Source organism: Giraffa tippelskirchi, chromosome 2 (assembly GCF_054371585.1).
Source record: "Giraffa tippelskirchi isolate mGirTip1 chromosome 2, T2T-mGirTip1v1.2.pri, whole genome shotgun sequence".
Taxonomy (NCBI): domain Eukaryota; kingdom Metazoa; phylum Chordata; class Mammalia; order Artiodactyla; family Giraffidae; genus Giraffa; species Giraffa tippelskirchi.
In genome coordinates, this window is record NC_137276.1 from 177,148,527 (window position 1) to 177,220,615 (window position 72,089).

At 38.6% G+C, this 72,089-nt stretch overlaps 1 protein-coding gene across 2 annotated transcripts; it reads left to right on the forward strand.

Moving 5' to 3' along the window:
* The first annotated feature begins 903 nt into the window (after positions 1-903).
* Positions 904-38,702, forward strand: BTLA (B and T lymphocyte associated). 2 transcript variants are annotated; one of them, XM_081542238.1, is made up of 7 exons: positions 904-1,059; positions 4,471-4,650; positions 24,700-25,023; positions 29,022-29,057; positions 30,342-30,482; positions 31,970-32,016; positions 36,561-38,702. In XM_081542238.1, the coding sequence occupies exons 2-7, from the start codon at positions 4,563-4,565 to the stop codon at positions 36,834-36,836; spliced, it is 912 nt and encodes a 303-aa protein (XP_081398364.1). In that variant the 5' UTR covers positions 904-1,059; positions 4,471-4,562; the 3' UTR covers positions 36,837-38,702. The 2 variants fall into 2 exon arrangements, with proteins under 2 accessions (XP_081398364.1, XP_081398370.1); XM_081542244.1 differs by lacking the exon at positions 29,022-29,057.
* The last annotated feature ends 33,387 nt before the right edge of the window (positions 38,703-72,089 follow it).

A 72,089-nucleotide genomic window follows, 5' to 3' on the forward strand; every position in this document is an offset into this window, starting at 1 on the left:
AGGATGAGATGATTGGATGGCACCACTGACTCAATGGACATGAATGAGTTTGAGCAAGCTCTGGGAGATGGTCAAGGACAGGGAAGCCTGGTGCGCTGCAATCCATGGGATTGCAAAGAGATGGACATGACTGAGTGACTGAACAGCAAAATAGTACAGATGAACCTAGTTCCAGAGCAGGAAGAGAGACACAATGTAGAGAATGGACATGTGGAAACAGGTGGAAGGGGAGTGCTGGATGAATTGGGAGATTCGATTTGACATAAATATAATACCATGTGTAAAATAGATAGCTAGTGGGAACCTGCTATATAGCATAGGGAACTCAACTCAGTGCTTTGTGATGACCTAGAGGGGTAGGATGGAGGCAAGGTAGGAGGGAGGTCCAAGAAGGAGTGGCTATATGTATACATATAGCTGATTGACTTTATTGTACAGCAGAATCTAATACAACATTGTGAAGCAATAATACTCCAATAATAATAATAATAAAGAACAGTCCCATGTCTTTCAGAAATGGACCTGCCTTGGTGTTTCTGCTGTGCTCAGTCACTGGCTAGGAAGCAGAACCTCATGGCACAAATAGGGTGATCAATCTCAGTGTGCAGAAGCTGGGGCTTTTGGTCAATTACAACCCTTATATTTGTAAATCTACAAGGTATGCCACCTGTCTTTTCCATGTAAACCCCCTAGTCCCTCCTGGAAGAACAAGTTCATGGCTTCAGACCCTAACATTTTGCTGAGATCTGAAGCTGCAGGCACATCAAAGCATGTGTACACCCACAAAAGCAGAAGATGAAACAATTTGCAGAGCAATGATGCATGTATAAACTGGTTTCATGACAAAAACAATGAGATAAACATACAAAATGGCATAAAAATAGAAGCATATACAAATACAGTACACACAGGTGCCTAAGGAGAAGTCTTCTCTCTCCCTGCCCATGCTTCAAGGATAAAAGTGAACAAGACAGAGGCAATCTGTACATTCATCTGAGTGGGAGGAAAGAAAGGAAAACACAATTACCGGGATCCTAGTTTTGTGCTCCTGTGGCTATGGTAAGTGGTTTCACATTTGTTAAACTTAAAATAGATGTTACTATTTTTGTCTCTTATTGAATACTTCATGACAAGGTTCCAGGTAAGTCTAATGATTCCTGCTTTACAGAGGAAATAATGGGACTCAAAGAGATAATAGATTCAGAATTAAGTAACTTGTCAAAGGACACACATCTAGTAAATAACAGAACCAGAATACATTTTCAGTCTACCAATACAGAAGTAAGGGGAGCAGGATGTTTGGGGGTATTGCATGTATATACATTTTTTGATTGCAAGGAATTTTTTTTTTCCTCAAAGCATCTTCAAACTTTTGCAGCCAAGGGTATTTTATACTGAGTTGTTTTTTTTTTTTTTTCATTAACCCTATCCACCTCACAGTATGATACTGATTCTCTCACCAAATGGACACTTTAAAGAGCCAAAGGGCGGAGCTTGATATCAAGTCAGCATCCTTGCCCATCTCAGGAGTGGTGGCAATAACTGTGATCCTTTTCTGTATTCCACTGTCAGTAAGTGACCCCTGCCTTGTTTACCCATCCAGCCCTCCAGTCGTGCTGTGAATACACAACTACTATACTTAGACCTCTTCCAGGCTTTTGGAAGATTACAGCTCTTTTCCCTGAGGGATAGGCCCAATGGCTAGACCCTTTTTACATCTCCTGTTCTCAAGCCTCTATTTCTTTTTGCCCTTCATTTCTATGGCCTCTTTATGAAGCTGATCCATCCTTGTAAATCTTCTGGAATTCAGACCTTCTTTAAGCTGTTACATTTCTTCTGCTCTAATCAAAGCTTTGATATGAGTTTTCAGTCCCATTCTCTGTGCAACGATGACTGCTATTAGCAAATAAGCATTTTCAACTTGTTCTACCATTTTATTAATACAGGGCTTCCTGGTATTCATCTTGTCCAAATGAAAACCCATCTTTGTTCAGAAATAATTATTGATACAAGTTACTGATCACTTTGCATACATTACCTCAGTTAGCCAACATAACCGATATTACCAGCTGTGTTCTAAGAACAGAAAATGGAGATGTAGAACAGATTTAGTTCTCTGGAAGCAGACATCAAAATAGACTACAGATCAACATCTGTGAAAGAAAGGTGGTGGAAGGGAGATCGGGCAGAGAAAGACATCAAACTGTAAGCCTGACATAATCTTAGCTGTGTCAGCTGGGAGCTCTGAGTCAAGTATTGGCCATCAGCATTCCATGTGGAGTCAATATGGCTGGCCATTTATACACTTTCCTTGTTCCATCACTGGATGCAGGCTGTTATGGGAAAGCATGAGCTTGGACAAGGGGAATCTCAGCTGAGTAGATTCTGGAGGAGTATACACCTGGATGCTCTCTATTGACTGCATTCCCCACAGCTAAGAGCAAATCTGTCCTTGAAAAGAAATCTGAGTGGTGTGTCTGTGTCTACCACAGGCTCTAAGAATCTGGGAAATGTATTAGAGAGTCTGCAGCTAGTAAGTGGAAAAAACTTAACAGCAAGTCTTTCGTGACTCAAAAGTCCATGCTCCCTGATAACTTATAATTGGTTTACAAATATTTATCCAAACTGATTATATCAGAATCACCTTTAAAATAGGGATTTCTTTAAAACATGAATATTTGGCTCTAAGGATTCTAGCTCTGGAGGTACAAAGGGCCAGTCATTCTGATAAAAGTCACAAATAGATATCTTTTTAAAAATACATTAGGTGTTACATAATTTTTTTTTTTCCAAATTTTATCTAATTAGCATAGACATTTTTATATGAAAAAATCTTTAGAATATGGAATCATGAAGGTTTTAGCTGAGATGAATAACATTTTTAGGACTTCTTTCTGATTTGGGATAATATCCTGAGATCCTTGGCCTTGTGGCTTACGTCTTTTGACTTCTGGGACAATTTTAAAGGCACAGTGAGCTTACCTCAGCTGCTATAGGTCGTTTGTATTCCATCTTGAGCATGGGAAAGAAAGCTGTGTAAATATTACATAAATAGTTTGCAGGATGTTTACTCCAGTAATGAAAGTACTAAGAAGATACATGTAGTTGCTCTGGGTTACAGTATGGTGGTTGACATACCTGAATATTTAAGTCTCAACAGTAAAGGCTGATATGAGGAAAGTACAGTGCTGGTTGACTGAGCTCTTTAAAATCAGGAAAAGTGACTTTTCATCTTTGTGCCTCCAACCATTCACAGGGTCTATTTGAATCAGTGAATACATGATAACTGTCTTTTAACCTCAGTGGTGGTGGTTTAGCCACTAAGTCATGTCAGACTCTTTGCAACCCCTGTTGTCCACCAGGCTCCTCTATCCATGGGATCTCCCAGGAGACAATTCTGGAATGGGTTGCCATTTCCTTCTCCAGGGTATGTTCCCAACCCAGGGACTGAACCTGCGTCTCTTGCATGGCAGATTCTTTACTGTCTGAACCACCAGGGAAGCTCTTAAGTTAACCTTTAACCTTAAGTACTTAAAGTCATGAAATTTGGCCTTGGAAGAAAATCACCAGCCTCTCAGGCAAAGACTTACAAAATCAACTTTTGTCAATGACCACATATGTCACAAATCTAGATTTTTCACTTGGAATCTCAAATGAGTGAATTTAACTATCTTCTATTATTAGAAGTGGAGTTGACAAAAGTGGTTCCACATTGATCCTGAGCTACCTGATCTTGAGCTTTTCTATTTCTTCCTTTTATTGTTTCTATTCTATTTAGTTCAGATGGTAACCATATGAAGAATGTTGAAATTGGAAGTTTCCTTTAATTGATATTCAAAATGTTACTTAGCTCAAAGCTTGAATATTTAGAGAAAACATGTAGCCAGTACTAATGATGATCTCATTCCATTGATATTTATCTACAGACTGAAGACAGTTGCCTTTCCTTCCTTTGTTGAAGCAGGGTTTCTTATCACTCATTTTCTCCATAACCTCAGATGAATCTCCACTGGCCTAACGACAGGAAGCATTCTCATCTTTTTTATGACATGATGTTTGGGAAGATAAATCTAACATCTCTAACATAAAAGAAGTTTCATAATCACAAACTGTGTAAAGGGGGGAAATGTATACTTACCATAGGTAGTTTTTACCATGAATTTTCTGACCTTGATTTGATTAAAATCCCAACCTAAATATTTCATGAATATAAATTTCTTTAGAATTTAATTGTTCATTTCACTGAACTTTGAATGAGAAAAATCCCAACGTGGGGCAAAAAGGCTGACACAAAAGGAGTATTTAAGGACTGAGCTGCTTTACGGATCAAAGCATTTGAAACTGAACAGCCAATTTGACAAGAAGCAAAAACCACAGAACAGAGTACCACCTAGTCTTGTTTTGTTTCACAAAATATTTGGGCTCTTCTTATTGTCTCTCCCACCTCCTCTCCCTTTATTTATTTTATAGATGTCATTGAAGTAGATAACCTGATCCAACTCTGAAAGATTCAGGGGAGGAAGGGAAGCTTTCTACCTGAACATCCCTGATATAAACAGGAAATGAAGACATCACTCACCGTGCTTGGAACTGGGAAATTGTTCTGGGGCTTCTTCCTAATTCCTCATGTAGGCATTTGGAGTATCAATGGTAAGACACCGACTTCTTATATATTTCTCAGGGGATGTTGGAAGCAATGTTCTCCCCTGCTGATCTTAGTAGGATGTAGTGCTTATGCCCAGTGGATAATGGTCGATGAAACCAAGTAGTTGGATTTGCTCACTAAAGACAAGGTAGAAAGAACATAGACCAAATTAGAAAACAGTATTTAAGTCACAGTTTGGCTGATTTTCTTAAAAACATATTCTGATGGTAAGAACAGAGAATTGGGCAGATGCTATAAATAGTTTAGTACAAATTTATCACTATACTAGCAAAAGTGTTCTGGATGCCATGCTGATGGTGAATAAATAGTTTCTTCTTTTCAAACTGAGACAGAGGAGTGTTGGTTAGGTTAGGTGTTGGATAACTGGGATTATACATGACTCCATGGTTACTCTAGAATGGTGGTTTAGTCGCTAAGTCATGTCTGACTCTTGCAACATCATGTACAGTAGCTTGCCAGGCTCCTCTGTCCATGCGGTTCTCCAGGCAAGCATACTGGAGTGGGTTGCCATTTCCTTTTCCAGAGGATCTTCCAGACCCAGGAATCGAACCTGGGTCTCCTGTGTTGCAGGCATGTGGCTAAATAAAATCTCCTTAATTGCTTCATGGGACATGTGCCTTGAGAATACTGAATGAGACAATGCTGAGAAATATGGGATCAGTGCATTCTGTCGCTGCTTTTATTATATTGAAGGTGAATGGTGTCATGTGATATAGAAAACAGCTTGAATTCTGCATTGATGTTTGGCCACTTCTGCAAAACTTTTATACAAGTGAAAAAGTGATGAGTTCACTTGCTCCTTTACTTTGTCAGAGATGCCCGCATATTGTAAAGAGTGAGGGGCCATGAAAGACAACAGAAGTTTCTAATTTCCTGGTTTCAAATAGTCTGCCTTATCCCCACAAGCACATACTCTTATTAGTTTCAAATCAGAAAATATGGTCACTGAAATCCTTTAGCATGTCATATTCAGTTCAGAAATTGTGTTTTGAAATTTGTCTTCATGGTACCAGGATGGCACTCAAACAGCTGCAAAATTAAAAAATCCCCTTCTCTTGAGTGTTTTTATGTTTGTAAGTATTTGGTATTATGGGGCTTCCCAGGTGTGCAGTGGTAAAGAATCCACCTGCAATGCGGGAGACTCAGGTTCAATCCCTGGGTCAAGAAGATTCCCTGGAGGAAGAAATGGCAACCCACTCCAGTATTCTTGCCTGGAGAATCCCATGGACAGAGGAGCCTGGTGGGCTACAGTCCATGTGGTCGCAAAAGAGTCGAACACAACTAAGCACAACAACAAATCTGGTATTGTGCTGATGAAATGTTTAGATGGCCGGCTGTATTTTTCACTTTAATTACAACTGAAGTTAAATATTGTTAAACAGAAATCATACCAGTGTGAAGAATGTGCAGTGCTGTATCACACAGGGAGTACAGTTCAACTCTGCTCCTCCTTTCAATGTGTGTCAGAACTGGGTTCATTGACTGGCTCTGCCACTTTCTGCATGACCTTGGTTTAGTTTCTTATCCTCTCTTATCCTTAGTTTCCTCACTTGTAAAATAGAGATAATAATAATTTACCTAAATTATGGGGCTATTGTGAAGACTACAGATACAATAGGTAAAGTGCATAGCATAGTAAACTCACATAATAAAAGCTTGATAAGAGTTGGACACAACTTGGCGACTAAACCACAAACATTAATGTTATTTTTGCTAATATTCTTTACAGTAAACAACCCACACAATATTCAAGTAAATGGGAAACAAGTTTTAACATTATCATTTAAAATAGTTGAGGTTTTGAAGCTAAAAATAGAATGAATAAATGAAGTATATTGTACAATATATTTAGCCCAAAGTATAGTGACTAGAATTATTTGAACAGTAAAACAGAAAGCCTTGGACAAAGGATTAGCCAGATACCTTATATATATTTTTGGATTGCAGCATTACTTGAATTAAATTAGGGGTATATGTTGTTGAGGGGTTTCCCAGGTGGCGCTAGACTCAATGGACATGAGTTTGAGCAAACTCAGGGAGATAGTGAAGGATAGGGAAGCCTGGCATACTGCAGTCCATGGGGTCACAAAGAGTAGGACATTACTCAGTGACTGAACAGCAACTATATAGGTTGGTGAGATTTGTACTCCTGACAGCTGATGATTCTATTCCTTTAAACCTCATTTATTTTAACCTTTATATCTTAGGGATTTCCTGTGATTTAGTTACTGAATTCTTTACACAGGCACAAAGTTTCATAGTCTTTAAGAATAGTTTTAAAATAATGTTTCCCTTCCATTTCAAAGCAACGTGAGGTATGTGTATATCTTCCTAGGAATGTGGCTGCATCAATAATAAGGTTGTAAAAAAGGTAATGTTCTCTACAAACTTCCTGTTGAAGGTCCTCCTTTCTAATGAAATAATTCTTGCTTGCATTTTGTGTTTCTCAAAAAAAGTTAGGGGGAACTTTGTCCCTTTGTATCTGGCATATGATTTCTGTCTGGATGAAAGTAATAGAAGTGTTAGCACATATACATGGACAGATAAGCTGATTATGCTGGCAAGAACAAGGCTCCAAGTGGAGATGCTCTTGTCAGTCGCCTGCCCCATCCTCAGTGAGTGACTCCAGCTGAGAGGCCCTGGACCACTTGATGCTCAACTTGTTCAATTTGAGCATCAACCAAGGATTCCAGCATCAAGCAGCCAGGAGCACTGCAGTTAATGTCTGGCTACTACGTAGACTAGACACGTTCTGAATAAAGGCAGGAGGAAATCTTGAATCCGTACTCCATCGTCCTCCCAGATTGTGTTTCTCCAGTATGAGCAGGCCATTCCCTTGAGTCAGAGCAGAAACGCTGGGGCAAAAAGTGCTCGGAATCTCTCATTCCTTCATATTCTGGTTTTGTAACACAGTGTCTTTATCAGGCTTATTTATCTGGATATGCTTATTTGTTCCTCTTGAAATACACACGTTTTATGTCAGAAATAGAGCTCAGCCTTCTGCCAAATGCCTGCATATTGTTATCACAAAAGTGCCTGCTATAAGATATGATTAACTTATATGTAAATGTCTAGGAATATATTCTGCAGCTACAGGATTTCCTGGATTAAGGTTTGAAAAGACTAATTCCTGTGTTGATCACAGCCTTGAATAGACTTTTCTAACCCTGAACTCTTTAATTAATTATTACTTCCTCTCTCCCACTATCAAAATTTCCTCTATTGTAATATTGAAGTCAGTTTATCTTGCTTCTCTGGGACTTTCCGACTTAATTTGTATCATTTGTGATTTCACCTTTACTTACATTTTAGAGTTGTTGAAAGAAAAATATTCACAGGCATTTGTAACCAGGTTCAACAATGAAACCAATCTTTTGCTTTTTTTCTTAGAAAGGCAACGGTGGAGCAGGTAAGATCATTCTAGATTACTAGATTACTCTCCCATCTCTGCCATTTACTGCTTCTGTGATTATAACCTCTCCGGTTCTCTTTTCTCACCTAAGCAATGGGGACAACAATGATATTGAACTTATAGGGGTGTTGTAAGTAGTAAGTGAATTAATTCTGTAAAACTCTTAAAATAGTGCCTAAAGTTTATTAGCTAAAATTACACAGTAAGTGCTGTGTAAGTTTAAGGATAATGGTTTAGTTTTCTTTTTTTCCCCATTTAGTACAAAACTTTTTTAGCTTGATAGTCTCCTTGAAGCAGTATTGGGAGATCATCTTTCATTTGAGGTTTACAAAAAGTTGTCTATAAACAACTCTTTTTACCAAAAAATATTATTTATTTATTTGGCTGAGCTAGCTCTTAGTTGCAGCTTGTGGGATCTTTTTCTTTTTAGTTGTGGCTTGTGTGATCTGGAGCTTCCCAGCTGATACAGTGGTAAATAATCTGCCTGCCAATACAGGAGATGCAGGTTTGATCCCTGGGTCAGGAAGATCCCTCGGAGAAGGAAATGGCAACCTACTCTAGTATTCTTACCTGGGAAATCCCATGGACAGGAGAGAGGTGCCGGTGGGCTCCATGGGGGAGCCTATGGGGGTCTCAAAGAGTCAGATACCACTGAGCAACTGAGCACACACATGTAGGATCTAGTTCCCTGACTAGGGATTGAACTTGGGCCCCCTGCTTTGGGAGGATGGAGTCTTAGCTTCTGGACCATCAGAGAAGTTGCTATAAACAACTCTTGATATCATTATCTCCTTGGTTATGGACTCTGATTTCCATGCTTCTCTATGGAACAAATTACTTGTTTGCCTGTATACACATGCAGGGGAATCGTGTTAGTATGCTCAGAATCTAAACATGTACAATATGAGGTTCACATTGAACACAGACAAGGAGCGTGATAGAGGGGCCATCTAGACAGTCACGGGGAACCATTAGGTTTGTCTGGTAGAGCTCTCTAGCTTCTTTTCTCACTCTTGATAACCACATTTATCTTATAAGCATAACATGGAACTTGAATATATCACAAACAACCCATTGTCCAGAAGTGGCTATGAGGAGGGCTGTGACATTTAGATTCTAGCTGGGTGGTGATTATCCCATTTATTTTTCCTCTGTGATATTAGGAGAATTAATATTGGAGGACAATTGGCAGTTTCTGCCCACATTGATAATGCTAAGTATCTTCTAGGGCTTTGAAGATGCCAATGAATCTCAGTATAATCTCTGTAGTAGAATATCTTAGGAAGGTGAGGAAATATCTAGAAAAGAAGTAGAGATAGACTTTCCTTGTGTCCTTCCAACAGCACAAAATGGAAGGATGGTTACTCTGAACATCATACATAGCCACTCAAACACTGAAGGCAATATTTAGAAATACTCATGTTGGTTTCTTATGAAAGGTTCTCTTGAATGCTACTGTTCACAGCTTCTAAGGTATGTTCTAGGCTTTTCCTGTCCTGCTTTTTTTCCTAAGGTCACTGTGAGCAAGATGGAAGGCCTAGCATCTCTGAAGGACTGGCCCAGCTATGCCAGAGTCTTCCCTGCCCAGAACTATCCTCTAAATTGTCAACAAGAATCATTTTTCTGTAGGGCCTATTGAACTGGCTAGACAGTTTTGCTATTCCAGAGAGGTGATTACACACTGGCTAACACTCTCCACCAGATACTCTTCCTCATCATATAGGACAGACAGAACTCTATAGGACTGGAGTGAATCCTCTGGCCTGGGGAGACAAAGACATGACCAGTAGGGCAGAGTCACAGGGGGGTCATTTGTCACTTGGTGGAAAAGTAATGAAGAAGTACTCAGAGAAAGAAGTACTCAGAGAAGTACTCAGAGAAAGTACTCAAAGAAAGCACCCAGAACAAAGATTTTTTTACTTCCTAGGTTTGACCAAGACTGGCCTTCTTCCTTAGTATAATTCTGAAGAATTTCATGTCTCATATAGACGGTAAAGAATCTGCCTGCAATACAGGAGACCTGAGTTTGATCCCTAGGTTGGGAAGATCCCTTGAAGGAGGAAATGGCTACCCACTCCAGTATTCTTGCCTGGAGAATTCCATGGACAGGGGTAGCCTGGGAAGCTACAGTCTGTGGGGCCACAAAGAGTTGGACACGACTGAGTGACTAACATACACATAAAAGGACATTTTTCTATGGAATAGAACACTTTTTCTATCTCTATAATATTTATTTGGCTGAATATACAGATCACTGCTGATCCCCAAAAGCAGTTGGAAGTGAATGTTCAGAGCAGAGGCACTTGGGGCAGGCATTGTGGGTTTCCACCTTGACTCTGCTTCCCACAGGCCTTGTGCCCTTGGACAATTACTCAACTGCTGTGTCACTTCCCTAAATTCATCCTATCCAAAAAATAGTAATGCCTGGCATTTGTTATGTATTGTGAACCAGCCACAGCACCAACAACCTTCCTGTGTGTTCCCAAGAGCTTGTGCCTTGGAGTTAGCCAGGCCTGGGTTCAAGCCCCAGTCCTGGCTCTGACTCCCACCCGCTGGAGATCTTAAGTAAGTGGCTTAACTTCTCTATACTTGGATTCTCCCACTTAAGATAAAGATAATAATAATAGCTACCTTATAAAATTGCTTTGAGGATCAAAAGAAATTATGTATGGTACGTAATAAGAACTCAAAATATTAGTCATATTCCTGTTTTCCTTCTGTTGGGAGCACCTAGAATGGGTTTATAGTAATTTGATAATGTGAAATATGATGCAGTTGTGGGCAAGTGGCAATGAAGATGAAGCAGTGATTCTGAAGGTTGATTTTCCAAATGTGACAAACTATCTGACCTGATGATTACTGAAGTTCTCTGCTTGTCCTGTTCTTTAATATCTCAGGGAAAGGAAATGGCACAGGTACTTTTTATACTTTGCTGTTTGACAAAGCTGTGGCAAATACTAGAATGACTGTATCAAGTCAAAAAAATTTCAGAATTATGGCAAACTAGATACAACCAAGAGCTATATGGCTTAAAATCTTAGATTTCTCAATACTACTGAATTAAAGGGATAGTCTTCAAACTATTCTCCAAAGTAATCACATCACATTATGAGAAATTCTAGCCCTAGAAGAAATTGCTTCAAAATGTGCTCCATAAATACCACATGAAAGCAAACTTAAAGTTTTCACATACCATTTTAAGAAGATTTTAAGAAGAATATAGTAATGGAAAATGAATGTGAAAATTCTCTCTATTCATTTCATGGTCTTTGTTTTTTAAGTAAAGGGAAAAAATATGAATTCATACTGTATGTATTCTTGGTGTGAAGTTCATTCTTTCCAGTTCCATTTTTGCTAAAGGAATTTTACATCTTATAAGTCTGTGTGTGACTATGTGTGGTGTATTTGTGTTTAGACAAGGATGGGTTGCCTATCCCTAAGGCAACCAGTATCAGACAATATGCACAGAAAAGGGAAAAAATCTTGAACTATTTCTTCATACTACTTCTATGTCTGTGACCTCTATTATATTACATCTTGTTTGTCAGGTAAAAATGTGTGAATCTTTCATCTCACCATAGGGACTGAGATCAGCAAATATTCATTGTGTCCATGAAATCAAGCCGCAGGGTTTTCCTTTAACAAAGATCATCCTTTAAAATAGAGTTTCTGATTTTAACAATGGATGTGTGCATCACCCTTATTCAAATTTCCCCAGATATTCCCAGCACTTCTGGAAATATCTGACTTGTGGCATGGGTTTGTATGACACAGAGTTAAAATAATAAGTTTAATCAACACTACATAATACAACATTAAATTAGTGGTTTCTGCATGCAATGGAATTCCCCTACCCTCATCTCAAGTCACCACATTTCTGATTTTGTGAGCCAGCTTGCGATGGGAAGTAGGTTGTGTGGGCTTCCTGATGCTGTGCATGAGATTCCTTAAGACTGTCTGGGTGGATGTCCTTCCAGGATCTTTGATGTGTGATTACATGGCAGCTGTTGCTATGTGTGGATTGGCCTTGCCTATGCCCTAAGTCCTGGAGGAGGAAATGGCAACCCACTCCAGTATTCTTGCCTGGGAAATCTCATGGACAGAGGAGCCTGGTGGGCTGCAGTCCATGGGGTGGCAAAAGAGTTGGACTTAACCACTAAACAACAACAACATGCTCAAGTCACTGTGTCATGGGACCCCCTAAACCACACCAGTTTGCAAAGGAGAGGCACCTGTTTTCCTTCCTTGTTAGTACCCATCTCTCCGCTCCACCCCTCTGCATTCTAAAGCAAGGAAGACCATATTACCAGCATCCTCTGAAGGCCTGTTTCTTCCTGAGTCTGAAGACTAATCTTCTGAGGTCTCCCCATCACATATCTGAAGTTTTTGTTAGTTGTTTGTCTACCATAGTACTTTCTGATAGAAGCTAAAATCCTGGTTCATGTAAGAGAAAATTATTGGCATGTTATGCTTGTCATGGGCTTCCTAGGTGATGCTAGTAGTAAAGAACCTGCTTGCCAGTGCAGGAGACATAAGAGACTTGAGTTTGATCCCTGGGTTGAGAAGATTCCCTGGAGAAGGGCATGGCAACCCACTTCAGTATTCTTGGCTGGAGAATCCCATGGACAGAGGAGCCTGGCCAGCTACAGTCCATAGAGTCGCAAAGAGTCGGAAACGACTAAAGTGACTTAGCACGCACACATACTTGTCACAGTCATTTTAGCTTTTAAAAAATTATTTATGTACATATTTATGGTCAACTCTAACACAATCTTAGGTCAAATCAAGGCACTCAGGCTTCATTACTGTCATTCATTTATTTCAGTGAATGTAACTATTTTGAACTTTCCATAGATGTAAGAATTTTCCAATAGAGAGGTTAAAATCTGTTGGGGTTTTCCTCATGGCAATAGTTATAATCAAGGTATATCATCTTTAAAAATAAGAAATAACTGTATTTCATTTAAGATTCATAACCATAAACCTCTTTTTTTCTTAGTAGTTATTGAGTTTTACAAATTACTCACTCTCTTCAGCTCCTTATGGTATTTATACCTGTGGCTAGGTTGCTCAACTGGAAGATATTGGGCCATGCAGTTTTTTGTGGTTGGCATGCCTTTCTAATTGGTTGATCTAGGTATCTGGATGACCATGGAGTGTCACTTCTTAAATACTTTGAGTATCACCCCAAATGGACATAAACGAGGCCTTTCTATACTACATACTTATAAGATCTAGTTTTTCTTTAGTGCTTAGGTTATAACCACTAAAGGGTATGTTGAGATGCATATATCCTTCACCTTGACATTTTGAGTCCACATCCCAAAGGACTCAGGGCTTCCCTGATAGCTCAGATGGTAAAGAATTTGTCTACAATGCAGGAGACCTGCATTTGATCCCTGGGTTGGAAAGATCACCTGGAGAAGGGAACGGCAATCCACTCCAGTATTCTTGCCTGAAGAATTCCATGGACAGAGGAGCCTGGTTGGCTACAGTCCATGAGGCTGCAGAGTTGGACACGACTGAGGGACTAAGCACACACCCTCTAAGGACTCAGCTGTGTCTGTTCTGTGTCCTTAGTGCACAGACAGCATAGGAGTTGTGAGGAGGGGATTTTTTTTTTTCTCTTCATGAAGCTCTCTCTGTTCAGTCTCAGGGAACATCATGCTTCTCACTTTCATACTTTTTCTAAGGCCATCTCCTTTTGCTATCCCTGGGAAGCAGAAGCTCTCCTTTTGCTATCCCTGGGAAGATGGGAAGATCAGAAGACAGAAGCATAAATACGTATTTAACTATAATACAGTAATGCATGTCACACAAAATAGCATGGGGCATTTGGTGAGGTATCAAGTGGATGTGGGTTGCTAGAGTGTGTTGTGGAAGGGAGGGGAATAAGTTTGCATAAAGAAGCAGGGGATAAATGCCATTTGATGAAGGTTGGACATTTTCCAGTAGGCACTGAAGACTCTCTATAGGGTTTCAGGCAAAAAAAAATCATGCAGTTGACTTTTAATTTTAAGAATATAAACTGTGACAGTAATGTGGAGAATAAATTTGGTTGGGGGAGAGGAAAAAGGTCAACTTTGGAATGCAGAAGCCTAGTTGTTAAATTGTAACAATAATCCTCATGAAGTAGAATGAGACCCAATTAAAGCAGTGGCATGAAAACAAATTCAAAAGATATTTTGGATACTGAATTAAGTTAGTGGCTGATGGAATGGGGCAGGAGACAAGGATGGCACTCTAGCCATGTGATTAGGTAGACAGTGATATTATACTGCGAAAATGGAAAGAGCACCAGAACTGCCCTGGGGTGAGATTTGGAGGCAGAGAAGATTCAACCTCCTCCTTGAAGTTTTCTATGATAATTCAGACAGAAAGGCTTTCTTCCTCTAAGAGATCTGAAAACTCTGAGAGATTATATCTTGTCAAGATTTAAAGAAAAAAGAATCGTATTGGAAAATTAAAGAGCCAAGTGAGGCTCTTTCTGTATCCCCTTAGCACTAGAAACTGTCCCTTTACTAAATAATCATGAACAGTGGGATGTCCACACTCCTGGGATGTGGGCAATAAGGGGGTACATTGTCTGTACAGAGTTTTAAAACAAACAACAAAAGTCAGTCTACTTTTAATGACCATGTACCAGCAATTCTGAACAATATCAGTGATAAAATGTTTCCTCCACACCCAAATATTTTGGTCTAAGTTCTAAATGATTACTATGGTTACTCCTGAATTTTAATAATATGTATGTAAGTTTCAAATGAGTACATTTTTCAGTACGTTCCCTTTGATTAACATTGTATCTACATGAAAGTTAACTTAGAGATCATCCCTGTTAGAGAGTTGGCCCTGCACGCATACAAATTCAGCTACATATGGGCTTCCCTGGTGGCTCAGTAGTAAAGACTCCATCTGCAATGCAGGAGGTGCAGGAGCTGTGGGGTTCGATCTCTGGGTTGGAAAGATCCCCTAGAGCAGGGCATAGCAACCCACTCCAGTATTCTTGCCTGGAGTAACCCATGAACAGAGGAACCTTGTGGGCTACAGTCCATGGAGCCACAAAGAGTCGGACATGACTGAATTGACTTAGCATGCACACAGGCATGTTCACTTCAAGAGTAAATTCATAATGTTCAGAATTACTTGAGCTTGCTTTAGGCATAGTTTGTGTCTCAAACCCCTGTGGTACTAATATTTCTGCATTTAAACAGTAGATTTTAAATAAGCAATAATATCATAGTGATTAGAGAGACAAGGAAACACAATGTAAGTTTTATTTCTTTTGTTCCATGAAAATATTTTGAATATTTGTTTAAAATTCAAAACGGTGAAACAGAACACAGACTGGGAGGTGCAATATTTTTTCATGCATGAACTAAGGTTTATATCTGAAATGTTTTATTGATTGATTTCTTTATAATTGAAATGCTTTATTGACTAATAGCTATGTAATTGTAGCTTTATATTTTATAATCTTTAAAGTGTTGTTTTTAAAATTAAAGAATGAATCAAGAAAATAAAACTGTATGATAGTGGTAGTGGTACAATATAGTAAATGTTTATATTTTTTATAGAACTTTAGTTTTAATTACTGGAAAATTTCTTATATAAACTACAATATCAGGCTATAACTAAAGGATCCAAGTTCACACTGTTTAGATACATATAAAAGTATTAAATAAATACCTATGCACTTTTCCTTTTTTTGTATTCTATTTTATTTTTCAAATATTTAAAAACTTTCATTGTTTTTTATTTTATTTTTTTAAACAAATTTTTTGGCCATGTGGTATGTGGGATCTTGGTTCCCCCACTGGGGATCAAACTTGTGCCCCCTGCATTGGAAGTACAGTCTTAACCACTGGACTGCCAGGGAAGTCCCTGCATTGCTTTATATATGAAGTTTAATGACAAAAAAAGGTCACTGTTTCTTTTCTGGCCATTTTATTATTTCTTTCATTTCATGATTATTTCTGAATATAGAAAAAAAAAAGATTGTTAAAAATGATGCACTCTGGGCATCAATTACGCTAGGTATACCCTAGCCATGGAATATATATTCTGTAATAATGCAGTAGCAGTTTTCATGAGAATTCTTAAAAGGAGAGGCTTCCTAAACCTATAGTGACTTAAAAAGGGATACTTCATCATATGAGAGCCTGGAGATAGTAGAGGTCTCATCATTCACTGCATGCATTTATTTTAATTATTTTTAACATTGAAAATTTCCACCCATTAGATATAAATATTTGAGGAAACAGCGGAAACAACAATAACTAATGTTGACTGATAAACCCAGCCAAAAGCAACTGTTATCTTCATTCTTTTTCAGAAGATGTTCGACAAGACAAACCCCTTGGGAGCAGCTTTGGATATCCTGAGTGTCGTAAAATGATTATGTGCTGTGTTGTGCTTAGTTGCTCAGTCGTATCCGACTCTTTGTGACCCCATGGACTGTAGCCCATCAGGCTTCTCTGTCCATGGTGATTCTCCAGGCAAGAATCCTAGAGTGGGTTGCCATGCCCTTCTCCAGGAGATCTTCCCAACCCAGGGATAGAACCCAGGTGTCCCACATTGCCGGCAGATTCTTTACCGTCTGAGCCACGAGGGAAGCCCATAAAATGGTTATACATATTAATAGTTCAGGAAAAGCAGCAAAAAAGTGTCAAATGCTTGTCAGATGGAAAATTAGAATTGTAGCATTTACCTCAGTGCGTTATTCCTGACTGCAAACATCCATTTTAGTTTCAGGCAGGTAGACAGTGTTAATGTCTTCTTTGTACAAAGAGGGAATACCCTTGATGACTTTTAATGCCTGTTCATAAGTCTCCATCCGTTCTTTCCTCCACTCAAGAAAAATTCCTATGCTACTCAGTGTGACAGCCAATGATCTTCATCCTTCTGATAACATACAAGAACCACAGTGATGTTTCTATTATCCCATTGCAGGTCATTGATGTGGTTTGGGCTAACAGCTAGATCATCTCCACTCCTAATCCACTTTATGCATTCCTCCCAAGCCTGCAGTCAAGGAATCCTGGAACTGGTCAGGATGTTCAACAGTGCTACTGGCATTGGGTGATAGCCCAGTAGCTAAACGGAAGGGTGATTATTGGTGCTGTTTAGTCGCCAAGTCGTGTCTGACTCTGCAACCATGGACTGTAGCCCCCCAGGCTCCTCTGTCCATGGGATATCCCAGGCAAGAATACTGGAATGGGTTGCCATTTCCTTCTCCAGGGGATTGTCCTGACCCAGGGATCAAAGTCTAGTCTGCAGCTTGCTAGGTACATTCTTTACCACCAAGCCATCTGGGAGGCCCAAATGAAAAGGTAACATTGTAATAGAAGGAGAGACCTAGATGTCTTAGAGACTTAGCATCAGTAACACACTGAGGGAAGTGAAGTTGAATATATGTGTGTAGGAGAGGTTGACTTCCTATTTTTTTTGTTGTTGTACAATTTTTTCATCTGCTTCATTTATTTATTTTTGCCATAGTATGTGGTATTTGGGGTCCTAGTTCTCTGACCAGGGGTTGAAACCCTGCCCTCTGCAGTGGAAGCATGGACTCTTTAACCACTGGACCAGAGAAGTCTCCTTTCATCTTATTTTTTAAAGAATTGAGGGCTGGTGAGGCTGAGTGGCTATCAACATCACACAATCTGTTAGCATTTGAACAACCATGTTCAATTGAATATCCTTATTTTTAGCTATTTATATGAACTTTATAAATATTCCAAAAGAATCAGGCTCTGTGTTTTCTTATGATAGATAAACAGCATTTAAACTTCTCCCCCCGTACCCCAGTGCTTATTCCATTTACTCTGACACAACTAGTGATTTGCATATCAGTATTTTCAGAAAACCATGATCCAAGAGTGTAGCAGTTCCCTGAATCTGCCATGAGATACCTGGATAGTGTACCTTTTTCCCTTCAACTTCCCCACACTTAAAATACCTCACCTGTCCCATTCACTGCTGATTATCAAAAAGCTACTCACTCACTAAAGTTCATCTCAAATATAAATTTTCCATTCAGCTTTGCCCGTATACTCACAGGTGAAATTAATCCTCTGCACACCCAAGCAAGGTCTGCACCTTTTATAGTGTTATTTCATTCTCCCATCTGTCAAGCCTATTTCCCATTAGAAGGCAAGCCCTTCAAGGGAGGTACCTTGTCTTATTTATTCCTACACCCCCTAATAACTAGCATACAAGGTCCCTCTGAGCCTTCCTTTCAGTTCAGTTAAACTTGAAGAAGAGTGGTAGCTAGTAAATTTATTCCAGAAAAGTGGCATTGATGGTTAATCTTACCTCACCAATTAAATGATACATTCTTTGAGGTTAAAAAGCTCTTTACCTATAGCTATCTTATTTTTCATGATGCTAGCACAGAGTTGCAGGCTTCATAGACTGTGATTAACTTATCCAAGAAAATGAAAACAGTAATTAGAAGGCTGAAGTAGTTTATTAACTTCAGGAAGGGGAATGGACTTCTGGAAATACAGGTTTCACTTGACCTTTCTGCTTTTGGCCTCTTCCCTTTTTTTGTTGCAGTTCCAACCACATCCAGGCATTATGTGTTTTTTTATTTTTTATTTATTTGTTTTTTTACATTTATTTATTTGTTTATTTATTTATTTATTTTTAATAAAGTTATTTATTTTAGTTGGGGGCTAATTACTTTACAATATTGTAGTGGTTTTTGCCATACATTGACATGAATCAGCCATGGGTTTACATGTGTTCCCCATTCTGAACCCCCCTCTCACCTCCCTCCCCATCCCATCCCTCTGGGTCATCCCATTGCCCCAGCCCTGAGCATTTGTCTCATGCATCGAACATGGAATGGTGTTCTGTTTCACATATGATAATATACATGGTTCAATGCTATTGTCCCAGAACGTCCCACCCTCACCTTCTCCCTCAGAGTCCATAAGACTGTTCTATGCATCTGTGTCTCTTATTCTGTCTCACATATAGGGTTATCATTGCCATATTTCAAATTCCATATATATGCATTAGTATACTATATTGGTGTTTTTCTTTCTGGCTTACTTCACTCTGTATAATGGACTCCAGTTTCATCCATCTCAATAGAACTGATTCAAATGTATTTTTTTTTAATGGCTGAGTAATATTCCATTGTGTATATGTACCACAGCTTCCTTATCCATTCGTCTGCTGATGGACATCTAGGTTGCTTCCATGTCCTGGCTATTGTAAACAGTGCTGCGATGAACATTGGGGTACATGCGTCTCTTTCAATTCTGGTTTCCTCGGTGTGTATGCCCAGCAGTAGGATTGCTGAGTCATATGGCAGTTCTATTCCCAGTTTTTTAAGGAATCTCCATACTGTTCTCCATAGTGGCTGTACTAGTTTGCATTCCCACCAACAGTGTAAGAGGGTTCCCTTTTCTCCACACCCTCTCCAGCATTTATTGCTTATAGACTTTTGGATAGCAGCCATTCTGACTGGTGTGAAATGGTACCTCATTGTGGTTTTGATTTGCATTTCTCTAATAATGAGTGATGTTGAGCATCTTTTCATGTGTTTGTTAGCCATCTGTATGTCTTCTTTGGAGAAATGTCTGTTTAGTTCTTTGGCCCATTTTTTGATTGGGTCGTTTATTTTTCTGGAATTCAGCTGCAGGAATTGCTTGTATATTTTTGAGATTAATTGTTTGTCTGTTGCTTCATTTGCTATTATTTTCTCCCATTCTGAAGGCTGTCTTTTCACCTTGCTTATAGTTTCCTTTGTTGTGCAAAAGCTTTTAATTTTAATTAGGTCCCATTTGTTTATTTTTGCTTTTATTTCCAATATTCTGGGAGGTGGGTCATGGAGGATCCTGCTGTGATTTATGTCGGAGAGTGTTTTGCCTATGTTTTCCTCTAGGAGTTTTATAGTTTCTGGTCTTACGTTTAGATCTTTAATCCATTTTGAGTTTATTTTTGTGTATGGTGTTAGAAAGTGTTCTAGTTTCATTCTTTTACAAGTGGTTGACCAGTTTTCCCAGCACCACTTGTTAAAGAGGTTGTCTTTTCTCCATTGTATATTCTTGCCTCCTTTGTCGATGATAAGGTGTCCATAGGTGCGTGGGTTTATCTCTGGGCTTTCTTTTTGTTCCATTGATCTATATTTCTATCTTTGTGCCAGTACCATGCTGTCTTGATGACTGTGGCTTTGTAGTAGAGCCTGAAGTCAGGCAGGTTGATTCCTCCAGTTCCATCATCACCCTAATTCCAAAACCAGACAAAGATGCCACAAAAAAAGAAAACTACAGGCCAATATCACTGATGAACATAGATGCAAAAATCCTTAATAAAATTCTAGCAAACAGAATCCAACATCATATTAAAAAGATCATACATCATGACCAAGTGGGCTTTATCCCAGGAATGCAAGGTTTCTTTAACATCCGCAAATCAATCAATGTAATACACCACATTAAGAAATTGAAAGATAAAAACCATATGATTATCTCAATAGATGCAGAAAAAGCCTTTGACAAAATTCACCATCCATTTATGATAAAAACCCACCAGAAAGCAGGAATAGAAGGAACATACCTCAACATAATAAAAGCTATATATGACAAACCCACAGCAAACATTATCCTCAATGGTGAAAAACTGAAAGCATTTCCCCTAAAGTCAGGAACAAGGCAAGGGTGCCCACTTTCACCACTACTATTCAACATAGTTTTGGAAGTTTTGGCCACAGCAATCAGAGCTGAAAAAGAAATAAAAGGAATACAGATAGGAAAAGAAGAAGTAAAACTCTCACTGTTTGCAGATGACATGATCCTCTACATAGAAAACCCTAAAGATTCTACCAGAAAATTACTGGAGCTAATCAATAAATATAGTAAAGTTGCAAGATATAAAATTAACACACAGAAATCCCTTGCATTCCTATACTCCAATAATGAGAAAACAGAAAGAGAAATTAAGGAAACAATACCATTCACCATTGCAACAAAAAGAATAAAATACTTAGAAATATATCTACCAGGCATTATGTTTTTAAACACTTTCTTTTCGTGAATTATTTTACCCTTTCTCCTCAATTTTTTGATAACCTCATAACTTGACTTTGAGTTTGCTTAATTTTTTCTGAATTTTTGGAAACCAGGAGTATTTAAGTGAACTTGTCTGTGGTCTCAGAGCAATTGTAAATATCTAAATATTCAGGGTTTTCTAACTGTTCTCTGCAGGCCACTTGTCTCAATCTGATTCTTGAAAACCCAAACAGTTTACAATTAGCTTTGAGCAGTGTTTGATGAGATGTAAGCATAAATTACAGTGAGAGATTTATTAAGTGATAGGAAATAGCTAAAAATGAGGATATTTATGCTGGCCAGGATATGGAAATAAAGTAGAACATTATGCTAGGTAAAGTGATATGTGGAATGCAGGACCAAAATTTGTCCCCCAGTTCAACACCTGAGTAGTCCTCAACCTTCTTTATCTTTAAAAAACAGATTTGATTATAATCTCAGTTATGCCTGTATTACTGTAACCTATGATACTATGAATCTCTTAAAGTCTGTAAATCTAATAATTTGCAATCACTGAAGGAAATCAATAAAGAGGATGGATGGAATATGTTGCTGAAGCAAAAGTCACTTAGTTGTGTCCCATTAACCGTACAGTCCATGGAGTTCTCAAGGGCCAGAATACTGGAGTACATAGCTGTTCCCTTCTCCAGGGGATCTTCCCAACCCAGGATTGAACCCAGGTCTCCTGCATTGCAGGCAGATTCTTTACCATCTGAGCCACAAGCTGAGGAAGTGTACAAAACAGGGAAAGACAGAGCCATAAAAGAACTACAAGGATGTAGGAAAAGGAACTCAGAAAGAAAACACTCTTAAGAATTTACTGGAAAAAAAATAAGATAAAAAGATATGAATCACTACATAGTGCTTAGGCATCTTGGCCTCTTTTAGTTATTTTGTTTCACCACCATACAGTGTTGGGCCCATAGTAGAATATTTCATGATTTATATGCACTCATGAGGTAACTGACAAAAAGATTAAGCAGTTGTCATGAATTGGTGCAATTTCTCATGCTCCTTTTATGCATAAGTCTTAAAAAGCACAATATTGTTGTTCAGTAGCTAAGTTGTGTTTGACTCTTTGCCACCCCGTGGACTGCAGCATGCCAGGCTTCCCTGTCTTTCACTACCTCCCAGAGTTTGCTCAAATTCATGTCCACTGAGTCTGTGATGCTATCTAACCATCTCATCCTCTGGTGCCCTCTTTTCCTTTTGCCTTCAATCTTTCTCAGCATCAGGATCTTTTCCAGTGAGTCAGCTCTTCAGATCAGGTGGCCAAAGTATTGGAGCTTCAGCTTCAGCATCAGTCCTTTCAATGAATATTCAGGGTTGATTTCCTTTATGATTAACAGGTTTGATCTCCTTGAAGTCCAAGGGGTCTTCTCCAGCACAATTTGAAAGCATCAATTCTTTGGTGCTCAGCCTTCCTTGTAATCCAACTCTCACATCCATACATCACTACTGGAAAAATTATAGCTTTGACTATATGAACTTTTGTTGGCAAAGTGATGTCTCTACTTTTTAATATGCTGTCTAGGCTTGTCATAGCTTTCCTTCCTAGGAGAAAATGTCTTTTAATTTCATGGCTGAAGTCACCATCTGCAGTGATTTTGGAGCCCAAGAAAATAAAATCTGTTACTACTTCCACTTTTTTCCCATCGACTTGCTACACAGTGATGGGACCAGATGCCATGATCTTAGTTTTTTTAATGTTGAGTTTTAAGCCAACTTTTTCACTCTTCTTTTTCACCCTTATCAAGAGGCTTTTTAGTTCCTCTTCACTTTCTACATTAGAGTAGTATCATCTGCATGTCTGAGACAGGCAAGGTGGTCTGGTATTCCCATCTCTTTGAGAATTTTCCAGTTTGTTGTGATCCACACAGTCAAAAGCACGATATTCTCTGGCATTTCATAGATGGATACTTCCACATAAATGTACATTCTAAACAATTGAGTTTGCCCCTTTGGAAGCCAAAACATTTTTTGTAGTAACCATTTCTGATGAAATTCTTTGTAAAACAGACTGAACACTTCTTTGTTTCTAAAAATAGATGGTATTAATATTAAACAAAATTTTATTGTTGATTCAATGTTATCATTATAAATAGAGTTATTAATCTGTATTATATAACATAATTATGCTCTGGGTTAAATAGGAAATAATAATGGAATTGTAAGAACTGTGAATAAAAATGAGATAAATTTTGAATCTTGCAATATTTATTTTGTTTGCTTAGAGAGAATTTCTTTTTCATATATCTTGGCTATAAATTATATTTCAGATGCTGAGGTTACTGGGTATATCCTTTTCTGATAAGTTAAGGGTAACAGAACTTATTCAATAATGTAGAGAATTAAAACATTTTTTTCTTAGCTTCAGATTTTATGTGCAACTGACTATTACTAACAGAAGGCTCAGAGAAGATAATAGAAAAATCTATTTCCAGGAAAATTTGCTCTTCCCACCAAAACAAAGAAAAATATATTTCCTGTATGTCAGGTCAGTAGGCAGAACTTCCTGAAGAGGTGGATAACTGCTCTTCCTCCCAGTTAGGAAAACATAAAATATTCAATTATGTCAAAATATCCTCTCTTCAGAAATTTCTCTTGTATTGCATGTCTCCCACATAGAGAAATGAATGGAAAAATTTCAAGGTAGGTGTCATTAAATCCATTGAAAAACAAGGTTAAAAAAATGTAATGCCAACTATCATAGGGAAATATTTGTCTACAAAAATTTCTTCTCTCCCAGTTATTGAACTATACCTGAGCTAGTAATAGAAAATGTAATTACTACTCAAGAAACAATAGCAGAGTAGTGGATAATGAATTATAGAGTAATGGACTCTACTATGAGTTTAAATCTTGATTATTTTAATTATTAGAATATAACTTTAGGTAAGGTCTTTATTACCTCAGTTTCCTTATGCATAAAACAAGATTCATAATAATATATTATTTTGTTGTGAGGATTAAATGACTAAAATATGTAGTACGTTTTGAACAGCCCCTGGAATATAAGTAACAAGAGTTATTATTATTTGCTGCTATTGGAGTAGCTTCCCTTGTGGCTCAGCTGGTAAAGAATCTGCCTGCAATGCAGGAGACCTGGGTTCAATCCCTGGGTTGGGAAGATGCCCTGGAGAAGGAAAAGGCTACGCACTCCAGTATGCTGGCCTACAGAATTCCATGGACTGTATAGTCCATGGGGTCACAGAGAGTTGGACATGACTGAGTGACTGTCACATTGGAGTAGCTACATGATAAAATAAACCTAGTGGGAATAAAATCTAATTTTATAATAATAAAATGTTAACATTTTGGGAATTGAGGAAATTATTGAACAGTTGAGAAAATTGTATAATTTTTTTAAATAAATATTTATTATGTATCTACTATGTGTCACAGCAGACACTCTGCTAGTAAGGGTTAATATACTGTAAAATGATATCTTAGAAAATTATAAAATCATGCTTAATAAATCTTTCACAGAAACTGTTGAAGTGGCAAATATTTAATCCTTCCAAAACAGAATTGATTTTAATTTTGCTTTTATCTTCCAGGAGACAAGTCATGTGACATACAACTTTACATTAAGAAATATTCCATGTATGTTGTATCATCAGGGGACCCATTTGAACTGGAATGCCCTGTGAAATACTGTGCTAATAGACCTAATGTGACCTGGTGCAAGCTTGATGGAAACAATTGTTTACATCTTCGGGATAGACTTCAGGGGTCTACGGGTTGGGAAGAAAGGAAGCTTATTTCAGTTTTTATTTTGTATTTTAATCAAGTGCTTGCTAGTGACAGTGGGTCATACCGCTGTTTTGTGAACTCTTCATCTGGATTCATTGAAAGCCACTCAGTTACCATTAATGTGACAGGTGAGTTCTACATATCAAGATTATCTAATTTTTTTTGGTCATGTTTTAAGAAAAGGAGGGCTTAGGTTCTCAAGTGATTATGTTAGACATTAAACTCGTAAAATCACAGATTGTGATGTACAGTCACATACGTGTCTGTGTGTTTTGGAGTGAGACAGTGAAGAGTAAAGGAAAATATATAATAAAATCATTGGTCTTGCCTCTAGGGGATATAACATTTATTTGATAAGCCTAAAATTTTATCACAGAATCATGAGAAAAAATTGCAAAGTGAATATCAAATTTACTAGTAGACAGCTTTTTACTTTTTGCTTTTTAAATTTTTGTCTTACATTTATCAGTCCTTGACTTTTTGTAATAAATCCTTGAACTTATGTTTGTGTTCCTCAGACAGTTACACTCTTGTTAATAGTTCACAGCTTGCACAGAGAGCAATCAGCACACAAATAATCTGACTCCTTGATGAGTTTTGAGAATAGTCATAGGTTTAGCTGCCTCCCAATCCCTCCTCAGAGGCCCTCAATAGGCTCAACAACAGAGGAAGGACAGGTCATGTTGGGCCAAACTATGTTGAATGAAACATGGAAAACAAATAGAGAAAAGCAGAAGAGAGTAAAAAATAGTTGGTTTATGAAAATTCTACAGCAAATATCATTGGGTTTCCCACATAACTCAGTTGGTAAAGCATCTGCCTGCAATGCGGGAGACCTGGGTTCAATTCCTGGGTCGGGAAGTTCCCCTGGAGAAGGAAATGGCAACCCACTCCAATATTCTTGCCTGGAGAATCTCAAGGACAGAGGAGCCTAATATCATACTCAATGATAAAAAATTGAAAGCTTTCCCCTCAAGAACAAGAACAAGACAAAGATGTCTACTTTTGCCATTTCTATTCAACATTGAACTGGAGGTTCTAGCCAGAGCAAGTAAGAAAGAAAAATAAAAGACATCTATTAATAACTTGAAAAGGAAGAAGTGAAACTATCTCTTTTCACAGGTGACATGATTTTAAATATTAGAAAATCCTTAAAAATCCACACAAACCATTATACTAGATCCAATAAATGAATTCAACAAATTTGTATTATCAACACAGACAGTGACAGTTTTACTTCTTCCTTTCCAATCTGAATTCCTTTTATTTCTTTTTCTGTCTGATTGCTATGGTTAGGACTTCCAATAGTGCAATGGATAAAATTGGTGAGAATTGCATCCTTGTCTTGTTTCTGATCTTAGAGGAAATGTTCTTAGCTTTCCCCCCATTGAATACAATGTTAGCTGTGGGCTTGTCATATATAGCCTTTATTATGTTGAGGTGTATTTCCTCTGTACCCACTTTGCAGACAGTTTTTATCATGAGTGATCACTGAATTTTATAAAAGCTTTTCCTGTACCTATTGAAATGAGCATATGGTTTTCATTCTTCAATTTGTTAATGTGGTATATCATATTGACTGATTTGCAGATATTGAACCATCCTTGCATCCGTGGGATAAATCCCACTTGGTCATGGTATATGATCCTTTTATTGTATTATTGGATTCTGTTTGCTATTATTTTTGTGAGGATTTTTCCATCTATGTTTATCATTGATGTTAGCCTATAATTTTCTCTTTTTTTATGATATCTTTGTTTTCTTTGCATCAGGATCATTCACCATGATTTTTGCATGTATGTCCATTAGGAATATTGCCCTAAAATACTTTTTTCTTGTAGTTTTCTTATTTTTCTATCAGGATATTACTGGCCTGGTAAAATGAGTCCAGAAGCTTTTCTTCCTCTGCAATTTTGGGGAATAGTTTGAGAAGGATAGATGTTAAGTCAGAGCTAAAATTAAGATCTACAATCTGTCTCCCTTGAGGCCTAACTTCAAGAGGGAAGGGAGGCAGCATTCCTTCCTAAACTGTATGTCCCAAGGGGATGACTGGAAAAGAGTGTGAAGGGTGAAGTAGTGAGAGGGGACATCTAAGAGCAGTGTAGGAGACATGAAGGGTATTTTAAGTTCCCTCTCAAGATTTTTACTCTTCTAATTTCCTACTCTCTCACCTTCTTATCATTCCCTTTCTTTCCACATTGATGATTCGTGCTCCTGAGCCCATTAGAAATTCTCCAAGACTTTACTTTGACTTTCTACTCTTGTCTGTCAACAGCCTTCCACTCTGTAATTGGTTTCCTCCTGGAGCTTCATGATCAGCTCAGACCTTCACTATCTTCCTTCTAAATATTCCAATTAGTTATAGGAACTACTTATCTTTTAATTATCCCCACTTTTGGTTCATTTCAGCCAAAAATCTTCCTGACATAATTAATTTGCCTAACAGGCTTCTTTCATAATGCCACCCTTTAGTTGAGTCCCCTGCAGAGCATTCTCAGTGCTTACACTATTGGGCTGACACCAATCTGCCTCCACCTATCAAAATTCTACCTCTCCTGTCAAGCCCAACTCATTTTCTAATTCTTTATGAAGCTGTCTATGTTTATCCTAGAGAAAGTGACTTCTATTTCCTAGTAATTTTTGTGTCATTTAAGGTCTTTGCCTCTCATTTATCACAGATTTCCTTGTACCACAGGTATGTAGGGAAATGTCTTTTGTCTCATGAAGGGTTATGATATACTGGCAAGCAGGAACTATGTCATATTTCTTTGGATCATCTTTGCTTCCTTTACAATAGTCAAATGACTCATTTAGAAATTGTCTTTGAATTGGGTGTGGATTTTCCTTTTGTGAAGTGATTAAAACAAACATAACAAGAAGAGTGTCAAAAGAAAATTATTTTCTTTCTGTATCAGGGAGTACTCAATGAACTGAGCATGATGAAAGAGAAAAATATACTCTGAAATTATATTTCATGACCATGCTTTTGGTAAATAAATTTTGGAGCTATGATATAAAATATTTCATTTTTCCCCTTGAAATATCTTTCTTACAGAGTATTGGAACTTCCTGTTTTTGTGCCTGACTCTGCTTTGCTTTTTATGTTCAAGTTAAAAATCAGTGGGTTGCCTGGTGGCTCAGACGGTAGAGTCTGCCTACGATGCAGGAGACCCAGGTTCGATCCTTGGGTTGACTGGTCCTTGTGAAAGCAGGATTGTGACAGAGTCCAAGTTTGTATGCTATTGGGAAAGCAATTATCTCCCAGAAGGAAGAAAAGCAGTTTGCAAAGTCTCAGGCGGAAAGTCAACAGAACAGTCACTGAAACATACGCTGGCTTGCAACTCTGTTCTCTCCAATCTGCCTTTGGTCAATCAATCCCTGATTAGGAGCTTCACAAAGGCAGAGGGTGATGATTTTAGCAGGACAGTGAGGGTGTAGGAGTGGGCAGAGGGTGAGAAGCACAATCTGTTTTTCAGAATTAGTTCCCATCACATCATCAAAAGCATTCTTTCCTCTTGGCATTCCATACTCACTTGGAGCACCTGCTGAATGTATATCTTGTTATTCCAAGTGCTAAAAGGAGTCCTATAGGCTGAATTGTTTCCTTATACTTAAGGAGGTGGAAAGAGGGAGTAAAAGCAGACAGAGGAAGGTTGGGTTTTATTTATACAGTCTCTCTTTTTTTGAAAAAAAAAAAACTTTTTATTTTGTATTAGGGTATAGCCGATTAACAATATTTTGATAGTTTCAGGTGAACAGCAAAGGGACTCAGCCATACATATACATGTATCCGTTCTCCCTCAAACTCCCCTCCCATCCAGGCTGCCAGATAATATTGAGCAGAGTTCCATGTGCTATACACATTTTGGTTTTCCATTTTAAGTGTAGCGGTGTTTTACAGTCTTTCTTTGAGACTCAAAATAAACCCAGGGACTTTTGTCCATGAACTTGAAGTGATGATCTACACATTTTCCAAACTGCCTTTCAGCTGAATTATTGAATTCTCTGTTAGTATGTAAATACAGGTGTCTTCTCGGAGACTAGCTCTGGGGTTGGACAAACCTGAGTAGAACCTTCGTTGTTTTCACAACCAATTTCAATTCTTTATCTTGTTTTTCTATTTCAGAACAGACTCAAAATAATTCAGAACATCCTCTTATTAGTAAGTATCAAGCTTGCCAAATAAAATCGAGGAAATAGATTGTTATGTGGTTGGAAAGTAATACAGGTTGCATCTTCTTCATTGAGTGGATTTGTTTGTACTGAGTTATCTGTTGTGGGAAACAGTCCTGTGCTCCTATCCATTCCCCTCCCCCAGACGGCTAAATTTGTCACTGTTTGTAATAAGTTGGCTGCTCGCCCAAACTAAATAGCAGCTGCCACATGAACAGTACAGTATTTGTTACCACTCAATTACCAAACTACTTCATGCCCAGATCCAGTAGCTCCTGACCACATTTACCCCAAAACCAAGGATATGAGGAAGAGGTGGGCAAGAGTACTGGAGTGGGTTGCCATTTCCTTCTCCATAATGCACATTAACATTGATCAGTAATGATGGGAACCAGTTGTATGCCCACAGAAGCATATCTGTAGATACCAAAAATATTTGAAGATAATAAAAGTATTTGGAAATATCAGGGTTAATGAGACAACACAAAGTATTGTGTTAAAGGAACTTCAACTTTGTTTCAAAAACATGTTGGCTTGAGTCCTGGCAACTGCCCTTTACTAGCTGTTGGACTTCTGACAAGTCTTGGGACAATTACTCTTCTCACAACAAGTGACTGGATTAAAAAAAAAAAAACAAACTCCTTACTTTTCTTCTCCTCTGTTTGCTGTTCTCTTAAGTGATCATTATGAAAATTAAATAAGACATTGTAAATGAAAGGGCATGGTGAAATACTTTCTGAGAGCTCTTATGGATAGTGTTTTACAGGAGGTTAGCCCTAGCAGAATTGAAAGATAAATTATAGCCACTCACATACTGTTACTGCTAAGTCGCTTCAGTCGTGTCCGACTCTGTGCGACCCCATAGACGGCAGCCCACCAAGCTCTGCCGTCCCTGGGATTCTCCAGGAAGAATACTGGAGTGGATTGCCATTTCCTTCTCCAGTGCATGAAAGGGAAAAGTGAAAGTGAAGTCGCTCAGTCGTGTCTGACTCTTAGCGACCCCATGGACTGTAGCCTACCAGGCTCCTCCGTCCACGGGATTTTCCAGGCAAGAGTACTGGAGTGGGGTGCCGTTGCCTTCTCCACTCACATACATTCAGTGTTAAAGCAAGAGGTGAGGGAGAGGACTAAGTCCTGGGATTCTTGGGAGAAACCTCTTAAAAGAGAAATAGAGGCATCAGCTAGAACTCCATTCAAGTTCTGACAGTTCAGAGGGTGTTACTTCATTTGTCTCATATCTTCTAACCATCTTGAGTATTAACGAACATTTCAGATACAAAGAATGCCTCAAGACCACTTTCCAAGGAAGAGATGGTGGACCGACAATGGATCCTTTATAGTTTGCTTCCTCTGGGGGCTTTACCTCTACTTATGACCTGTTTCTACCTATTCTGCTGCTTTAGAAGGCACCGAGGTGAGTTCCATCTTCTCTCTGCTGCTCTGTGCCACACATTTGGGGTTCATTTACAATGGCTGATAGATTTTTAGTTAGTTTCTGGTGGTTTTTTCCACAATATTCTACTATAAACCATGGGCAATGATTTCCTGGGGAACAACTCATCTTTCCACCAGAAAGCCAAATGGATGAATTCAGATCTCTAGTCTTGAAGAGACATGCTCACCACAGCAAAGGCTTGTGGTGAGGAGATAATATTACTGGGACTTATTCATTCTACTTGGGTCCATCATAGGAGGAACTCTTCTAACATTCAGGGTGTTGAAAAGGAGGTTGAAATAATTTCACAGATCAACATGTCTGTATTGAATTAGTTTGTCTGGTCCTGTTTTCCACAGTCATATCACATCGTGCCAGTCATCCACACCCCTGTCAAAATGAAGACCCAATATCCCCAGAGGAAATTCTTATGTCTGTGCTTACTGTTGCCATCATAAACAAGTGCTTGAACTGAATCCCCACCCAACAATAATGCATTTGAAAAACGTGGTTTTGACTATGATCAGAGAGGTGATATTTTGAAAATGATTACTTTCTACTTCTGTAAGAATTCACTTAAGGTCATTAGTGAACATTTAAACACATAAGAGAGAGGGGTATGACGAATTCTGGTCTAGCTGGGGTCAAAACCAGGTCAGTCCTCTCTCTCTCTCCTTTTTCCCCTCAGTCATCAGTCATCTGCTGCTGCTTTCCACAGCAGCAGCCACAGTGTAGCTATAGAAACTAAGCTGGACAGAGCAATCCTTATTTCTGCCACAAGAGAAAGCCTTGTCTGAGCAAAAGTGCTCTTGGTGTTTTGTGGCGAAGACTTCTAGAGCCTAGAACCTTCTCAGGATGCTGAGAGACTCCTCTGTGAATCCAACTCCACTTCTGCAACACCAAGGCTCTTTCAATGGTCCCCCCTCCAGTTTCCACCACCTTTCTTGAGGTAGCTGGAGCTTCAGAAAAAAAAGCAACGATAAATCTTTTGATTTACCACATCCATAGTTAACTAGGCCAGAGGAGATTCCAGCTGTGTAGGTGACAGGACAGCTGTGAGTGTGGCATTACATACAGAATGTCCCCAGAAAAAAAATTCCCAGGTTTTTAAAGTGCTGGGCTAGGTCTTGTGCCCTCCTCTTGGCTATGCCATGGGCCATTCTGGAGTGAGAAGTGAAGAACCAATGAACAAAATGGACAGCACGAATTCTCACAGAGGTTTGTGTGTCATGATGGACACAGCAAATAAAGAAGCCCAAACTAATAATAATGCTGTGGACGGTGTGCATGTGGATGAGCTTGGGTGGGGAGGTGTCCCCAGCTCTGGGACTGAATTTGAACCTAGCAGTCTGATTCTAGAACCCCTATTCTTAAACAACTGTAACTTACAAGGAATTGAGGAAGAATTTTATTTTGTGCTGTTCTTTACCTTTTTGGGGTTTTTTATTTTTCTTTTTGAATTGCAGGGAGACAAAAGAAGCTTTCTAATTCAACAGGAAGGGATACTAACCCGGTATGTTTGATGGTATATAACACAACCTGTGTTATACCATGCTAATATTTATATATTTTTAAAAATTTAATTGAGTCTATGTAACACCATATGCCAAGCACTGTTCTAAATGTTATATATATTTACTTACTTTTAAAATGTGTTTATTTTACATTTACTTTAGCCTGTAGCAAAGATTCTTCCAGATTGTTGTTGTTTGGTTGCTAAGTCACGTCCAACTCCTTTGCGACCCCGTAGACTGTAGCCCACCAGGCTCCTTTCTCCAGAGGATTTCCTAGGCAAGAATACTGCAGTGGGTTGTCATTTCCTTCTCCAATGGATCTTCCAGACCAAGGGATTGAACCTGTGTCTCCTGCCTTGGAAAGCAAATTCTTTACCACTGAGCCACCTGGGAAGCTCTTTCTTGGGTTAGCAAATCTCATAAGTGAGTCTTATTAGGCATAGAAGGCAGTGTAGAACCTAAGCAGAAAAGTCAGAGGCTGAACTATACAATGTTGACTCTGTTCTCAACCTGGTATGTGACTTCAGGCTATTGATTTATTCTCATAAAAATGCCTTAAAGTGTTTCCAGAAGGGTTGTTGTTCAGTCACTAAGTCGTGTCCGTCTCTCTGTGACACCATGAACTGCAGCATGCCAGGCTTCCCTGCCCTTCACTATCTCCTGCAGTTGGGAGTAAATAAAAGAATGAATCATAAATAATCTTATAAAATCAAGTATGATTTCTTAACGAGTCATACCAGCAGATAAAGAAGCATGATCACAGGTCTAGTTACTATGCAAAAGTCGCTCATAATGTGTGTGGGCTCATTAAGGAGGAGCCTTCATAGACAAAGCAAAGGGTGCTTTGGAAGCAGTGCAAAGTTTTCCCACAAGTTCTTGGAATACAAGTTTAGACCTTTCTTTGGATTCAATGTTCTGTAAAGACTGGAATTCAAAATAGAATGCAAAATGAGGCAACATATTTCTGGAAAAAAATTTTATGTAGTTCTGATTAAAATAGTCATAAACAAGGTACCACAAAAAGAACTTGTGTGGGTGTGGGTGTTTCCATTAGGAGTAGTAATAAAGATGTATTCAACGTCTTAAAATTTCCAGAAACGCCAGAGGCAGATATAATCTAGTTCTACATATAATATTAAATGGTACTCAGCATTCCCCACTAGGTAGCTTAATATTAAATAAAAGCAAATAAATTCAAATTAAGAAACTTGTATGAAATTTTTAGTATCATTGTGTTGGGTGCTAAAGTTTTCTTTCTTTGCATAGGGAAATTTTCTTAAATGTGATTTCCTTTCTTTCTATAGTGAACAACAGCAAACTACACTCTGTTACAATGAGCCCTAAAAGCTATGACAGCATTTAAAACAACGATCTAGGGGCTTCCCTGTTTCCTTAACCAGTCCAGTGGTTAAGACTCCAAACTTCCACTGCAGGGGCCTTGGGTTTTATCACTGGTCAGGGAACTAAGATCAATCATGGTTTGGCAAGGCAAAAACAAAAATCTAAATAATTTACTGGGCACGTAGGGCCCAGGTTGGCTGAAATATAGTTACACTTCTTTCTGTGTAAACTGGATGAATTATTTATGATTTGCAGTTGAATTCAAGAGGGGATTTTTCTATGTGTCCACTTATCGGGGAATTTTGTTTTATGATCTTCATCTATTTCATAGAAATTCAGAGTTTTGCTCCATTTAAGTTGTCAAGCATTTCAGAAAATAATCAGAGGTACTGTATTAGATCTTTGAGACTCAAAATTTGTTAAGAGGGAACTTGTATGTGAACAAGTGGAATAGAAATCCAAAGTAGGGAAAGGATAATATAAAATATACTTTTAAAAGTCAAAATTTTAATCCTATTCCAGGATGTCCTTTGAGGGTATGAAAGTACTTGCATAGTATAAATAAGTGAATTGCATATTTTCTAAAGTGTTTACAACCTGTAGAGCGCTATACAAATATAGAATAAGACAGCTGCTTCAGTTTTGCCCACCACACCATGGTGCACCAGCCTTGTGGCACCCACCCGCTTTGATCAGGTGCCACAGAGTAGGTTCAGCCACCATGTTTTCTTTTACCTAATTTACTCTAACAAAGTTTTCCATGGAAACCAGCCACCTTTTGGGATGGGAGGCAGGTAATTAGGTTGACAAACTGCATAGATTGAAAAGTACAACAGAGACCTTGTTGATCTGTTAAAGATTTATGGCTAGTTATGAGAGGGTAACAGGCAGGAAGGCGGGGGCTTTCCGAAAGGAGGAAATAGGCTGCAAGTGTCAGACATGTTTTTTATCTCTCTCTTAAGCAGCAGCAGGAAACAAGCTAGTGATATATTTTTTCCCCTTCTCTATACAAATTTAAAACAGAGGTTTCTCTTAAAATACTGTTGCCATAATGACACCTGGTTCCACCTGAACTTAACTTTTCTCAAAATTTGAACTAACCAATACATTTTTCTTACGGAAATGTTTGTTTTAAGCTACGTTAATGTACTATGCATTTACCCCAGACTCTGTCTTCAAGTCGGTTAGCCTAAAGGCTCAGAACTGACTTGAGAAACCAGTATGTTATCCTCATACATAGTTCTCCTAATCCATGTAAGTGAAACTATTTGTATGGTAATCTGCCTTTCTTCAATATTCAAGTCAATCATTTTATGGCCAAGGATGACTCCCCTGGTGCCAAGACTATCTCAAAATTCATCTTGTGGGTGAGGGGCCTGTTGCCATTCTCTGAGTTTTGAGACATTCCTTTCTTTCACTAACAGACTGCTAGTAACTATATCACATCCAGCTAAAGACTAGCAGGCAGGTATTCTTTCTGCCCCCTTCTGATGTCTATGTCAGAAGCTTTCTCTATCTCTTTTATACTTTAATAAAACTTTATTACACAAAATCTCTGAGCAATCAAGCCTTGTCTCTGGCCCCTGATTGAATTCTTCTCCTCTGGCGGCCAAGAATCCCGGTGTCTTTCGTGGTTCAGCAACAACCTTTCAGTTATTAGGTCACATGACAGTCTTCTTCTCCAGAGCTCCTCCAGAGACTTTAGTAGGGCTTCTTTGAGACACTTTCCATCTGAGTAAAGAGACAAAGAAGCTTAAATGAATCTTGCTTCTTTCAATCATTCATCCTCAGTGTTATTTCCTAGGCAGCTAGGCCATCGGAGGGAGGCAGTGTACTCAGCAGTTGACACTTCATTTGTCAGAACAGAGTTAGACATGTTTGCATGGTGTGGGGGTGTGTGTGTGGGGGGGGTGTGTGTTAGTTACTCAGTGGAGCCCTGCTCTTTGAGATCCCATGGACTATAGCCAGCCAAACTGGAATTCCTGTCCATGGAATTCTCCAGGCAAGAATACTGGAGTGGGTTGCCATTCCCTTTTCCAGGGATCAAACCAGGATCTCCTGCTTTGCAGGCAGTTTCTTTGCCACTGAGCCACCAGTATAGAACTCTGTATACATCACAATGTGGATGACAAAAGAGCAGGTAAAGCATATAAGTTATCAGGTTAGGCATATCAGGTTATGGACCTGATACCTCAAAGAAATAAGGCCAAACCTCAAGAACATAAATTGACTGGTAAAATTGGAATTTAGAAAATTGAAATAACAACTGTTAGCATTAACATGGTATCTTCATTTTTTACCAGCCGGGTCCTTTGTATAGGTAGAAATAGCTAACAAATAACTAAAAAAAGTTTTAAAAAAAAATCAGGTTTCAGTACTTTTAGTTTACACAAGTTCACCTCTTTCTCGAAAACTTTAAGATATTTGACTCAATTTGGAAGTGTAAGAATATCCTTGTGGTGGAAATAACTGGAATATTTTTAGAACTTTTTAAAAGCTTTGTCCACCCACATCAAACTGACAGCAACTTCCAGTCCCAGGTTTCAAGTCATAATAATATATCTTGGATAATATTTGTTCTTCATAGTATTTATTCTTTTTGTCCCTTAGAGAGTAACTGTTCTGCTTTATCTTTGTTTTATCCTAAACTGTGTTAATGCCATACGTTATATTACAAATCTCCTGATGTTCTGAAGGGATATTTTATGCTTTTCTCATTAATCTGGTGTGTGGTTTCCATTTCAAAGAGGGGTCAAAAAGGGTTCTGTGAACTCAAAAATGACCCTAAATAAAAGGGAGCTGAAACCCTGTGCTCTGTGACAACCTAGAAGGTTGGGATGGGGTAGGAGATGGGAGGGAGGTTCAAGAGGGTTGGGACATATGTATACCTATGGCTGACTTATGTTGATGTATGGCAGAAACCTTCACAATATTATAAAGCAATTATCCTCCAATTAAAAATAGATAATTTTTTTTTAAAGCACAAAATAACTCAGAAGAACATAGTGGTCTTTAAGCCTTTCACCCTTTAATAAGTGATAATCTGCTTTAAGGGGTAGATGTCAGCACCTGTAACGAAGAATAGATTATTTCTCTCCATGTATAACCACTCAATTTAGCCCACACTCATAGTTGCCTTATGGATACTCACTATCACATCCTTAAGTTGTAATTAAAGAAATCTTTTCTTTTTCTCTTTCAGGTTGATGTTCCCCAGTTCTTTAGGAGTGAGCAAACTGAAGTCAACATCATGGAAAGTTCCCAAACATTGCATTCGGAAACTGGAATTTATGATAATGACCCCTGGTTCAGGGTCAGGAGAGAGTCTGGGGTTTATTTTAACGCAAGTCTGGAGGAAAACAAACAGGGCATTGTATATGCTTCCCTGAACCATTCGGTCATTGGAATGAGCCCAAGACAGGCAAGAAATGTGCAAGAAGCACCTACAGAATATGCAACCATATGTGTGAGGAGTTAAATCTGGCTCTGATCTCCCACCAGTGATCAGCAACTGATCCGCTAGTCAGCACCACTACTGAAGACCAACAGAAAGTCAAACAATGGTCCTTGGCATGAAGTTTCACTTTCAGGAGGTTCACATTAGTGCTTGGGTTTTAAGCATCCATAGGACAAATGACTAAAATTTCTCCCAGAAACTTCTTTGGGAGCTTTTTATATTATAGCCTTGGGCAGTAAAATCTTTCCAAAACCAAATTATGTCATGCATAGAAGAGTAGTAGCATTTTTAGACCCAGCTACATTTAACCTGATACACAAACTCAATATTTTCTTTGGGGCTACAGAGAATATAGGACAGAAAGATTTAGATTCTCTAGATCAGTTCACTGTATACTCTTAAAAAAGAGTCCCAATTCAGCTAGCTAACTAAACATAATTGTGATGATTATGATGATTGTGTGTCTGTTTCCAATCTTCCATAATAAGATATTTTTCTTTATCGATCTAATATTGGAGTTTCTTAAATGTAGAGGAGAAATAATTTTAAACTTGATGATATAAGAAAAGAATGGAAAGAATAAATTATGCAATAAAGATGTGGAATATACCAACAATACAGGGTAGATGTTCCCCATGCCTGACAAGCAAATGCTTATATCTATCCTGTTAGATTACTAAGCAAATAGAGGTAGTAAATATAGCAATTATGTATGATGCATTTATAAAGTGACTGTGTGTGGGTAACATAGACTAATATATATGAATGTGACATAATGCTATTGAGTTATTACACTGGTACAAAAGTAATTGCAGTTTTGAACTGTGATTTTTAAATCATTGTAACTAGGTTCAAAGACATCCTTATTAATCAGAATAGGAGCCATTACAATCAACACGTTTTTGCCAACAAGAAATAAATTTGTTTATTCCTGTAGCACAAGATTCATACTTCAGGATTTGACAAACTCTTGGAAAGAATTTTCTGCCTACTGCTGGTTGTGGAAGCATTTTTCCTGCAAAACATTGTCCAGGTACTTGAAGAAGTGGTGGTTGGTGAGAGGTCAGGTGAATATGGCAGATGAAGTGAAATTTCATAGCTCAATGCATTCAACTTTTGAAATGTTGGTTGTGCAACATGTGCTTAGGCATTGTCATTGAGAAGAATTGGGTCCTTTCTGTTGACCAGTGTTGGCTACAGGAGTTGCAGTTTTCTATGCATTTCATCGATTTGCTGAACATACTTCTCAGATGTAATGGTTTTGCCAGGACTCAGAAATCTGTAGTGGATCAGACCAGCAGCAGACCACCAAACAGTGACCATGACCTTTTTTTTGGTGCAAGTTTAGCTTTGGGAAGTGCTTTAGAGCTTCTTCTTGGTCCAACCACTGAGCAGGTCATTGCTGGCTGTCATATAAAATCCAGTTTTTGTCACACATCACAATCTGATTGAGACATTTCTCAATCGCTAACATTTCATTATTATTGCATAGAGTAAGAGAAGACGACTCTTCAAAATGATGATTTTTTTTTGATTTGCAGTCTGCTTACGAGGCACTGACTTATAGAGCATTGCCACTTTCCAATTTACTTCAAATGCCAAATGACCATAGAATGGTTGATGTTGAGTTCTTTGGCAACTTCTCCTCTAGCTGTAAGAGTATCAGCTTCAATGCTTGCTCTCAATTGGTCGTTGTCAACTTCCGATGGCCAACCACTATACTCCTCATCTTCAAGGCTCTTGTCTCCTTTGCAAAACTTCTTGAATCACCACTGCACTGTACATTTGCTACCAATTCCTGGGCCAAATGCATTGTTGATGTTGCAAGTTGTTTTTGCTGCTTTACGTCCCATTTTGAACTCGAATAAAAAGATCTCACGAATTTGATTTTTGTCTAACATCATTTCTATCGTCTAAAATAAATATAAAATAAACAGCAAGTAATAAGTCATTGGCAGAAAAACATAAAGCAAGAAATGCACATTAAAATGATGTATAACGTAACCATATTTATTTAAGAATGTATTCCAATATCAAAGAGCAAAGTTCAACAGTGCAAAGCTGCCATTTCTTTTGCACCAACCTATGGGATTCCCTGGTGACTCGATAAAGAATCTGCCTGCAATGCAGCAGACCTGGGTTCAATCACTGGGTCAAGAAGATCCCCTGGAGTAGAAAATGGCAACCCATTCTGGTATTCTTGCCTGGAAAATTCCATAGACAGAGGAGTCCGGTGGACTACAGTCCACGGGGTTGCAAAGAGTTGGACATGACTGAGTGCACAGGCACACTCAATAATATACCCGTGGGTGTCTGAATAAACGTAAAAATCATTGTCAACAGGCGTAATCAAGCAAGTGCAGATTAATGGCTTAAACTGTTTCATTGTTTTCCTGATACCAAATTAAAAGCACAATTGATGGAATGGAGAAAAGTCCAGAATATTTAATTGGCCAGTATGGGTCAACATACTTTGATTTACTGTATCTGTATCTTGCTGTCCTTACCAAAGATTAGGGGCAGATCATACATGGTAAAGTAGTGCAATTTGATAGCCGTTTATTTTAAAATAATGAGGTTGCAGCCACTTAGGAGTCAAGCAAGAAGAGATGAATTTCTGAATTTCCAGTGTAAATGGTCTAATTATTTCAAAAATAGCTTGTAACATTCAACAGCTTGAGGCTCTTAGGATTCTCAGATGCTTCTGAGAATAATGCAATAGATCTCATACAAAGTGGATAGCAAATGTTAGGATCTATTTGAGCAAATACCTAAACTACTGCACAAATGAATGTGGGCTGTGAGAAAGTATGTGTGTATTATTGTATAGAAGGGAGGGTAGATGACTTACAGAAATGGTTAAAAAATAAACTGAGAAAACTGACATTCCATTTCAGCTTACTAAGGAAACTCAAACTATTAGAGTAAATGGGTCATTAAAGAAAATATATGAAAATAATGTATTATGTCATGGCAGTTAATATGCTGGTTGGAAAAGAATTTCCAGACACGGACTATTACAGAAAGGAGTGGGTTTATTAAGAATAAAGAGCAGAGAGAATGTGGTCGCTGCAAGCACAGAGGGCCGACCTCCTGACAGGCTAGTGAGAGTTGATGCTTTTAGTGGGTTAGCAGCCAACTTTTAGGAGAAGGCAATGGCACCCCACTCCAGTACTCTTCCTGGAAAATCCCATGGATGGAGGAGCCTGGTAGGCTGCAGTCCATGGGGTCGCTAAGAGTCGGACACGACTGAGCGACTTCACTTTCACTTTTCACTTTTATGCATTGGAGAAGGAAATGGCAACCCACTCCAGTGTTCTTGCCTGGAGAATCCCAGGGACGGGGGAGCCTAGTGGGCTGCCATCTATGGGGTCGCACAGAGTCGGACATGACTGAAGCGACTTAGCAGCAGCAGCCAATTTTTATAGCCTCAAGATAAAGAAAATTCCTGCGGAAGGTTGGGTGATTGGTTAGGGTGCTATAAGGTGAGTACCAGAGTAAGCATTTTGCTTAATATGGGTCAGGAAGCTTGCTGGTAATGTTCAGCAGAGCTTTGGCAATAGTTCCAAAGGGGCTCAGTCAATTCCAGAAACGACCTTGGATATGGCTCTGCCTCTGTGGCCTTGGTAAAGGCCTTGTGGCTTTGCAGAAGTATTTCACAAGATGTGGGGATGGGAGTATGACATTCCATAAAAGTTTTTGTTCCAGAAAGACACAACTGAGATTTGGTAGCAGAGTTTCTCTTATGTAACATTGGCATTCAGATTTTTCTGCATCAGATTGGGGTTGTGGGAGTTGTGTTAGAGTCACTGTCATCTAGCCAGTATGATAGCACCCCTCCTAGCATTTTGAACAACCAGTTCTAGGTAGGCACTTTCAGCCAAGATACACTTATGGACAACTAACTCTGCAAAAGATATACTAGAATAGCTGCTATGCTTTTAGAAATAAAAACAGGAAGTATGGGGAGGATATATTTAGCTGTCCTTACCAGATGAACACACAAAGCTGAACAGTTTTTCATGATTTTCTTGAATTTAAACAACAAAATATGTCTATTATTGAGACATTCTTAGCATATCTTATGGTAAAGATAGCATTAATAATGATTGCAACTTTAAATGGTTTATGCTTATATTTGTCCCATGCCCAAACCATTTACATTTTTTATTCCTTCTTAATAAAATGTGTCAGAGTTATATATGTCCCAATAAATCTGTTTCAGTATTATCTACATGGTTTATTTCATTAATAAAATATGAAAAATGTAATAATTAAATGAATTTTAAGCTTTCTGATTATTCCCAATAGGAAGATAAAGTTATTAAAAACATTTGGAATCAATTTGGTATTGCTTTATGTACAAAAAAAAATGTGGAAATGAAAGAGAAGAATGATTCTCCAACCTTATGGAATATAAAACAACTTGAAAAACTTTCAAAACTGCAGATTACCAGCTCCCAGCACTAAGAAATTCTGATTCAGGAAATCTAGGATATGACTCCACAATCTTCACCATTAAAGGACACCCCAGGTAATTTTAATGTAGGTTTCCCAGTGGAGAGGCTAATTTGTTTTGTGTGGTTAATTTGACACCTTTGCCCACTAATCAAAATTTTCTAGACCCCAGAATGGATTATCTGGCCTGATTATACTTACACACACATACACATACACACACACACATATATATACTTCTTTAAAGAGCAGTTTTAGGGTCAGGGAAGTTGAGTGGAGAGTACAGAAAGTTCCCATATGTCCCTTGCCCTTGAACAAGCACAGCCTCTCACATCATCAACATCCTAGTCCAGAGCAGTGCATCTATTATAATCAATGAACCAACCCTGATACATCAACCAAATTCCATAGTTTACATTAGGGTTTCTTGGTGTTGTAAGTCTTCATGTCTGACAAATATATAGTGACGTATAAGTCAGTTCAGTTGCTCAGTCGTGTCCGACTCTGAGACCCCATGGACTGCAGCACGCCAGGCATCCCTGTCCATCACCAACTCCCGGAGTTTACCCAAACTCATGTCCATTGAGTCAGTGATGCCATACAACCATCTCATCCTCTGTCATCCACTTCTCCTCCTGCCTTCAATCTTTTGCAGGATCAGGGTCTTTTCAAATGAGTCAGTTCTTCGCATCAGGTGGCCAAAATATTGGAGTTTCAGCTTAAACATCAGTCCTTCCAATGAATATTCAGGACTGATTTCCTTTAGGATGGACTGGTTGGATCTTCTTGCAGTCCAAGGGATTCTCAAGAGTCTTCTCCAACACCACAGTTCAAAAGCATCAATTCTTCGGTGCTCAGCTTTCTTTATAGTCCAACTCTCACATCTATACACGCCTACTGGAAAAACCATAGCTTTCACTAGATGGATCTTTGTTGGCAAAGTAATGTCTCTGCTTTTTAATATACTGTTTATGTTGGTCATAACTTTTCTTCCAAGGAGAAAGCGTCTTTTAATTTCATAGCTGCAGTCACCATCTGCAGTGATTTTGGAGCCCGCCAAAATAAAGTCTGTCACTGTTTCCACTGTTTCCCCATCTCTGCCATGAAGTGATGGGACCAGATGCCATGATCTTAGTTTTCTGAATGTTGAGTTTTAAGCCAACTTTTTCACTCTCCTCTTTCACTTTCATCAAGAGGCTCTTTAGTTTTTCTTCACTTTCTGCCAGAAGGTGTCATCTGCGTATCTGAGGTTATTGATAATTCTCCCGGCAATCTTGATTCCAGTTTGTGCTTCATCCAGCCCAGCATTTCTCATGATGTACTCTGCATAGAAGTTAAATAAGCAGGGTGACAATATACAGCCTTGATGTATTCCTTTCCTGATTTGGAACCGTCTGTTTTTGCATGTCTAGTTCTAACTGTTGCTTTCTAACCTGCATACAGATCTCTCAAAAAGCAGATCAGGTGACCAGATATTCCAATCTCTTTAAGAATTTTCCAGAGTTTATTGTGATCCACACAGTCAAAGGTTTTGGCATAGTCAATAAAGCAGAAATAGATGTTTTTCTGGAACTCTCTTGCTTTTTCGATGATCCAGCAGATGTTGGCAATTTGATCTCTGATTCCTCTGCTTTTCTAAAACCAGCTTGAACATCTGAAAGTTCACGGTTCATGTATTGCTGAAGCCTGGCTTGGAGAATTTTGAGCATTACTTTGCTAGCGTGTGAGATGAGTGCATTTGTGCGGTAGTTTGAGCATTCTTCGGCATTGCCTTTCTTTGGGATTGGCATGAAAACTGACCTTTTCCATTCCTGTGACCACTGCTGAGTTTATATATCTATATCTGTCCATCTATCTAGATATCGATATCTATCTGTCTCTCTCTATAATACCCTGTATTATAACAATGCACAGAATAGTTTGTGCTCTACTGCTTCATCCTTCCCTCTCCCCAAACTCCTGGCAACCATTGGTGCTTCCCATAGTTTTGCCTTTTCCAAATTGTTGCTTAGTTGGAACCATATAACATGTAACCATTTCAGGCTGGCTTCTTTCACTTAATAATATGCATTTAATGTTCTTCCAGGTTTTGTGTTTTTTTTGTGTGTGTGGCTTGATGGCTCAGTTCTTTTTAGCACTAAATAACATTTCATTATCTGAAAGTACCAAAGTTTATTTATTTAATCACCTACTGTAGGACATCTTGCTACTGCTACTGCTAAGTCACCTCAGTCATGTCCGACTCTGGGCAACCCCATAGATGGCAGCCCATCAGGCTCCGCCGTCCCTGGGATTCTCCAGGCAAGAACACTGGAGTGGGTTGCCATTTCCTTCTCCAGTGCATAAAAGGGAAAAGTGAAAAGTGAAGTCGCTCAGTCGTGTCCGACTCTTAGCGACCCCATGGACTGCAGCCTACCAGGCTCCTCCATCCATGGGATTTTCCAGGCAAGATGTTGGCAATTTTGAATAAGGTTGTTGTAATCATCTGTATACAGTATTTTGCACAGAAATCAATTTTCAATTCATTTAAGCTAATACTAAGGAATGTGATTGCTACATTGTACAGTTTGTTTCAGGCTTCCCAGGTGGTGCTAGTGGTAAAGAACCTAAATGCCAATACAGGAGATGTAAGAGATGCAGGTTTGATCCCTGGGTTGGGAGGATCTCCTGGAGGAGAGCATGGCAACCCAGTCTTCTTGCCTGAAGAATCTCATGGACAGAGGAGCTTGGCAGGCTACAGTCCATAGAGTCACAGAGAGTCAGACATGACTGAAGCGACTTAGCACACGCATAGTATGTTTAGTTTTGTAAGAAATTTTCTTCTCCCTTCCAAAGTGGCTGTGTCATTGTGCACGCCCATCAGCAATGAATGAGAGTTCCTGTTGCTCCACATGCTCACCAGCATTTGGTGTTTTTAGTGTTCTGGATTTTGTCCATTCTAATAGATGTGCAGTGACATCTTATTGTCATAGTTTGCCTGGTTGCATCTGATGATGTGACGTTGATCACCTTTTCATATGTTTCTCATCTGTGTATCTTCTAGGTAAGGTACCTGCTAAGGTCTATGGCCCATTTCTTAATTGGGTTGTTTCTTTTCTTATTGTTGAATTTTAAGAGTTCTTCGTATAGTTTGGATAACAATTCTTTATCAAATATGGCAATTGCGAATATTTTCTCCCGATCTGGTCTATGGCTTGTCTTCTCATTCTGTTAATGATCTTATCATTTATGGAACTTATATGTTACTATGCTTGCTGCCACGTTAGGCTATAGGTTTCTTATGAGTGAGGATTATGCACATTCCTCTTTTATTTCTTGGCTCAGCGTTTGACACATAGTAGAATGTTTAAGGAATAAATGGTTGTGTTTGTGAAGTGTCATCTATACTCTCGCTACTCAAAATCTGACCAAGTCAAACAGTTGGATAGGCATCCTACCACACAAAGTTGTGAATCAAGAGAGCCTTGAGCATCTTCACAGTTCATCATTTGTCTGGTTCGAGTGAATTATTTGGTGAAAGAGAAACATTTATTTCCTAAGTAATTTATTTTCTTTATATTACATCTTTTTTAAAACCTCCAAACCACTAAACCAACACAATCCACTCAAATTACATTCTTAGGATAATGAAAAAATTGAAATTATATACCAAAGAATCTTCTGACTACTTCTCTTGATTAGTGGTGTGCGGTAACCTGTGATATGAGCTTTATCTTGTGAATCATTTATTTGCAATGTCAGATGAGTTGATGACTACTCATTCATTGTTAATTTTTAATATGTGTGTGTGTGTTTATATATTGTTATAGATATACAGATATATGGATTTATAAATATATATAGATATATGTATGGCTTCCCAGGTGGCTCTGTGGTAAAGAACACACCTGCCAATGCAGGAGATGCAGGAGATTCAAGTTTGATCCCTGGGTCAGGAAAATTCCCTGGAGGAGGAAATGGCAATGCACTCCAGTATTCTTGCCTGGAAAATCCCATGGCCAGAGGAGCCTAGTGGGCTACAGTCCTTAGGGTTGCAAAGTGTCAGACACTACTGAGCGACTGAGCATGCTCGCGTAGATAGATATATGTTTATCTTCTATTGGTCTGTTTCTCTGGTGAACACTGAATAATACAGGCAAATTTCCAAGAATAAATTACTTTTGCATTTTAATAGAGCTTCAGCTTCACTGGAGGAAAAACTTATTAATAGTTAATTGTTAAAAAGAACACTCAGTATTATTACTTAATTTCTCTTGCTCAGCAATTAAAATCCTTGATTTTTTAGGTCTACTCAACTATAATGCAGTATCAATAACCCTAAAAGCTTTTCTGTCATAATTATATAAATTATAATTTTTCATTCTTTTTCATTTAAAGAAGAAACAAATTACTGTTTATATTTCTAAAGTATTTATTTTTGTCTGGACTGAGTCTCATTAACTTCTTATTTCCAGCTTTGCCCTTTTCCCTTTGCATTTGAGAATCAAACCATCCTAAGAACTCAACTTTGCCCTAATAATTTTTTTAAATTATTTATTTGGCTGCACTGGGTTTTAGTTGCAACACTCGAGATCTTCAATTTTCATTGCAACATTTGGACTCTTAGTTGTGGCATGTGGAATCTTAGTTTCCTGACTTGCTAAGTTCTCTGACTTAGTTCCCTGAGAGTCTTAGCCACTGTACCACCAAGGAAGTCCTGCCCTAATAATCTTAAGGAAGGGAAAACAGGATAAACTACAAAAATTGAAACTGCCTCCATGAATTATGATGCATAGTTACTAAAAGAGAAGCAATCACTCCCTGAGAAACCTATTGTACCCTGGGATCCTACACACATCCCCATAGTAATGATGACTCTTGGCCAGTGGAACTAAGGATCCTTAGAATATGTCCTCAGTATTCCATTCATCTCTTCATTTATGCAACAAAAGTATACTGACTTTCACCTGGCAATTGGGAATAAAGTAAGATGTGTAAGACATAGCATCTACCTTTAAGGAGATTAGAGACCTAGAGAGAGGAGAGATATGCAGACAAATTAGTACAGAGCCTTAGAGGTATAGTGATGGAAGTATTTGTAATATACAATAAATTTGTATGTTGGAGATCAATGAAATGCTGGCCCCAGATTTTATTCCTGTGCCTAATGCCTGTGCCTATAGATTTAACTCTGTTTAGGCACAGGTAATGATTATTCAAAAGGAATTGCTGCTAAAAAATTCAAATAATATGTTTCCTGTGACTTTTTTTGCCACTAGAACTTTAAAAATTCTGCTCTAACTGGTGAGCACCCGTACTTACCCTTACTAAATCTGTGTGACTCACTCATCTGAAAAGATTCAGACTGTAGTCTATTTCATTTTACAAAGTACGCTATCAACTTTCCTCATGTTATATACCCATCACCTCAACGACATTTATAGACTATTGTCAGTTTTGTTTTTAATACATTTTTAGGATTCTCAAGCCAATTATATGTTTGAGAAATTATCAGAATAGAGATTGTGTTGCCACTCCTCCCAAATTGTCTCTGCCAGCAGTTTCACCCCAGGCTGTTTTAAGCATGGCCTGCTAATGGCTCACAGCTGCCTACCCACCCACTTCCTTGGACAACTGCCCTCAGATGAACTCCTGTCACCTGTTGGAGAGACTACCAACTTCTCTCCACCACCGCCTACGGTCAATGACAGAGTGACTTGTCAACACTGGGTATGATAGAATCACCCCTTATGTAAGCAGGGAACAGCTCTGTGGTGCATTTATATTCTTGTGCACCCCACCCCCAGAGATCCAACCGCCTGAGGTCCTGTTCACCTCTTTCCACGTCCCTCTTCTGCTTGACACTCCTCTTAGAGATTCATCCTGAGGAGCACTCCCCCAATAAAACTTGAGCATAAGACTCCCTTTCTTAGGCCCAGTATTAGGAAATCTAACCTAACCTGGTTAATCTCATAATTGATGGTTATGTTTTATCTTATACAGTAGCAGCCTGTGGGAGTTGGGGAGAGGAGGAGAGCAGCCCATGATTTCAGTTTAGGAAGGAAATGATTAAGCAGTGGAGCTATAATCCATATTCTCCTTTTACTGATGGACCCCTAAGAAAGAAGGTAGGTACAACAAATCCTCTGATAGTCATGGGAGACAGAGAAGGTGCACTAAAGGTCCTGAAGATAAAACTGGGAGGGTAGAAATGTGCCACAGATGGAGGGAACCAGGGTAGAGGGGAAGTTGCACAGTGACTGGAGAGATTATTTGGTGGTTATCACCCTAACCTGCATGCCTCAATGCATGGTACATTCAACCGTTGGCCATGTGGCATAGGAACCACTGGAATTATCTTAGCTGTCCTTCCTAGTAAATATTAAGTAACACAGAATTGCAAGAAGCAGGAGATAACATCTCTGATAAAGAAAATAATTGAGGAGGCAGTTTTGATTTTTCTAACTCCCTTAAGAGTTCTGTCTAGCTTCAGAGCATAAGGCAGATGGGTCCTGAAGGTTAATAGTAGACTACAGAGAATTAAAAAACTGGTTTGTCTGATAGCTTTAGCAATGTCTGATGTGGTAAAGGGTATGTATAAAGGCTAAAGGAGATTGTTGTGCCATTTTAGGCCTTGTTAATGATTTCTTTTCAGTCAACTTCTGAGTCCAGCCAAACACAGTGGCATTCTCATGGGACGAAATACAGGATGCATTTACTATTTTTGACACAAAAATATTCTAATTTGCTTACATATTGTCAGTCTAATAAGATGAGATTAGATTTGGTAACCATTAAGAGCAAGTTAGACCACCATGGAGTTTACCAGGTGGTTCAATGGATGAAGAATCCACCTGCAGTGGAGGAGACCCAGGTGATGCAGGTTCAATCCCTGGATCAGGAAGGTCCTCTGGAGAAGGTCATAGCAACCCACTCCAATAGTCTTGCCTTGAGAATCCCATGGACAGAGGAGCTTGATGGACTACAGTCCTTAGGGTGGCAGAGAGTTGGATATGACTGAGCAACTAAGCACAGCACAGGCAGTTGTATGGATACTAACTGCGTGGCTGCAGTTAGTAGCCTTACTATGTGGTCAAGGCAGATGAAACTTAGATGAACATAAGGAAAATCCCTGTATGAGGAACTTAGTTTTCTAATTCCCTGTGGAAACTTACATGAAAAATTAAAGAGACTCACTATGCCCAACAAAAATCCCCAGTTGCTTGCTCACAAGGGGATTGGAAGACTAAGGTGACTGCCTGGAAAATCCCATGGATGGGGGAGCCTGGTAGGCTGCAGTCCATGGGGTCGCTAAGAGTTGGACACGACTGAGTGACTTCAGTTTCACTTTTCCCTTTCATGCACTGGAGAAGGAAATGGCAACCCACTCCAGTATTCTTGCCTGGAGAATCCCAGGGACGGCGGAGCCTGGTGGGCTGCTGTCTATGGGGTCGCATAGAGTCAGACATGACTGAAGCAACTTAGCAGCTTAGCAGCAGCAGCTAGAAGTTATTAATACCTTGAAATGAATAGGTGTAAATAAACTCAGGTCATGTGTTAATGGGCTTAAGTATTCCCTTTGTACCTGCTGACTAATGTAGTAAGAAACTATATCTTTGTCTACAAAAAGAAAATCAAGGTTAAGGACCTCTACACAGCTGGCATGTGGATTGCATTCTACCATTGCTGGTAGTTCTAGGGAGCTACAAGTGGGTTTTAAATGGGATTGAGACTATACTATAACAGGTTTGCTTATCTTGTAAGTAAGAAGCAACTTTGGAGAATATAATTAAAGTTCTCTAAGAGCAAATTATCTATCAATTTGGCTCGGTTGGATATATTTCACATGTTTTTCTTCTACCAATGTACAGAAATTAACAAAGAAAAATAATATTTTATGGCTATACCATATTCCTTTTCATTCTTAGATCAGTGGTTTCATTGAAAAATTGGGTTCAGTTCAGTTCAGTTCAGTCGCTCAGTCATATCCAACTCTTTGTGACCCCATGAACCCCCACACACCAGGCCTCCCCATCCATCTGGTAGTTGGTGATGGACGGGGAGGCCTGGTGTGCTGCGGTTCATGGGGTCACAAAGAGTCAGACACGACTGAGCAACTGAACTAAACTGAACATGTCCATTGAGTCGGTGATGCCATCCAACCATCACATCCTCTGTCATCCTCATCTTCTCTCACCTTCAATCTTTTCCAGCATCAGGGTCTTTTCCAATGAGTCAGTTCTTTGCATCAGGTGGCCAAGACATTGGAGCCAGCATCAGTCCTTCTGATGAATATTCAGGACTGATTTCCTTTAGGATGGATCTCCTTGCAGTCCAGGGACTCTCAAGAGTTTCCTCCAACACCACAGTTCAAAAGCATCAATTCTTCGGCACTCGGCTTTCTTTATAGTCCATTTCTCACATCCAAACATGACTAATGGAAAAACCATAGCTTTGAATAGATGGACCTTTGTTGACAAAGTAATGTCTCTGCTTTTTAATATGCTATCTAGGTTGGTCATAACTTTCCTTCCAAGGAGCAAGTGTCTTTTAATTTCATAGCTGCAGTCACCATCTGCAGTGATTTTGGAGCCCAAAAATTAAAGTCTGCCACTGTTTCCACTGTTTCCCCATCTATTTCCCATGAAGGGACCAGATGCCATGATCTTAGTTTTCTGAATGTTGAGTTTTAAGCCAACTTTTTCACTCTCCTCTTTCACTTTCATCAAGAGGCTCTTTAGTTCTTCTTCACTTTCTGCCAGAAGGGTGGTGTCATCTGCATATCTGAGGTTATTGATATTTCTCCTGGAAATCTTGATTCCAGTTTGTGCTTCATCCAGCCCAGCGTTTCTCATGATGTACTCTGCATATAAGTTAAATAAGCAGGGTGACAACATACAGTCTTGATGTATTCCTTTCCTGATTTGGAATCAGTCTGTTCCATGTCTAGTTCTAACTGTTGCTTCCTGACCTGCATACAGATTTCTCAAAAAGCAGATCAGGTGATCAGGTATTCCTATCTCGCTAAGAATTTTCCACAGTTTGTTGTGATGCACACAGTCAAAGGCTTTGGCATAGTCAATAAAGCAGAAATAGATGTTTTTCTGGAATTCCCTTGCTTTTTCAATGATCCAGCAGATATTGGCAATTTGATCTCTGGTTCCTCTGCCTTTTCTAAAACCAGCTTGAACATCTGGAAGTTCACGGTTCACGTATTGCTGAAGCCTGGCTTGGAGAATTTGAGCATTACTTTGCTAGCGTGTGAGATGAGTGCAATTTTGCGGTAGTTTGAACATTCTTTGGCATTGCCTTTCTTTGGGATTGGAATGAAAACTGACCTTTTCCAGTCCTGTCACCACTACTGAGTTTTCCAAATTTCCTGGCATATTGAGTGCAGCACTTCCACAGCATCATCTTTTAGGATTTGAAATAGCTCAACTGGAATTCCATCACCTCCACTAGCTTTGTTCGTAGTGATGCTTCCTAAGGCCCACTTGAATCTGCATTCCAGGATGTCTGGCTCTAGGTGAGTGATCACACCTTTGTGGTTATCTGGGTCATAAAGATCTTTTTTGTGCAGTTCTTCTGTGTATTCTTTCCACCTCTTCTTAATATCTTCTGCTTCTGTTAGGTGCAGACCATTTCTGTCCTTTATTGTGCCCATCTTTGCATGAAATATTCCCTTGGTATGTCTAATTTTCTTGAAGAGATCTCTAGTCTTTCCCATTCTATTGTTTTCTTCTATTTCTTTGCATTGATCACTGAGGAAGGCTTTCTCTCCTTGCAAAGGAGAAAAGGAAAGATATACCCATTTGAATGCAGAGTTCCAAAGAATAGCAAGGAGAGATGACAAAGCTTTCCTCAGTGATCAATGCAAAGAAATAGAGGAAAAATTGGGATGTAATCTGAAACCCTTGTTTCTCAAAAACTGCTGAAAAAAATGTTGAGGGGGTGGATTTTTTTTTTAATGTGGACCATTTTATCAAATTTACAATATTGTTTCTGTTTTATGTTTTGTTTCATTTTGGCCGTGAAGTATGTGGAATCTTAGCAGCCTGACCAGAGATTGAACCTACACCCCCCTGCATTGGAAGGCAAAGTCTTAACCAATGGATCACCAGGGAAGTCCCAAGGGTTAGATTATTCAAATGATTGAATATGAAGGAAACTAAAGTGAGGACTCCACTGGAACTCTCTCTATAATTTGGAGACGGGAATGATGGGTGGGGGAGAATGTAATTATAGTACTTTACAAATTTCTCATCTTACATTTTTCCATTTTGTTTATCTGGTGGTACCAGGCTTGGGTTTAAATATACATGTGCCCAAGAAAGGTGATATAAATGAACAAGATACAATATCTATGCTACTAATTTTGACAGTGTATATTCCCAAAGGTACTTTTGGGGAGATCATAACTTCATTCCATGTAACAAAATTGGGGCTAACTGTAAATATGATTACATTTCTAATCAGCAGAACATATTACCTTACCTCTTAAATACTATGAAGTAGGAAACAGATGTTAAAAAGTTGGTTTCATAGGTTGCTCCTGACTTCAGTCCCCCTCACAAGAAGACCAACTAGCAGCTATCCACAGACAAGATATCAATAGAAAATTCTAGCACATGGAGGTGAGACTGAAGCATCTCCCTGAATCATAGGAACCTAGAAGGCCCACATTAGAAGAGAAAGGGGAGTGGCTACATCTTTCCTCCTGGTGGCTGGTACTGAATCTCTGGCCCCCTCTGAGCCTACAGTCTCTGCAATGGGAAAAAGAAAACCCAAGTTTGCATCACTCCTCCAATGTTGTAGGACATGTCCTGGGAGTCCTACAGCTCCCTAAAGTCTCATCTCAGACATCACTGAGGGAATCTATGGAACTTGGTCACTGGGAATCAGATAGACACAGAGAAGGAGGACAAGGCTTATAGTAACCAGTGCTCAGATCTTAGGGGACAACATTCTTACCTGTGGTGGTGCCCAGGCAGATACCAGTCAGTGGCTCTGCCCATCTGCAGAGCTGAGCCAGTGATCCTGTCTAGCCAGGGAGCTTGGTGGGTAGTTCTATCTAATTTAGGTCCCCAGCTTCTGAACTGTGGTGTTGAAGAAGACACTTGAGAGTCCCTTGGAAATAAGGAGATCAAACCAGTCCATCCTAAAGGAAATCAACCCTGAATATTCATTGGAAGGAGTGACGCTAAAGCTGAAACTCCAATACTTTGGCCACCTGATGTGAAGAACTGACTCATTTGAAAAGACCCTGATGCTGGGAAAGATTGAAGGCAGAAGGAGAAGGAGACAACAGAGGATGAGATGGTTGGGTGGCATCACTGACTCAATGGACATGAGTTTAAGAAAGCTCTGGGAGCTGGTGAAGGACAGGGAAGCCTGGCATGCTGCAGTCCATGGGGCCGCAGAGTTGGACACAACTGAGCAACTGAACAACAACAACCAGCCAATAAGCCACAAGGGCAGTGGAGCATTTTATATGGTCCTGCCCAGGCAGATAAGAAAATTTGCAGCCCTGCCCACCTGCTGAGTTTAGTCTCTAGTCCCACTTAACCAGGAAGCCTGACTAAAGAATCTGGGCAGCTGCAGAGTCCATCCTACAGCTATGCTCAGTCAGGAAGCCAGGCCAACAGTACTGCCCAACTGGCTCTGCATAATGAGGAAGCCTGAGCAGTGATCTCTATACCTAAAATCGATAAGAAACTCATACAACTTAATAGCAAAACAACCAAATAATCAGATTTTTTATGTGGGCAAAGGACCTGAATAGACATTTTTTTCCAAAGACATATAAACAGTCAAGTACACAAAAATGTGCTCAATATCATTTGTCATCAGAGAAACGCAAATCAGAGCCACAATCAGATACTTCTCACACTTGTCAGAAAAAGACAAGAGTATCAAGTGTTGACATTAGTGCAGAGAAAAGGGAACCCTTGTGAACTGTTGGTGGGAATGTAAATTGGTGCTTTCACTATGAAAACCAGTATGGAGATGTTGGAGCCGTTCTGGAACTACTGCCGGATGACAAAGTCACGGCACCAGTCAAGAAAAAAGTGCAAAGCAGTTTCTCTCCAGGATTGGAACCTTCACTCCTTCCTATTTCTATGCTTTTGTTGTGGCTAGCTGTGTTTCTTTCTTTCTGTTGGGAGCCGTTCTGGATCTACTGCCGGGTGACAGAGTCATGGCACCACTCAAGAAGAAACTGCAAAGCAGTTTCTCTCCAGGATCGGAACCTTCCCTCTTTCCTGTTTCTATGCTTTTGTTGCAGCTAACTCTGTTTCATTCTTTGATGGCTGGAGTTGTAGGGGCTTCCATGATGAGGTCATGAGAGTCCAGTAAAAAGAAAAATGATCCCTTTCCCCAGAGAAACATTCCAAAAATGATTAAACCTACTGAGGCCGCTGACTGGTGGGTCCCTAACATTCAGCCAGGGAATAAGGCCATGATCATTTGGAAAACAAGCCCTAAGCTTATTGTGACGAGGCCTCATGAGGAGATTGTTATTGATGACTGGAAAACTTGGGTCATGTATCAGGGAAAATTACAGAAACTAAACCAATTGCCTTTTCCCCTCAGAATCTAAGTATAAATGGAAAAGAACTATATGAATTGTATTGTAAATGGTTTCTAGATAAACTGCAAAAGACTTGTCCCTGCCAGAAATAGTCTTGTATTATGTGGGTAGATGGTAAACAAACCACCACTGACAATGGCTGTACTATGAGAAAATTTTTGCCCTTAGACACCTCTATAGTATTTATTCACTGAAGCAAGAAGCTGTATTCACTGTAGTAGCAGGCTGTATAGAAAAAGTAGATGGAATGTTATGATTCATAGACTATGATCTAATAAAATGAAAATAGGTTTCAGGGTAAACATGTAACCAAAATGTGACAATAGACTAGGAAAAAACTTTTAACACATCTTAGAATCAGGGGATGTTGATCTGAATGGAAAAAATATTATATGAATCATTATGTAGAAGAACATGTGCTATATGAATAGAGACTAAAGCAATAAAGATTATGGTCTTTGGGCCATCAAAAACTCTCTGCCTCATTTCTTTTCCTTTCGCCGATGCCATTCATCCCTTGGGGGCCCCTGGACCAGCTGTAGTGGGACTCCGGCATGGAGATTGCTCAAAAAGTTTTTAAAAAATATAAATAACATATGACCCAACAATTTCACTTCTGGCTATATAACAGAAGGCAACCAAATCAGTATCTCAAAGGGATGTCTGCAACCCCATATTCATTGCAGTATTATTCACAGTAGCCAACATACCTAAGGAAACAGCCTAATTTTTCACCAATGGATGAATGGATAAAGAAAATGTGGTTTACATATACAGTGGAATGTGACACAGCCATAAAAGAAGGAAATCTTGCCATTTGTGGTGATATGTTTGAAACTTGAGGGCATATGTGAAGTGAAATGTCAGACAAACAAGGATAATGTTGTATGATCTTACTTATGTGTGGAAACTAACAAAAACAAACTCATAGAAATCAAGGGCAGATTGATGGCTGCCACGGGCAAGAGGGCAGGGTTGGGGAAGTGAATGAAGATTGTCAAGGTGGCTTGGTGGTATAGAATCTGCCTGCCAAGCAGGAGATGTGAATTCGATCCCTGAGTTGGGAAGATCTCCCGGAGAAGGAAATGGCAACCCATTCCAATATTCTTGCCTGGAAAATCTCATGGACAGAGGAACCTGGTAGGCTACAGTCGATGGGGCTGCAAAATATCAGACATGAGTTAGCAACTAAAAAAACAAAACAACAAAAATCAAAGTATACAATTACCAGGCGAGAGTGCAATCATGCCATTTCTATTACAGCCTTTCAGAGAAATAAAATAATATTCTCATCTATCTCTCCAGAGCTCGCCCTGGCTGGTGCTGGGAGGATAAATTCCTGCATAGATCTATTTTACTAAAAAAGTAAAACTTTCCTGGAAGCCACTCAACACAATTTCTCATAGCTGGTGCCACAAATAAGCAACAGAGTTGAGGGAATTCAGCTCTCTCTTTAGAGTGTTAAGGAAAAAGGGAGTTGAAAATGGCTGTGGGTTTGCCTCATGAACGTGTGTTCCACCAGGAGTGATAAGGTGGTGGCCAGATTTACATTTTTGAAATGTCATTGTGCCTATAGAGTAGAATCTGGGCAAAAAGGGCAGGGCTCTGGAGCTAGAAAAATTAGGCTGTTGAGAGAATAGAGGGGATGAAGGCTGACACTAAACATGTGATTTAGGCCCTGAGGAGGAGGCACTATATGAGAGAGAAAACGGTATACATGTCAGCACTTGATCCCTGGATGGGAGAGATTAGGAAGCAAGATAAATGACTCCCAGGTTCTGACCAGGGTGAGGACTGGTGCTAAGGCAAGAGGAGAATGCCAAGGATAGAGAGGATTCATTTAGTTATTTGTGTCTACCTAGTTCCACTTGTTGTTCATCATCTGCTTTTTATGTGTATTTTTATTTTTTGGACCATACTGTCCAAAAGTGAAATGGCTCTGGAATGTTATGACAATTGTGACATTTATTGAGTCTCAGATATTTTAATAGTTGTGCCATGGGAATCTGTGTTTAGATTTTAGAATTACAAGGCTCATACTTGCTTATAGAATTCTTGTTTCAAGTCCTCAACTTGCTGCTTTCCAGAACTCTACAAGGGCCAAATGGGATAACTATGAAAAAAAAATCCTTTTTTGTAAACTATAAAATGTCATGAACATGCACACTATTGTAAGAAATCATTTTGGATATATTGATTATCAATGGGAAGATAACCTCTGGTTCTTATATTTATGAAAGTGGAAATGAATTTTGACTCCATTCAACAGGCAGCATTATATAAAACACTTGTTATTCTCTATCTCTTCCTCACACCTTCCTACAAGAAGAGGGGTGATATATCCACTTGGTGAATTTGTGAGAAGAAATTGAACTTCTAGGTTTGCTCTCACTTTGGATCTGCCTGGCTGCAGATAGGCTCATTTGAACCTGCTCCTTGTGGTGGGGCAGGTCTGGGCACTATGAGAGAAGTTGACTATTTTTATGACTGCATCAGCTTTTTTTATCTTCATTAAAGGTATTCAGCTCAGTTCAGTTCAGTCGCTCAGTCGGATCTGACTCTTTGCAACCCCACGGACTGCAGTACGCCAGGCCTCCCTGTCCATCACCAACTCCCGGAGTTTGCTCAAACTCATGTCCATCGCATCGATGATGCCATCCAACCATCTCATCCTCTGTCGTCCCCTTCTCTTCCCACCTTCAATCCTGCCCAGCATCAGGGTCTTTTCAAATGAGTCAGTTCTTCGCATCAGGTGGCCAAAGTATTGGAGTTTCAGCTTTAGCATCAGTCCTTCCAATGAATATTCAGGACTGATTTCCTTTAGGATGGACTGGTTTGATCTCCTTGTTGTCCAAGGGACTCTCAAGAGTCTTCTCCAACACCGCAGTTCAAAAGCATCAATTCTTCGGTGCTCAGCTTTCTTTATGGTCCAACTCTCACATCCATACACTACTACTGGAAAAACCATAGCTTTGACTAGACGGACTGTTGTTGGCAAAGTAATGTCTCTGCTTTTTAATCTAACTATATTTTTAAAAAATTCATTTAGCTTACTCAACTTTATTTCTCTGTTTTAGTTTCTTCCATTCATTGAGTTTACTCTCTCTCTCTCTTAGGTTTTGGCTTCCTCAAATAACTTATTATTCTGAATTGTTTATGCTTCTTTGTAGTGGAATTTTATTTTTGATTATCTGGTTGTAAATGTTCACACAGCCTGCCAGAACATTGTTTCACTGCAAGTGTGGGGAAAACATGGCATGCTGACAGTATGGAACCTCAGTGCGTATTCTTTCTGTGTGGGTGTTCGTCATTTCCTCCCAGGTCCGAAGTCGCATGCACATTGTTTATCATCCTTTCTCTCTTACCAAACCGTTCTCACTCCTACAATAAGCAACTCCCATCACATGATGAGTCACAGGGCAGGGCTGCTCACCTCGCCTACTCCTACTAGCCACCATGTTTATTGCCTCTGACACCCATCATTCTCCAGGTGTGCAGTTTTGTGGTATCAAGTTCCATATTTTCAGTAGTTTAATTAAGCATAGGTTTTGGATTGTGGCTTTTAATCAGTCTAGCCCGTATAATTTTTGTCTTTCAGAGAATCCTCCCAATTCCTTAGAGAGGGCACCTTTTTCTTCTTTTCAAGTTCAGTGATGGTTTTACTCACACATTTATACTGTATGTGAGTGTTTTGCATGTGTATTTATATGTTTCCCATTGCTGCTATAGCAAATAACCACAAACTCGGTAGCTTAAAACAATAGAAATTTATTCTCTTACAGCCTGGAAATCAATTTTAGTGGATCAATATCAAGGTATTGGAAAAGATGTGATTCCCCTGGAAGCTCCAGGGGCAATTTGGTTCTTGCTTCTTCCAGATTCTGTTGGCTCCCAGCAATTCTCAGCTTGTGGCTTTATCACTTCAGTTTCTGCTCCCGTGGTTTACCTTGTCTCTTCCTCTTCTGTAGGTGTCAAATCTACTTTTGCCTCCATCTTACAAGGATATATGGAATTGCATTTAGGGTCTACCTGGATAATCCAGACTATAACTATATTTCAAGATCCTTAACTTGATCACCTACACAAAGATTCTTTTTTCAAATAAAATAATAAAGATAATTTTTCCAAATAAAATATTTATAGGTTCTACGGATGAATATTTGATAACTTCAGGAACCATTCTTAGATTATCACTGTACATATGTACCCCACTCCAATTTATCCCCAGGAAGATAAAATATATATGTGTGTGTGTGTGTGTGTGCACTGTATGGATTATATCGTTTACATAGATATATGCATATATTTATCTGAACATTTTTAAAAAGTTTTCCAGAGTTTATAGCTTTTATCCCAAAGGTATCAAACTCAATTCATATTCAACAATAGAGCTTTGAAAATGCTGAAATCAACTGATACTACTTGAAGGATGTAATACAATTGATAAATCCAGACCATGTTTCTTTTCAGTTACCTTAGAAATAGCACATGTTGTGAAAGTTCAGAATTCCAAGAATCCCTAGTAGCAGTTTATGCTAATTAATACACAAAAAAACAAGCATGGAGTGGAAAGAGTATCACATTTTTTGGCAAAGGGAAGAGAAAGTCTGAATGTAGTCTATGCATATATGTGTACATAAGTGCTTATATATGTACATATTTTAGTCTTTTTTTTAAGAAGCTAATTTGAAAATAAAATTTATTAAACTTCCATTATAAGATGAGTAAGTTCTGACAACCTAATATACCTCATGGTGATTATAGTTAATAAAACTATATTTTATACTTAAAAATTCCTAATGTTCTCACCACAAAAAAGAAATTATAATTATATGATGTGACAGAGGTGTTAACTAACTTTGCTATGGTAATCATTTTACACACAATATAAAAATATGCCAAATCATCACACTGCATGCCTTAAACTTACTCAATGTTATGTCAACTGTATCTCAAAAACACTGGAAAAAAATAAAATTAATTGCAAACCTAATAATATATAAAGAAAATTATCCTTACAAAAATAAAACTTAAAAGACTTAAAATAGGTCACCAAGGCATAAGCCTTTGGTCTTTAATGATGGTGGTGTTTTCTCCTTTTCTTTCTTCAAATAACATCTTTTTCAAGTTCATAGATTACTGTTTCCCCTCACTTTCCTCAGGTTCCATATCCATGGATCCAACAGACTGAGATTTTGTAGTACTATATTTACAATCCATGCAGTGTAATGTTAATTGCAGCACTAGTTAGGATAGCCAAGACATGGAAACAGCCTAAGCGTCCATCAACAGATGAATGGATAAAGAAGATGCAGTATATATATGTATATATATATTCTATTTTGTATATATATAAAATATATATATATAAAATATGGAATATTAGCCATAAAAAGAATGATATAATGTCATTTGCAGCAACATGGATGGGCCTAGTGATTATTATGCTAAGGGAAGCAACCTAGAAAAAGCAAATAAATGATATTGCTTATATGTGGAATCCAAAAAAAAGAATACAAATGAACTTATTTACAAAACAGAAAGAGATTCACAGACTCAGAAAACAAGCTCATAATTACCAAAGGGGAAAGGAGGTGTGTGTGGGGGATAAATTAGGAGACTGATATTAACATATTGACACTACTATGTGTAAACAGGTAACCAAAAAGGACCTACTGTATAGCACAGGAAACTAGACTTAATATCATTAAAATTTTTTTTAAAAAATTTAGTTTGTATTGGAGTACAGTTGATTCAAGATATGTTGTTGGTAACTATACTTAATATTATGTAATAATCTACAGGGAAAAATAATACATATATATGTGTATATGTACACCTGAAACTTATATGCTATTATAAATCAACTATACTTCAGTTAAAAAATTAAAAAGAAAAATTAAAGTCAAAAGACTCTTGCTCCTCTAAGAAAGTTAGATGAATTATTTGCTTGCTTATCTATTCAACATACTTTCTCCTGTGCTAGTCTCTGTGTAGGGCTTCCCTGATGGCTCAAATGGTAAACAATCTGCCTGCAATGTGGGAGGATCTGGGTTCGATCCCTCGTTTCGGAAGATCCCCTGGAGAAGGGAATGGCAACCCACTACAGTATTCTTGCCTGGAAGAATCCATGGACAGAGGAGCCTTGTAGGCTACAGTTTGTAACATCTCAAAGAGTCAGACATGACTGAGCAGCCTTAGTCTCTGTGTATGTGCCAGGCAGTGAGTACAATAAGCATGAGCTTTGCCCTTGTAGAATTTAAAGTCTAGTTTGTCAAGAAAGCTTCCCTTGTGGCTCAGCTGGTAAAGAATCCGCCTGCAATTTGGGAGGCCTGGGTTCGATCCTTGGGTTGGGAAGATCCCCTGGAGAAGGGAAAGGCTACCAATTCCAGTATTCTGGCCTGGAGAATTCCATGGAATGTATAGTCCATGGGGTCGCAAAGAGTCGGACACGAATGAGCGCCTTCCACTTTGTCAAGAAAAACACTTTTTTAGTTCTACCATATTGTACTTCTAGGAGAAAGCAAAAAGCAGAAGATATCGATATAGAAAAGTCTAGTCTGAACTTTAGGTATTTATCCATTTGCCAGCCCATTTTTATTAAAAAGCAAATTTTATTCCAAGTATGTTATCCTAAGTTGTTATGGTTTCAGCTAGGTTCAACCCAGACCAGTGAGTGAAAGATGTATTCATTCTTTCCCTCAAGAATGCTGTGTTTTTTTATTGAGGTACAATTCACAAGCCATAATATTCACCATTTAAAAATGAGTTCAGTGGTTTCTAGTATTTTCACAAAGTTGTACAATCATCACCACTGTTATTACCACTATTTCCATCACCCCAAGAAGAAACTCTGTACCAATTTGCAGTCACTTTTCCTATTTCCCACTCATTGCCTGGCAGCCACTAATGAGCTTTCTAGGGATATGCTTATTTTGAATACTTTGTATCAGTAGAATAGTTACAATATGTCTGGCTTCTTTTGAACCCATGGGGGAAATCCGTTTCACCTGCTTTTGCTAATGGAGGTTTTAAGATTTTCATGTCCTCCAAAGACCTGGTAGCCTGAACAACACGATATTTGCCTGAGTTGTTTTCCAAGAACTTGGAGTCGGCTGCATCTAGTTCAAGCAGAGCGAAGTCAGCTGTGTCTGGTTGAAGTTGAGCTCATTAGGTCTAGAAAGGACCATTGCCCCTTGAACGGGGCATGCGCAGGCAAGCACACTCGTGACCTTTAGATGTGCAGAAGCCTGTAGCTTTGTTATGTGCTGTGCTCAGTTGCTCAGTCATGTCTGACTCTTTGTGACCCCCTGGACTAGGCTCCTCTGTCCATGGAATTTCTCAGGCAAGAATACTGAAGTGGGTTTCTATTTCCTCCTCCAGGGAATCTTCCCCACCCGTGAATCAACCCGCGTCTCCTGCATTGGCAGGAGGCCCCCTGCGCCACCTGGGAGGCCCGTCACTTAGATGCCTGTGAAGATAAATGAGTATCTTGCCTTCTCGGAACAGATGAGACCTGTTCTCCTCGCTTCACTGCTCACATCGGTGACTGATCATTTTGGCCTGCTGCAGGCACGTTGGGCAAAACAAACCCGCTGAATAACACCTTCACTTAGCATAAAGTTGTCCAGGTTGATATATGTTGTGCTTGTTGTGCTTAGCTGTTCAGTCGTGTCTGATTCTTTGCGACCCCGTGGACTGTATTGTAGCCTGCCAGGCTCCTCTGTTCATAGGATTTTTCATAGTCTCTGGCATTAACAGGCGAATTCTTTACTACTGAGCCCCCTGACATATGTTGTATCATGAATAAGTACTACATTCCTTTTTGTGGCTGAATAATCCATTATATGGAGATATACTATACTACATTTATTTATCTTTTTTTTTTTGGCTATTATGAATAATATTGCCATAAAAACTTACATACAAGTGTTTGTGTGGAGCCATATTTTGTTTCTTAGAACTGGTACCAAATAAAGCACATAGAATGTGGTTAGTTGAGAAATCTTTTAAGTCTCTATGGTTTCTCCTCTACAACTTTTCCAAATTTGTTGAAGAAATTGAGGTATTTGTCCTGTACAGTTTTACAAAATGTGAATTTTGCTGATTGCATTCTTTTGACATAATTTAACATGTTTTTCTAACATCTATAGTTTCATTAATTGATAGCTGAATGTAGAGATTTGATTGGATTCAGACATGATGGGAAAGGGAAAGCTGACAGATTATATTATACTCTTGTTATTCTACAAGGGTAATGCCTGGTTGTATTAGCAGCCATTGATGATCTTTGCCTAGATCCATTATGGAATGAGAAGTAGAGATAGTCTGGTTTTGTCACTTCTTCTTTATTCATTAGCTAGAATATAGTATATAGAAAAAAAAATCTGCTCTCAAATATTTTGTTTTAAAAGGGATTCTTTTTAACTTTCCCTTTTCAATATTTCATTGTTAGTGTAAAGAAATGCAATGGATTTCTATATGATAATCTTGTTTCCTGCTACCTCACTGAATTTGTTTAGCAGTTCTAGTGGTTTTATATTAAATATATATTTAATTTTTAATTGGAGGATAATTGCTTTATTTTGTTGTGTTGGTTTCTGCCATACAACAACGTGAATCAGCCACAAGTATACATATGTTCCCCCTTTCTTGAACCTTCCTCCCACCCCATTAGATAGTTACAGAGCACCAGGTTAAGCTCCCTGTGTCATACAGCAACTTCCCACTAGTTATCTATTTTACATGTAGTAATATATGTTTCAATGCTACTCTCTCAGATCATCCCACCCTCTGCTTCCCCTGCTGTGTCCACAAGTCTGTTCTCTATGTCTGTGTCTCTATTCCTGCCCTGAAAATAGATTCATTAGTACCATTTTTCTAGATTCCGCATATGTTATTATATGATATTTGTTTGTCTCCTTCTGACTTACTTCATTCTGTTTTTAACAGGCTCCAGGTTCATCCACATCACTAGAACTGACTCAAATTCATTCCTTCTATGGCCGAGTAATATTCCATTGTATATGTGTACCGTGACTTCTTTATCCATTCATCTATCGGTGGACATCTAGGTTGGTTCCATGTTCTAGCTATTGTAAATAGTGTTGCAATAAATTTGGGGGTACATATGTCTTTTGAATTATGGTTTTCTCAGGATATATGCCCAGTAGTGGGATTGCTAGGTCATATGGTAGTTTTATTCCTGTTTTTGTTTTTTTAAAGAAATGTGCAATAAGTTGCAACAAGATCCTCTATGATTCACCTCCTAGAGTAATGGAAATAAAAACAAAGGTGTATTCATTTTAATGTCTTCCTTTTATTGGGGAAAATTAATCATTCAGCTAGATTATGTTGGAACTTAATAAGAAAGAAGGGCACTAGGGTGATTTCTCTAGTGGTAAGCAATCCACCTCCACACTCTCTAGCAGCCACTTTGTTATTGGAATCATGGGATCTTTTTAAAATCAGTATAAATAATGAGCAATTGCTGTCTCTTAGGCCATCAGCTTTCTTATCTAATTCTTATTCCATCCACCATTTTTATTTCAGAGACATTTGGAATAACATTTGAAAATTTAGAAAGGAGAATTTTTATGTTTGCCTCCAAAACATTTTGAATCAGAAATAAGTAGCCTTTTAAAAAATTTTATTTGAGTATAACTGATTTATAATGTTGTGGTAGAGAAATAGTCTTTTAAAATCCGTGGTTAGTCTGAAAGTCCAATTGAGAGCAACTGGAGAGCAAGTAACTGGTGAAGTTCAGACCATCAGTGTTTATTCTTCATACTAGAGGAGGCTGAGAAAAGTGTTTTGTTTTGGTGTACACCACAAGAATGTCAAGGATGAAGAGTGCCTTATTCTTTATTGTTGTCCCAGTACTTGGCACACATTTTGTCAACTCAACAAATTCAACAAACTTTTGTTGGAGGAATAAACCAAGTGAATACACAGAGGTCCAAGGAGATCCATGGTGAGGGTCTTTTGGGGCAGGAACCACTCCTCTTTTATCTCAGTATTTCTAGTTTCTACCACAGTAGATTCTTAAAAGGTGGTTGCAGATTTCGATTAAATGTAATTGAGTGGGTCTGTTATTCTTCATTGTAGATAGCAGGCCATTTACAAGACAAATGTTCTCAACGAAGCTTGCAGATTGGATCTAAGTAATTTTTTCTTTACTGTCCACGTGTCTGCCCTTTGTGTTCCCACACAAAGACCACACTGACAATGCATGGAAACCAATTATCTGTAGTAGACACTTGGGTTGTGTTTTTCTGTGCATATTCTCGTTGGATTATTGTAACAACCATCTAGACAGGAATTCTGATCTCCATCTTATAGGTGACTAATCTAAGACTTCGAGGGGACTGGTATAAGAGCATATTCTGGGAAGCAACAGATGGGCACAAGTCTTTGGTGACAAATCAAGTATGTCATTTCTATATGAGGCTATAAACATACTTTCTTAGACCTGAAATATACCAGCCTAGGGCAGATAGTCAGTGGACTTTTATTAAAAAGTTAAAAACCAAATTCCCTCAATTTTAGAATGAGAGAAAAGAAATAAGAAAATTAACAAAATCAAGTATAATACATAAAGGCAGTTTTAGATTTATTTTTGTTGTGTTTTTACATATATATCTGATTATATGTACTTCATGATCCAGTCTCTTCAAAATGTTTCTTTGTTATTGAATGAGAACTTTTTCTTATTTAAAATTTCCTGTGGAAAATGTTTTGATTATTAGTATGTTATGCTCTTGACTACTGGTCCCAGGTGTCAAGGGAAAATATTACTAAATAGAATAAAAATTCTTCTCAGTTCAATCGAGTTTCCATGACTATCCACTTACGTCAGTATTTTCACTCTTTTAGAAATGGTATACCAAGTATGTTGGAACCATTTCTAATCTTAACACTTTTTAAAAAACTTTTCATTTTATATTGGAGCATACTTGATTAGGGGAAAGATTGAAGGCAAAAGGAGAAGAAAGCAGCAGAGGATAAGATGGTTAGATAGCACCACCAACTCAGTGGATGTTAACTTGCACAAACCCCAGGAGATAATGGAGGACAGGGAAGCCTGGTGTGCTGTAGTTCATGGGGTCACAAAGAGTCAGGCACAACTTAGCGAGGGAACAGCAACAGCAACATAGATTAACAATGTTGTGTTAGTTTCAGATATGCAACAGTGACTCAGTTATGCATATACATGTATATATATATTTTCAAATTATTTTCTCATTTAAGTTGTTGCATAACATTGAGCAGAGTTCCCTGTGCTATACAGTATGTCCTTGTTGCTTATCCACTTTAAATATAGCAGTGTGTACATGTAAATCCCAAGCTCCTTAACTATCTCTCTCCTGCTCCCACGGTTCCTCTCTGGTAACCATAAACTTGTTCTCTAAGTCAATGAGTTTGGTTTTGTTTTGTAAGTAAGTTTATTTGTATCTTTTTTTAATATTCCACATACAAGTGATATCACACAATATTTCTCTCTCTCTCTCTCTCTCTCTGACTTACTTCACTCAGTATGACAATCTCTAGATCTATCTGCATAGTTGCAAGTAGCATTATTTCATGCTTTTTAACGGCTGAGTAACATTCCATTGGATATATGTACCACATCTTTTTTATCTATTCATCTATCAGTGGACATTTAGGTTGCTTCCATGTCTTGGCTATTGTAAACAGTGCCATGATGAACATTGAGGTGCACATATCCTTGCAGACGGGTATAAATGTTTTTCTCCAGATATATGCCTTGGAGTAGGATTTCTGGATCGTATGGTAGCTCCATTTTTAGTTTTTTAAGGAACCTCCTTAAAAACCTCCACAGTAGTTCTCCACAGTGGCTATACCAATTTACATTCTCACCAACAGTGTTGGAGGGTTCCCCTTTCTCCACACCTTTTCCAGTATTTATTTTTTGTGGATTTTTCCATGATAGCCACTCAGACTGATGTGAGATGATGTCTTACTGTAGTTTTGATTTGTATTTTTCTAATAATAAGCAATGTTAAACATCTTTTCATGTGCCTCTTGACAATCTGTGTCTTTTTTGGAGAAATGTCTATTTGGGTCTTCTGCTTTTTTTGCTTGGGTTGTTTGTCTTTATGATATTAAGCCACATGAGGTATTTTTAAATTTTGGAGACTAATCTCTTGTTGGGCTTCCCTGGTGGCACTAGTGGTAAAGAATCCACCTGCCAGTGCATGAGATGCAAGAGACGTGGGTTCAATCCCTGGATTGGGACAATCCCCTGGAGAGGCAGCCCACTCCAATATTCTTGCCTGAGAAATCCTATGGACAGAGCAGCCTGGCAGGCTACAGTCCATGAGGTCATAAAGAGTCAGACATGACTGAGCACACATACACTTAAACCCTTGTTGGTCACATCGTTTGCAAATATATTCTACGGTTTATCTTTTCATTTTGTTTATGGTTTCCTTTGCTGTGCAAAAGCTTTCGAGTTGAGTTAGGCCCCATTTGTTTTTTTTTTATTTCCATTATTCTGGGAGACATAATGGAAAAAGATACTGCTGTGATCTATGTCAGAGAGTGTTCTGTCTCTGTTTTCCTTTAAGAGTTTTATACCATCTGTTCTTACATTTAGATCTTTAATCCATTTAGAGTTTATTTTTATGTGTGGTATTAAAGTGTGTTCTAATTTCATTTTTTAGCATGTAGCTGTCCAGTTTTTTCAGCACCATTATTGAAAAGACTGTCTTTTTTTTTTTTCATTGTGTAGCCTTGCCTCCTTTTTTTGTAGTTTTATTGACCATAGGTGCATAGGTTTATTTCTGGGCTTTCTATCCTCTTCCATTATGTGCCAGTAATATACTGTTTTGATGCCTATAGCTTTGTAGCATATGGTAGTCTGAAGTCAGGGAGCCTCATTCCTCCAGCTCCGTTTTTCATTCTCAAGCTTGCTTTAGCTATCTGGAGTCATTTGTTTGTCTCCATACAGATGAAAGATTGTTGCTGAACCACGAAAAGATGCTGGGATACTTGGCCTCCGGAGGAGAAGAATTCAATCCCGGGACAGAGACGAGGCTTGATCGCTCAGAGCTTTTGTGTAATAAAGTTTTATTAAAGTAAAAAGGAGATAGAGAAAGCTTCTGGCATAGGCATCAGAAGGGAGCAGAAAGAGTACCTCCCTGCTAGTCTTCAGATGGATGTTATATAGTCACCAGCAGTCTGTTAATGAAAGAAAGGAATGTCTTAAAACTCAGAATGGCACCAGGCCCTTCATCCATTAGATGCATTTTGGAATAATCTTGGCACTAGACAAGTTATCCCGGGCCATAAAACGATTGACTTGAATCTTGTAGAAAGGCAGATTACCATACAAATAGTTTCATTTACATAGATTAGGGGAACAACATGCTGGTTTGTCAAGTTGGTTGACTTGAACCATTAGACGGAACCAACTTGAAGACAGAGTTTGGGGTAAATGCATAGTACATTAACATAGCTTAAGACAAACATTTCCGTAAGAAAAATGCATTGGTTAACTCAAGGTTTGAGAATAGTTAACTTCAGGTGAAACCAGGTGTCATTATGGCAATACAGTATTTTAAGGGAAACCTCCTTTTAAATTTGTATGCTACTGCTACTGCTAAGTCGCTTCAGTCGTGTCCTACTCTGTGCAACCCCATAGACGGCAGCCCACCAGACTCCTCTGTCCCTGGGATTCTCTGGGCAAGAATACTGGAGTGGGTTGCCATTTCCTTCTCCAATGCATGCAGGCATGCTGAGTCACTTCAGTCGTGTCCGACTCTGTGCGACCCCATGGACAGCAGCCCAACAGGCTCCTCTGTCCAAGGGATTCTCTAGACAAGAATACTAGAGTGGGTTGCCAGTTTGTTTCCTCCTGCCGCTTAAGAGAGAGATAAAATGTCTGACATTTGCAGCCTATTTCCTCCATTTGGAGACCCCTGGCCTTCCTGCCTGTTACCCTCTCACAAATTTTAAGATTTTTGGTTCTAGTTCTGTGAAAAAATGCCACTGGTAATTTGGTAGGGATTGCAATTTAGCAGCAGCAGCAGCAGCATTGAATCTGTAGATTGCCTGGGGTAGTATAGTTATTTTGACCTCATTGATTCTTCCAATTCAAGAACATGGTATCTCTTTCCACCTTCTTTGTCATTTTCTGTTTCTTTCATCACTATTTTATAGTTTTCAGAATACAACAGAGGTCTTTTATTTCCTTAGGTAGATTTATTCCTAGGTATTTTATTGTTTTTGATATGCAGATAAATGGGATTCTTTAATTTCTCTTCTCGATCTTTCATTGTTAATATATAGAAATGCAATAGATTTATGTGTATTAATTTTATAACCTGCAACCTTACCAAATTCATTGATGAGCTCCAGTAGTTGATAGTTGAAAAGGCTGATAGCATTTTCAGGATTTTCTATGTATATTATCATGTCATCTGCAAACAGTGACTGTTTAACATCTTCTTTTCCAATTTGGATTTCATTTATTTCTTTTTCTTCTCTGATTGCCATAGCTAGGACTTCTAGGACTATGTTGAATAAAAGTGGTGACAGTGGACATCCTTGTCTTATTCTGTTCTTAGAGGAAATGCTTTCGATTTTTCACCATTAAGTATGTTAGCAGTAGGTTTGTTGTATGTGGTCTTTATTATGTTGAGATATGTGCCCTTTTATGATAAACAGGTGTTGAAAACATTAAAAGCACTGGGAAAACCCAGAGGGATGGGATGGGGAGGGAGGTGGGTGGGAAGTTTGGGATGGGGGACACATGTACACCCATGGCTGATTCATGTCAATGTATGGCAAAACCCACCACAATATTGTAGTTAGTCTCCAATTAAAATAAATAAAGTTAATTTAAAAAAAGTTTTTTCTCCATCTATTGAGATGATCATATGGTTTTTATTCTTCAATTTGTTGATGTGGTGTATCACACTGATTTGTGGATATTGAAAAATCCTTGCATCTCTGGGATAAATCTCACTTGGTCATGGTGCATGCTTGCTCAATTGCATCTGACTCTTTGTAGCCCTATGGACTGTAGCCTACCAGGCTCCTCTGTCTGTGGAATTCTCCAGGCAAGAATACTGGAGTAGGTTGCCATTTCCTTCTCTAGGGGATCTTCCAGACCCAGGGACTGAACCCACCTCTCCTGCGTTGATAGGTGGATTCTTTACCACTGAGCCACTTGGAAAGCTCATGATCATGGTGCATAATAATCCTTTTAATGTATTGTTGGATTCAGATTGCTTGTATTTTGTTGGGTATTTTTGTATCTATGTTCATCAGTGATATTAGCCTGTAATTTTCTTTTTTTGTGGTATCTTTGTCTGGTTTTGGTGTCAGGGTGATGGTAGCCTCATAGAATGAGTTTGGAATGTTCCTTCTTCTGCAATTTTTTTTTTTTTTTTTTTGGAGCAGTTTCAGAAGGATAGATGTTAACTCTTATCTAAATATTTGATAGAATTCACCTGTGAAGTGATCTAGTCCTGGACTTTTTGTTGGAGGTTTTCTAATCACTTTCAATTTAGGTAGTTGTGACTGGTCTGTTCATATTTTATATCTCTTCCTGTTTCATTCTTGGGAGATTATGCTTTTCTAAGAACTTGTCTGTATTTTCCAGGTTGTCCATTTTATTGGCATATAGTTGCTTGTATAGTCACTTATGGTTCTTTGTATTTCTGTGGTGTCTGTTGTACCTTTTCCTTTTCTAATTTTATTGATTTGAGTCCTCTTTCATTTTTTGTTGATGAGTCTGGCTAAAGGTTTATCAATTTTGTTTATCTTTTCAAATAACCAGCTTTTAGTCTAGTTTCTTTTAATTTCCATTTGAATGGAATAGCTTTTCCCATCTCTTCACTTTCAGTCTGTAAGTGTCCTTAAATCTGAAGTGAATCTCTTGTACACAGCATATAGTTGAGTCTTTTTTTTTAATCCATGTAGCTACTCTCTGCCTTTTGGTTAGTGTATTCAATTCACTTACACTTAGAGTAATTACTGATATGTTAGGACTTGTTTATCTGTTCAGTCACTCAGTCATGTCCGACTCTGTGACCCCATGGACTGCAGCACGTCAGGCCTCCCTGTCCATCACTAACTCCTGGAGTTTACTCAAACTCATGTTCATTGAGTCGGTGATGCCATCCAACCATCTCATCCTCTGTCATCCTGTTCTCCTCCTGCCTTCAATCTTTCCCAGCATCGGGGTCTTTTCAAATGAGTCAGTTCTTAGCATGAGGTGGCCAAAGTATTGAAGTTTCAGCTTCAGCATCAGTTCTTCCAATGAATATTCAGGACTGATCTCCTTTAGGATGGACTGGTTGGATCTCCTTGCAGTCCAAGGGACTCTCAAGAGTCTTCTCCAACATCACAGTTCACAGGACTTGCTAATGCTGTCTTATTAATTGCTTTGAGACTGTTTTGTAGTTCCAATCTAGATTTGTGCTTTGTGATTACCATGAGGCTGACATAAAACATCTAATAGATAAAACAGTCCATTTTAACTTTGAAGGCATACAAAAGCTCCACCCTTGTACTTCCTTCCCCCTTTTATATTTTTGATGTAATAATTTACCTTTTTCCATATTGTATGTTTATTAACCAATTAAATTAGCTGCAATTATTTTAAATACTCTTTTTCTTTAACCTTTAGACTACAGTTAGGTGGTTAACACACCATTCTAATAATTAGAATTTTCTAAATGTGACTGTGTTTTAACTTTACCCATGTGTTGTATGTTTTTGTACATTTTCATGTCACTAATTATCACTTTTTAATTTTAGCTTGAAAAACTCCTTTTGGCATTTCTTGCAAGGCAGGTTTAGTGGTGATGAACCCCCTCAGTTCTTCTGTGAAAGTCTTTATTTCTCCTTAATATTGGAATGATAACTTTGTTGGATAGAATATTCTTGTTGTGGCAGTTTTTTTCTTTCTTCACTTTGAATATGTCATTCACTGTTCTGGCCTACATGGTTTCTGAAGAAAACTGCTGATAGCTTGAAAGGAGTTCTTTTGTGGGTTACAATATTTTTTTCTCTGACTGCTTTTAGGATTTGTCTTTGTCTTTGATTTTTGACAGTTTCATGATACTGTTTTTGAGAAGATCTTTAGCATTGAGATAAAAAGATGATCTATAAATTTCATGAACTTGAATGCCCAAGTCTCTCCCTAGGTTTGGAAAGTTCTCAGCTATTTTCTTTAAATAAATATTCCTCTCCTCTCCTCCTTTTGAAGTCCAAATTATTCTAATACTTGCATGCTTGATGGAGTTCTATAAATCACATACATTTTTTTACTCTTTTAAATTTTTTCTTTTGTTCTCCTCTGGGTTATTTCAAAGTTGTTATCCTCTAGATCATTGTTTCTATCTTCCATTTGGTCTACTCTGCTATAGATACTCTCTGGTACATTTTTTATTTTATTCATTGAACTCTTCAGTTCTGAATTTCCTTTTGATTCATTTTAATGACTGTTATCTCTTTGTTAAATTTTTCCTTTTGTTCACATATTGTTTTCCTAATTTTGTTGAATTATCTTTTGGTATTTTCTTGTAGATTGCTGAGTTTCCTCATTAAAAGCTATTTTGAATTCTTTATCAGCTAGTTTGCAAAATTCCATATCATTGAATTCAGTTATTGGAGAATTATTCTTATCTTTTGATGATGACATATTTTCTTAATTTTTCATGTTCCTTGGAGTTTTTCATTGCTGATTTCACATTTGAAATAGCAGCCACCTCCTCAAAGCTTTACTGATTGCCTTTGGGTGGTATGTACAGTTGGTCCTGGTATAGATGAAAATTTCTATGACCTGTATGAATACACCTACTCCACACTTCTTTCTCCTTCTCAAGGCAGAATTCTTAAGTGTTTGTGTCTCTTGTTCTTACATCTCAAAAGGTTGGTAGCTGAAAACTTCTGTTTTCCAGGAACTACTGCTACAATTCAATTTTGCAATTTCTTCCTTATCACAGATCCTGATCTGATTTTCTGAGAGCACTCTGTTTATCGGAGTTCATTTTTGTCCCCACACTCAGTAGCATGCAGAAGAGCAGGCCACAGAATAGGGGAAGTTTGGATTTGGCACTTGGGACATTTGGGGTGTCCACAGGCCTGGGGGAAAATCCTAGAGTGAAGTGCTCCCAGAAGCTCATAGGTAGATTTCCTGCTGAAGTTCTGAGCACAATCAGAAGGAAACATATCCTTTAATGCCCTCTGATATTCTTCTCTCTTTCCCAGTC

Bases quoted from the DNA above. Each gene is read 5' to 3' on its own strand.
- BTLA (XM_081542238.1), top strand. From the start codon at position 4,563: ATGAAGACATCACTCACCGTGCTTGGAACTGGGAAATTGTTCTGGGGC. The intron at 4,651-24,699 runs GTAAGACACCGA...TTTATCTTCCAG, and splicing joins AGGCATTTGGAGTATCAATG to GAGACAAGTCATGTGACATA. The intron at 32,017-36,560 runs GTATGTTTGATG...TTTCTCTTTCAG, and splicing joins CAGGAAGGGATACTAACCCG to GTTGATGTTCCCCAGTTCTT.